The 72,089-nt window shown below is 45.9% G+C and overlaps 2 protein-coding genes across 6 annotated transcripts; both read left to right on the top strand.

The window, feature by feature from the left end:
- Window positions 1–3,287: 3,287 nt before the first annotated feature.
- Window positions 3,288–51,344, top strand: HINT3 (histidine triad nucleotide binding protein 3). Of its 5 annotated transcripts, none has more exons than XR_013622356.1 (6): window positions 3,308–3,469; window positions 20,028–20,145; window positions 34,330–34,399; window positions 34,516–34,642; window positions 48,306–48,725; window positions 48,782–51,344. XR_013622356.1 is itself a non-coding variant. In XM_068107193.2 (5 exons), the coding sequence occupies exons 1-5, from the start codon at window positions 3,383–3,385 to the stop codon at window positions 48,384–48,386; spliced, it is 483 nt and encodes a 160-aa protein (XP_067963294.1). In that variant the 5' UTR covers window positions 3,288–3,382; the 3' UTR covers window positions 48,387–51,344. The 5 variants fall into 5 exon arrangements, 2 of the variants coding, with proteins under 2 accessions (XP_067963294.1, XP_078627747.1); XR_013622357.1 differs by having other exon boundaries at window positions 48,306–48,709; window positions 48,795–51,344; XR_013622355.1 differs by lacking the exon at window positions 3,308–3,469 and adding an exon at window positions 12,621–12,896.
- LOC144890658 (uncharacterized) lies at window positions 31,365–33,840 on the top strand. The gene is made up of 2 exons (XM_078771619.1): window positions 31,365–32,711; window positions 32,850–33,840. The coding sequence occupies exons 1-2, from the start codon at window positions 31,509–31,511 to the stop codon at window positions 33,696–33,698; spliced, it is 2,052 nt and encodes a 683-aa protein (XP_078627745.1). The 5' UTR covers window positions 31,365–31,508; the 3' UTR covers window positions 33,699–33,840.
- Window positions 51,345–72,089: the final 20,745 nt, after the last annotated feature.

Raw genomic sequence — 72,089 nt, forward strand, 5'->3', positions numbered from 1 at the left:
CGACCAGAGTGGTGAGCCTTCTTCAGGATCCTCCGAAGGGACGCAAGTACGAGACTCAAAAGGCGCTGCTGCTCGTAACCTTTGAGCTCACTGAGGCCGAGCATGCCCGCGAACTACTTTCTCTACCCGGGCTAGGCGACTCCAAGCTGTCAGAGCTTATGGACCACATGCTGTCTCGACTGGGCAGCCACCGACCATGTTTCCTCTTCAAAGAACTGTTCCTGCAACAGCTGCCAGGTCAGGTACAGGCAGCCCTGGCGAACTCATCTGTTAAGAATTTTCGCGCCCTGGCCAGGGAAGCAGACAAGTATTTCTCCGCCAGCCAGCAACGTAGTGCGGCCTCACGGGACCCCGGCCCCGTCGAGCCTGCGCCGCTGGCGGACACCATCGCGGCCGCCATTACGGCCCAGCAGCGGAAGGCCCCAGGCTTGTGCTTTTACCACGCAATGTTTGGGCCCAAGGCCAAGGCATGCCGGCCACCCTGCAGCTTCAGCGAGTCGGGAAACAGGATGGCCGGCGCTCGTTAACTGGTGTGAGCGTCGGCCGTTCGGGCAGTTTGTTGTTCATTTCGGACACCGACTCCGGACGTCGTTTCCTCTGCGACACAGGGGCCCAGGTGAGCATTCTACCTGCGTCGGCATTGGACCGGGAGGCCGGGAGTCACGGCCCCGCCTTGGAAGCCGCCAACGGCAGTGCTATTCAGACTTTTGGCAAATGGACCATGGCACTGTGCTTGGGTGGGCAGCGGTTTACATGGGATTTTGTCACGGCGAAGGTGTCCACCCCCTTGCTGGGCGCTGATTTCCTCTGTGCCAACGGCCTATTGGTGGATGTTAAAAATCGGCGGCTCATTAATGCGGAGACATTTAGTTCTGTTCCATGCTCGCTGAGCGGGTCCGCCTCGACGAGGCTCGCGTGCACGCTCTCGACCTCCGATGAGTTCGCCCGCCTCCTCACCGAGTTCCCGGCCCTTACACGGCCCACTTTTTCGGCCGTTGCCATCAAGCACGGGGTGGAGCATCACATTCCGACCACCGGCCCACCTGTCTATGCCCGGGCTCGACACCTCGACCCGGGGAAACTCGCTATCGCAAAGGCGGAGTTCGACACGTTGGAGTGTCTTGGCATCGTGCGATGGTCCGACAGCCCGTGGGCCTTGCCTCTCCACATTGCGCCAAAGCCGGGTGTCGGTTGGCGCCCGTGCGGGGATTATCGCCACCTTAACGACGCCATTACCCCCGACCGTTACCCAATCACGCACATCCAGGATTTTTCTGCCCACTTTGCCAGTAAAGTTTTTTTTTCTAAGGTGGGTCTCGTTCGTGGTTACCATCAGGTCCCCGTCCGGCCACAGGACGTTCCTAAGACCGCGGTGATTACACCGTTCGGTCTTTTCGAATTCCTCCGTATGCCTTTTGGGCTCAAGAACACGGCACAGGCTTTCCAGCACCTGATGGACAGCGTGTTGCGGGATTTGCCATTTCTGTTCGTCTACCTGGACGACATCCTCATCGCCAGCGCTTCCAGGACGGAGCACATGCTTCACCTCCGAGCGCTCTTTGAACGCCTCAGTCAGCATGGCCTGATCATTAACCCGGCCAAGTGCTTGTTCGGGGTGGCCTCAATTGACTTTCTCGGCCACCGCATCATGAAGGAGGGGGCCGTCCCACTGCCGTCTAAAGTGGAGGCTGTGAAAGGTTTTCCGTGCCCCTCACCGTCAAGGCCCTGCAGGAGTTTTTGGGCATGGTGAACTTTTACCATCGTTTCGTGCCCCGTGTGGCCCAGCTGATGTGGCCCCTTCATGAGGCCCTCAAGGGCAAGCCTACCAAACGCGCCATGGACTGGACCGAGGAGATGGCCAAGGCTTTCACGGATGCTAAATTGGCCCTTGCCAGCGCAACCATGCTGGCGCATCCGTCGCCCGATACACTGATGGCTCTCACCACGGACGCTTCAGACTACGCGATTGGCGCCGTGCACGAGCAGTGGGTCAATGGGGCGTGGCAGCCGCTTGCTTTTTTTAGCCGGCAGCTCCGCCCTAATGAACGAAAGAAAGTACAGTATCTTCGATCGTGAGCTCCTAGGCCTCTACCTAGCTGTCCAACACTTCCGTTACCTGTTGGAAGCCCGCCCGTTCACAGCGTTTGTGGACCACAAGCCCCTGGTGTTTGCCATGGCCAAGGTCTCGGAGCCGTGGTCCGCCCGCCAACAACGCCAGCTCTCCTTCATTTCCGAGTTCACGACGGACATCCAACATGTTGCTGGGGAGGATAATACGGTCGCCGATTGTCTCTCCCGGTCCATAGTCGGCGCGGTCCACCTTGGCATCGACTACGCTCGCATGGCGGCCAATCATATCGCCGACCCGGAGGTCCAGGCCTGCAAGGCGATGGTCACGGGGCTTCGACTGTCTGATGTGCCGTTCAAGGACACGGGCACCACGGTACTGTGCGACGTTTCCTTGGGTCAGCCTCGCCCCGTTGTACCCACCAGCTGGAGACGGCTGGTGTTCGATGCCGTCCACGGTCTTTCTCACCCGGGAAGGAAGGCGTCACAAAAGTTGGTGGCGGCGAAGTTCGTTTGGCACGGGCTCAGGAAGGATGTGCGCGACTGGGCCAACACCTGCGTTGAGTGTCAACGCTCGAAGGTGCATCGCCCCGAGCGACGGTTTGACCAGGTTAATGTGGCCCTGGTGCCTTACGACGGGCCTTTCCGCGTTCTGGAGACCGGGGACAAGTCCTTCGTGGTCGACATCGGCGGCAAACCGGACCACCTTTCGGTGGACCGTCTCAAGCCAGCTCACTTGGACCTAGACCAGCCCCCTCAGTTGGCTCAACCCCCGAAAACGGACATTGCCTGTGCGAGTGAATTCTGGGGGGGCACATGTGGGGGTTACCCCATTGGGACATAATCCACAGGCACGGGACCAGTGGGGCTATTGCTTGTATGGGCGTGGCCGTGGCGTGCGCTCGGTTGTTGGAGCCACGCCCCTTAAGAGTGAGTTGCGTTATAAAATATGCGTGAGTTCCGGTGTGTGTTAGTTCTGTTGGAATAAAGGAGCTTTGAACAAGCTGAGAAGTGTCTCGTCCTCTCGTCATCCGTAACTCCTACATTATTTTTAATTTAGAAGCAAAATCTTAAAATGTTAAAAACCTACAACAACAATTAAACAACAACAACAACCCTTTTGCAAACGCGAATAAAATTAAAAACTATGGCAAACCACTTTCATGCATGAAGGATCTCATATTTAAGTCTTCAAAAAATTTTTTTACATTGGATAATTGATTGACATGACGTGTAAATATGACGAACTTTAAAGGCGGCCAAACCGCGTTTGCAGAACACGAGAACTAGTACGAAGAGGAAGAAGATCAATGGCATGGCTGGTGCGGCGGGGAAGGGAAGTGATGAGTGCGTGTTTTGCCAAATCGTCAACAATCAGGAGCAAACGGATGTGATTTACCAGGTTAGGGGGGTGGATACCTCATTGAAAATATTAATGTGGTTTGAGTTAATGCTGCCTGGTAAACGCACATTACTTGCCTTTGTTGGCCTATTCATTGGTATTGTATATTTTTAATCAACTTCAAGCTGAAAATGTTTGGATGTTGCAGACGTTCGACTCGGTGCCGCGACCTGTCGGTGCCGCGACCTGTCGGTGCCGCGACCTGTCGGTCCCGCGACCTGTCGGTGCCGCGACCTGTCGGTCCCGCGACCTGTCGGTGCCGCGACCTGTCGGTGCCGCGACCTGTCGGTGCCGCGACCTGTCGGTGCCGCGACCTGTCGGTGCCGCGACCTGTCGGTCCCGCGACTTGTCGGTCCCGCGACTTGTCGGTCCCGCGACCTGTCGGTGCCGCGACCTGTCGGTGCCGCGACCTGTCGGTGCCGCGACCTGTCGGTGCCGCGACCTGTCGGTCCCGCGACCTGTCGGTGCCGCGACCTGTCGGTCCCGCGACCTGTCGGTGCCGTGACCTGTCGGTCCCGCGACCTGTCGGTGCCGCGACCTGTCGGTCCCGCGACCTGTCGGTGCCGCGACCTGTCGGTCCCGCGACCTGTCGGTGCCGCGACCTGTCGGTGCCGCGACCTGTCGGTGCCGCGACCTGTCGGTCCCGCGACCTGTCGGTCCCGCGACCTGTCGGTCCCGCGACCTGTCGGTGCCGCGACCTGTCGGTGCCGCGACCTGTCGGTCCCGCGACCTGTCGGTGCCGCGACCTGTCGGTGCCGCGACCTGTCGGTGCCGCGACCTGTCGGTGCCGCGACCTGTCGGTGCCGCGACATCACTATCACAATGTCCATCACCATCATATTGTCCATCACCATCATATTGTCCATCACCATCATATTGTCCATCACCATCATATTGTCCATCACCATCATATTGTCCATCACCATCATATTGTCCATCACCATCATATTGTCCATCACCATCATATTGTCCATCACCATCATATTGTCCATCACCATCATATTGTCCATCACCATCATATTGTCCATCACCATCATATTGTCCATCACCATCATATTGTCCATCACCATCATATTGTCCATCACCATCATATTGTCCATCACCATCACAATGTCCATCTCCATCACCATCACAATGTCCATCACCATCACCATCACCATGTCCATCACCATCACAATCTCCATCACCACACATTGTCCATCACCATCACAATGTCCATCACCATCACAATGTCCATCACCACACATTGTCAATTACCATCTCCATCTCCATCACCATCTCCATGTCCATCACCATCACATTGTCCATCACAATCACAATGTCCGTCACCATCGCATTGTCCACCACCATCATAATGTCCATCACCATCACAATGTCCATCACCATCACAATGTCCATCACCATCACAATGTCCATCACCATCACAATGTCCATCACCATCACATTGTCCATCACCATCACAATGTCCATCACCATCACAATGTCCATCACCATCACAATGTCCATCACCATCACAATGTCCATCACCATCACAATGTCCATCACCATCACAATGTCCATCACCATCACAATGTCCATCACCATCACAATGTCCGTCACCATCACAATGTCCGTCACCATCACAATGTCCGTCGCCATCACAATGTCCGTCACCATCGCATTGCCCGTCACCACCTCACAAAACCTGGCGTTCCAACGCCGTCCGTACATTCCACCAACGCTCTCCCTGTTACACACCACACCTCTCGCGCACACTTTGGTCCACACCTCTCCTCCGTTACGTCCTTCGTAACACTCACCATGTCCATCACCATCACAATGTCCATCACCATCACAATGTCCATCACCATCACATTGTCCATCACCATCACATTGTCCATCACCATCACAATGTCCATCACCATCACAATGTCCATCACCATCACAATGTCCATCACCATCACAATGTCCATCACCATCACAATGTCCATCACCATCACAATGTCCATCACCATCACAATGTCCATCACCATCACATTGTCCATCACCATCACATTGTCCATCACCATCACATTGTCCATCACCATCACATTGTCCATCACATTGTCCATCACCATCACAATGCCCATCACCATCACAATGCCCATCACCATCACAATGCCCATCACCATCACAATGCCCATCACCATCACAATGCCCATCACCATCACAATGCCCATCACCATCACAATGCCCATCACCATTACAATGCCCATCACCATCACAATGCCCAACACAATCACAATGCCCATCACAATGTCCATCACCATGTCCATCACCATCACAATGTCCATCACCATCACAATGTCCATCACCATCACAATGTCCATTACCATCACAATGTCCATTACCATCACAATGTCCATTACCATCACAATGTCCATTACCATCACAATGTCCATTACCATCTCCATGTCCATCTCCATGTCCATCTCCATGTCCATCACCATCTCTATGTCCATCACCATCTCCATGTCCATCACCATCTCCATGTCCATCACCATCTCCATGTCCATCACCATCCATGTCCATCACCATCCATGTCCATCACCATCCATGTCCATCACCATCAATGTCCATCACCATCCATGTCCATCACCATCCATGTCCATCACCATCCATGTCCATCACCATCCATGTCCATCACCATCCATGTCCATCACCATCCATGTCCATCACCATCACAATGTCCATCACCATCACAATGTCCATAATCACATTGTCCATCACCATCACATTGTCCATCACCATCACAATGTCCATCACCATCTCCATCACCATGTCCATTATGATCACAATGTTCGTCTCCATCTCCATGTCCATCACCATCTCCATCACAATGTCCATTACCATCTCAATGTCCATCTCCATGTCCATCTCCATGTCCATCACCATGTCCATCACCATGTCCATCACCATGTCCATCACCATGTCCATCACCATGTCCATCACCATGTCCATCACCATGTCCATCACCATGTCCATCACCATGTCCATCACCATGTCCATCTCCATCACCATCTCCATGTCCATCACCATCACCATCACCATCTCCATGTCCATCACCATCACCATCACCATCTCCATGTCCATCACCATCTCCATGTCCATGTCCAGCACCATCTCCATGTCCAGCACCATCTCCATGTCCAGCACCATCTCCATGTCCATCACCATCTCCATGTCCATCACCTTCTCCATGTCCATGACCATCTCCATGTCCATCACCATCTCCATGTCCATCACCATCTCCATGTCCATCACCATCTACATGTCCATCACCATGTCCATCACCATCGCAATGTCCATCACCATTGCAATGTTCATCACCATCTCCATCACCATCTCCATGTCCATCACCATCACAATGTCCATCACCATCACAATGTCCATCACCATCACAATGTCCATCACCATCACAATGTCCATCACCATCACAATGTCCATCACCATCACAATGTCCATCACCATCACAATGTCCATCACCATCACAATGTCCATCACCATCACAATGTCCATCACCATCACAATGTCCATCACCATCACATTGTCCATCACCATCACATTGTCCATCACCATCACATTGTCCATCACCATCACATTGTCCATCACCATCACATTGTCCATCACCATCACATTGTCCATCACCATCACATTGTCCATCACCATCACATTGCCCATCACCATCACATTGCCCATCACCATCACATTGCCCATCACCATCACATTGCCCATCACCATCACAATGCCCATCACCATCACAATGCCCATCACCATCACAATGCCCATCACCATCACAATGCCCATCACCATCACAATGCCCATCACCATCACATTGTCCATCACCATCACATTGTCCATCACCATCACATTGTCCATCACCATCACATTGTCCATCACCATCACATTGTCCATCACCATCACATTGTCCATCACCATCACATTGTCCATCACCATCACATTGTCCATCACCATCACATTGTCCATCACCATCACATTGCCCATCACCATCACATTGCCCATCACCATCACATTGCCCATCACCATCACATTGCCCATCACCATCACAATGCCCATCACAATGCCCATCACAATGTCCATTACCATCACAATGTCCATTACCATCACAATGTCCATCTCCATGTCCATCTCCATGTCCATCTCCATGTCCATCTCCATGTCCATCTCCATGTCCATGTCCATCACCATCACCATCTCCATGTCCATCACCATCTCCATGTCCATCACCATCACCATCTCCATGTCCATCACCATCTCCATGTCCATCACCATCTCCATGTCCATCTCCATGTCCATCTATGTCCATCACCATCCATGTCCATCACCATCCATGTCCATCACCATCACAATGTCCATCACAATGTTCATCACCATCTCCATGTCCATCACCATCACAATGTCCATAATCACATTGTCCATCACCATCACAATGTCCATCACCATCTCCATCACCATGTCCATTACGATCACAATGTTCGTCTCCATCACAATGTCCATCGCCATCTCCATGTCCATCACCATCTCCATCACAATGTCCATTACCATCACAATGTCCATCTCCATGTCCATCACCATGTCCATGTCCATCACCATGTCTATGTCCATCACCATCTCCATCACCATGTCCATTACGATCACAATGTTCGTCTCCATCACAATGTCCATCACCATCTCCATCACAATGTCCATCTCCATGTCCATCACCATGTCCATGTCCATCACCATGTCCATGTCCATCACCATGTCCATGTCCATCACCATGTCCATGTCCATCACCATGTCCATGTCCATGTCCATCACCATGTCCATGTCCATGTCCATCACCATGTCCATGTCCATGTCCATGTCCATCACCATGTCCATGTCCATGTCCATCACCATCTCCATGTCCATCACCATCACCATCTCCATGTCCATCACCATCACCATCTCCATGTCCATCACCATCTCCATGTCCATCACCATCTCCATGTCCATCTCCATGTCCATCACCATCTCCATGTCCATCACCATCTACATGTCCATCACCATCCATGTCCATCACCATCCATGTCCATCACAATGTCCATCATCATCACAATGTCCATCACCATTGCAATGTCCATCACAATGTTCATCACCATCTCCATCACCATCTCCATCTCCATGTCCATCACCATCACAATGTCCATCATCACATTGTCCATCACCATCACAATGTCCATCACCATCCATCACCATGTCCATTACGATCACAATGTTCGTCTCCATCACAATGTCCATCACCATCTCCATCATCATGTCCATTACCATCACAATGTGTGTCTCCATCACCATCTCCATGTCCATCACCATCTCCATGTCCATCACCATCACAATGTCCATCACCATCACAATGTCCATCACCATCTCCATGTCCATCACCATCTCCATGTGCATCACCATCTCCATGTGCATCACCATCTCCATGTCCATCACCACCTCCATGTCCATCACCATCTCCATGTCCATCACCATCTCCATGTCCATCACCATCCATGTCCATCACAATGTCCATGTCCATCACAATGTCCATCACAATGTCCATCACCATTGCAATGTCCATCACAATGTTCATCACCATCTCCATCACCATCTCCATGTCCATCACCATCACAATGTCCATCACCATCACAATGTCCATCATCACATTGTCCATCACCATCACAATGTCCATCACCATCCATCACCATGTCCATTACGATCACAATGTTCATCTCCATCACAATGTCCATCACCATCTCCATCATCATGTCCATTACCATCACAATGTGTGTCTCCATCACCATCTCCATGTCCATCACCATCTCCATGTCCATCACCATCTCCATCACCATCACAATGTCCATCACCATCACAATGTCCATCACCATCACAATGTCCATCACCATCACAATGTCCATCACCATCTCCATGTCCATCACCATCTCCATGTCCATCACCATCACCATCTCCATGTCCATCACCATCTCCATGTCCATCACCATCTCCATGTCCATCACCATCTCCATGTCCATCACCATCTCCATGTCCATCACCATCTCCATGTCCATCACCATCACAATGTCCATCACCATCACAAGATCCATCACCATCTTCATCACCATCTCCATGTCCATCACCATCTCCATGTCCATCACAATGTCCATCACCATCTCCATCATCATGTCCATTACCATCACAATGTGTCTCCATCACCATCTCCATGTCCATCACCATCTCCATGTCCATCACCATCACAATGTCCATCACCATCACAATGTCCATCACCATCTCCATGTCTATCACCATCACAAGATCCATCACCATCTTCATCACGATCACAATGTCCATCACCATCTCCATGTCCATCACCATCTCCATCTCCATGTCCATCACAATGTCCATCACCATCGCAATGTCCATCACCATCACAATGTCCATTACCATCACAATGTTCGTCTCCATGTCCATCACCATCACCATCTCCATGTCCATCACCATCTCCATGTCCATTACCATCTCCATGTCCATCACCATCTCCATGTCCATCACCATCACAATGTCCATCACCATCTCCATCACAATGTCCATCACCATTTCCATCACCATCACAATGTTTGTCTCCATCTCCATCTCCATGTCCATCACCATGTCCATGTCCATCTCCATGTCCATGTCCATCTCCATGTCCATCACCATCACCATCACAATGTTCATGTCCATCACCATCACATTGTCCATCACCATCACAATCACATTGTCCATCACCATCACAATGTCCATCACAATGTCCATCACAATGTCCATCTCCATATCCTTCTCCATGTCCATCACCATCTCCATGTCCATCACCATCACAATGTCCATATCTATCACCATCACCATCACCATCACCATCACCATATCCATCACCATCATCAGATCTTCACCATAATGTGGGCACCCTAGTGGGATCATTTTGGTTTAAAACCTTCCCCCACCAGTGCTTGTCTTGTTTTGTTTTGAAGGGATCTACTGTAGTTGCTACTACAACCTCCTGAGCTAGGTAGGCTGATACTACCTGGTTACTGATGCACTTGTTCTGTAAGCAAGACGGTATCTTTCATCGAATGGTTTCAAGGAATGACCCCTTGTTTTTACCATGTACTCTACAACCATGAATAAGTGATCAGGGTCCAGTTTTATGATTCCATTCAGGGTCTTGTATACTGTGATAAGATCCCCCCCCCCACCTCCTCCTGCTGTAAAAGGTGAGTAAGGGTCCAAGATCTGTCACCTTTGTGAGTATGGTGAACCTCACTGTTCTGAGATCATCCTTATTAACCTCCTTTGCATTTTCTCACCTTTTTACACGGGCTTGCATGATGGCCTAGAGCAGTGGTTCTTAACCTTTTTAAAGGCGCCGAACCCCAAAGAAACCCACCGAACACTCGCGGAACCCCTCAAATTTGACCAAAAAATTAAGAAGAATTGCATCTTAATGCGTTTTCTGTTCTTCTTTTCAGGAGGCGATCTGGGAAATGCGTGGTTTTGTTTTGGCAAGGGCCACCCTCAAATCATTTTCGCATGCAAGCCTGCTCCTTTTCTTTATTTTAATGTCCACCAGTTTCGAAAACGCATGCTCGCAGAGATACGTTGTAACGAACGGCGTGAGGATCTCGAGGGCAATTTTAGCGATGTGAGGATACCGTTCCATTTGGCGGCACCAAAACGTTGAGAGCGTTGTTGTGACGAAGAGTTGTTGTCGAGTCTGGCTCTGCTGAAGTTCGATGAGGTCGTCGAGGTATTGGTCGTTGACATCTGCCGTTGCAACGTCGAAAGTAAACGGCTGCCGCACCCATGCTAGGTATTGCTCTTGGTCGGGGAAGTAGCTGTCGAATGACTTTCCCAGCTCATCCAAGTGCGTGGCAATCGCTTGCTTCAGCTCCCCCGGTACAGCAGTGCCTCCAACTTCAGACTCGTCTTCGATCCCGCTCGCGCACTTGTCCAGTAGTGAAAAGTTTGTGATGTTGTCGTTTTCTGTTTGCCGCCTCCACAACGGTAACTTCTTTCGGAAAGCGCTCAGATTTTCTTCAGATTCGATGACATTCACTCCACCTCCCTGCATCTGGCAATTGAGATGATTTAGTCTAGTAGGAAGACTAGGTCCCCCTGCACCCCCCGGAGATATACTTCTAATCAGTGTTTCTAGATTGGAAAAAATGTGTAGAAAATGACTAGCTATGGCCCCAAGCTGAAAAAATGTCCCACATACCATTTTTATGCAAATTACTGCTGCCATTATCAAAAAAACGATTTTTGACATATCTCAGCCAATATTGCAGATAATTGAAAAATGAAGGTGTCTAGACCCATGTTTTGAAGGGCATAGATCATGATAGAACTATTCATAACATGATTACATGTGTCTATGGTATACTAGTATGCTAATTAGTGCTTTATTTACAAAATAATCACAGTTTTACGAAATAATAGACTCATATTAAGGTCCGTCTACACAGACGTTAACACAAAGTTTTATTTTTCTAAATATTACAACTGTCAAAATAGTCCTAGCACTCAATGTGACCACTCTTCTCTTGCTTGTTTTAGATAAACATCATTAGCATTAGTGATTCTACACTGAGTCAGTCATCATCATTTTCATCGAAATCGTCAGAGTCAAACTCTTCTTCTCCTTCCTCTTCCTCCTCCTCTTCGTGCTCTCCTGTGTTCAGAAGATCCACCAGTGAGGTTGGTAGGATGGGACCACTGGACCACATTGGTTTCAACAGTCCTTCATCAGTCCTTATCCATCCTTGCTCCTCATAAGGTTTTGGCTTTTCGATGATAGGTTGATCGGCTCTTTTGTACAATGCTTTTGTAATTGAGTCCGTCGAAGATGACAGCCAAGTACGCCAAGGCGAGGATGAACTCTGACTCTTGGAAGTGCGTTGCATGGCAATGCTGGTGTTCTCGCAAAAACGGGGCTAATTCTACACGCAATGCAAAAACACGGCTCACTACCTTCCCTCGTGATAACCATCGAACGTTAGAGTGGTAGAGAAGGACTTCGAATTCAGAGCCGATTTTATTGCACAGCTCTTTGAAGATGCGATGATTCAGAGCACGGCTTCGCACGTAATTCACAGTTTCAACGACGATTTTCAGAACATTGGCCAGTTTTGGAGGCAGGGTTTTTGATGCCAGCGTGTGTCTGTGCAGGACGCAGTGCGTGACGATGATGTGTGGTGCATCTGCCTTCACCAGCGCTCCAAAACCGGAGTTGCATCCCAGCATCGCTGGAGCTCCGTCCGAGCAAACTGCAGACACCATGTTCCACGAGAGGCCGTTGCTTCTGAAGAAGTCGTCTACAAGCTTCTTCACGTCAGCTGCCTTCGTCGTTGTTGTGAGAGGCTTGCAGAACAGAAAGTCTTCCTTGATCTCGTCTCCTTTGACATAACGCACAAATAAGATGAGCTGGCTCAAATTCGAAACGTCGGTGGTCTCGTCGAGTTAAAGGCTGAATTTCGTCGGGCTCGCGACTAAATCGGCAACTACGTGGGTATGTCGTCGATTCTGCATCTGATGGTATCATTTGAGAGTGGAACGAGAGACGACTCGTTTTCAGCAGCTTTTCCCAGCATGATGTTGGCCATCTTCAACGCGGCCGGTTTGATGAGTGTCTCGCCAACGGTGTGCGGTTTGCCCTGGTTTGCGATCAGGTACGCAACTTCATATGATGCGGTGAGGATCGGTTTGTCAATTGGAACGAAGCCGAGAGTGGGCAAAGTAGCACTTGCGTCGAATCGGACTCTCTTCAATTTGAATTCATCCTGCGTTGCGTCTTTGTACTGCCCCTCACCGTGCAGTTTTTTGAAGTGTTCCCGTAGTTTTGCTGGTGCTAGGCTGGAGTTGCTCAACTTGACATTGCAAAGCATGCATTGAGGACGCCGACTTCCATCCCGTTCTGTCAAACACGTGAACCCGTACCGCACGTAATCCTCCGACCACTTCCTTTTTTTGCTCGACATACTGCAAAAAAAAAGAAAAAAAAGTAACAAACTGATCTTAATTGAGTTCGGGCAAATGATTATATGACAAAAATTTAAAAAGGAACATGCTTAAATATTAATCAGTACCCCTCTGAAAACTGAGAAATTTTAACGAAGAAAACAACTCACAGTTACGATGATGGGATTTACTATCTACTCAACTCTGTCACCTCAAATCCCATTATAATGTTACACAGAAAACTGCGACTTGTTCGTTTTGAATTGCGACCAAAGGAGTTATATTACCTCCACCTAATTTTCTGAGTAATTCAATCATATTTTATAATCACCATCCACTTTTGACTTTAATATAGCTCTGAACCCGCCCTGCATATCCACAAACATTTCCAACTTACTTTTCAATTAATCAGGAACTCCAAAGTAAGGCGCGACCAATGACGCACGGCACACGGCAAGCTAATCGAGGCTATTCACTGGAATTTCCGAACACCTGCAAAGTCCAAAATCCAGTAAGTAAGTAAGCAAGTAAGCACCATCAACAGAATAATTAGCAAGGTGCTCATTGATTCAACTTACTACAGTCAGTGTGAAACAACTTATCTTAAACACAGACCAGAGAAACCATGAATGGGATGGGAATACAATTACAAATAACATTTCCATTCGTTCGTAACATACATAGCAAAATAATAATAATATTAATAATAATAAGCGTAATTACACATACTGTAGATTCTAAATTGATACAAAACTTTTTTTTTTTTAAATTGCAATGTGTTTCGGAGGACATGTAGAAGGACATGTAGAAGGACATGTAGAAGGACATGTAGAAGGACATGTAGAAGGACATAGAGACATATACATGCAGACATACAGGCATATACATGCAGACATACAGGCATATACATGCAGACATACAGGCATATACATGCAGACATACAGGCATATACATGCAGACATACAGGCATATACATGCAGACATACAGGCATATACATGCAGACATACAGGCATATACATGCAGACATACAGGCATATACATGCAGACATACAGGCATATACATGCAGACATACAGGCATATACATGCAGACATACAGGCATATACATGCAGACATACAGGCATATACATGCAGACATACAGGCATATACATGCAGACATACAGGCATATACATGCAGACATACAGGCATATACATGCAGACATACAGGCATATACATGCAGACATACAGGCATATACATGCAGACATACAGGCATATACATACAGCATACCGGCATATACATACAGCATGCCGACATATACATACAGCATACCGACATATACATACAGCATACAGACATATACATACAGCATAGACATTTACATGCAGACATAGACATATACATGCAGACATAGACATATACATGCAGACATAGACATATACATGCAGACATAGACATATACATGCAGACATAGACATATACATGCAGACATAGACATATACATGCAGACATAGACATATACATGCAGACATAGACATATACATGCAGACATAGACATATACATGCAGACATAGACATATACATGCAGACATAGACATATACATGCAGACATAGACATATACATGCAGACATAGACATATACATGCAGACACAGACATATACATGCAGACATACAGACATATACATGCAGACATACAGACATATACATGCAGACATAGACATATACGTGCAGACATACAGACATATACATGCAGACATACAGACATATACATGCAGACATACAGACATATACATACAGACAGACAGACATATACAGACAGACAGACAGACATATACATACAGACAGACAGACAGACAGACATATACATACAGACAGACAGACAGACAGACATATACATACAGACAGACAGACAGACAGACATATACATACAGACAGACAGACATATACATACAGACAGACAGACATATACATACAGACAGACAGACATATACATACAGACAGACAGACATATACATACAGACAGACAGACATATACATACAGACAGACAGACATATACAGACAGACAGACATATACAGACAGACAGACATATACAGACAGACAGACATATACAGACAGACAGACAGACATATACATACAGACAGACAGACATATACATACAGACAGACAGACATATACATACAGACAGACATATACATACAGACAGACATATACATACAGACAGACATATACATACAGACAGACATATACATACAGACAGACATATACATACAGACAGACATATACATACAGACAGACATATACATACAGACAGACATATACATACAGACAGACATATACATACAGACAGACATATACATACAGACAGACATATACATACAGACAGACATATACATACAGACAGACATATACATACAGACAGACATATACATACAGACAGACATATACATACAGACAGACATATACATACAGACAGACATATACATACAGACAGACATATACATACAGACAGACATATACATACAGACAGACATATACATACAGACAGACATATACATACAGACAGACATATACATACAGACAGACATATACATACAGACAGACATATACATACAGACAGACATATACATACATACAGACAGATACATACAGACAGACATATACATACAGACAGACATATACATACAGACAGACAGACATATACATACAGACAGGCAGACATATACATACAGACAGGCAGACATATACATACAGACAGGCAGACATATACATACAGACAGGCAGACATATACATACAGACAGGCAGACATATACATACAGACAGGCAGACATATACATACAGACAGACAGACATATACATACAGACAGACAGACATATACATACAGACAGACAGACAGACATATACATACAGACAGACAGACATATACATACAGACAGACAGACATATACATACAGACAGACAGACATATACATACAGACAGACAGACATATACATACAGACAGACAGACATATACATACAGACAGACATACATATACATACAGACAGACAGACATATACATACAGACAGACAGACATATACATACAGACAGACAGACATATACATACAGACAGACAGACATATACATACAGACAGACAGACAGACATATACATACAGACAGACAGACATATACATACAGACAGACAGACATATACATACAGACAGACAGACATATACATACAGACAGACAGACATATACATACAGACAGACAGACATATACATACAGACAGACAGACATATACAGACAGACATATAGACAGACAGACATATACAGACAGACAGACATATACAGACAGACAGACATATACAGACAGACAGACATATACATACAGACAGACATATACATACAGACAGACATATACATACAGACAGACATATACATACAGACAGACATATACATACAGACAGACATATACATACAGACAGACATATACATACAGACAGACATATACATACAGACAGACATATACATACAGACAGACATATACATACAGACAGACATATACATACAGACAGACATATACATACAGACAGACATATACATACAGACAGACATATACATACAGACAGACATATACATACAGACAGACATATACATACAGACAGACATATACATACAGACAGACATATACATACAGACAGACATATACATACAGACAGACATATACATACAGACAGACATATACATACAGACAGACATATACATACAGACAGACATATACATACAGACAGACATATACATACAGACAGACATATACATACAGACAGACATATACATACAGACAGACATATACATACAGACAGACATATACATACAGACAGACATATACATACAGACAGACATATACATACAGACAGACAGACATATACATACAGACAGACAGACATATACATACAGACAGACAGACATATACATACAGACAGACAGACATATACATACAGACAGACAGACATATACATACAGACAGACAGACATATACATACAGACAGACAGACATATACATACAGACAGACAGACATATACATACAGACAGACAGACATATACATACAGACAGACAGACATATACATACAGACAGACAGACATATACATACAGACAGACAGACATATACATACAGACAGACAGACATATACATACAGACAGACAGACATATACATACAGACAGACAGACATATACATACAGACAGACAGACATATACATACAGACAGACAGACATATACATACATACAGACAGACAGACATATACATACAGACAGACAGACAGACATATACATACAGACAGACAGACAGACATATACATACAGACAGACAGACAGACATATACATACAGACAGACAGACATATACATACAGACAGACAGACATATACATACAGACAGACAGACATATACATACAGACAGACAGACATATACATACAGACAGACAGACATATACATACAGACAGACAGACATATACATACAGACAGACAGACATATACATACAGACAGACAGACATATACATACAGACAGACAGACATATACATACAGACAGACAGACATATACATACAGACAGACAGACATATACATACAGACAGACAGACATATACATACAGACAGACAGACATATACATACAGACAGACAGACATATACATACAGACAGACAGACATATACATACAGACAGACAGACATATACATACAGACAGACAGACATATACATACAGACAGACAGACATATACATACAGACAGACAGACATATACATACAGACAGACAGACATATACATACAGACAGACAGACATATACATACAGACAGACAGACATATACATACAGACAGACAGACATATACATACAGACAGACAGACATATACATACAGACAGACAGACATATACATACAGACAGACAGACATATACATACAGACAGACAGACATATACATACAGACAGACAGACATATACATACAGACAGACAGACATATACATACAGACAGACAGACATATACATACAGACAGACAGACATATACATACAGACAGACAGACATATACATACAGACAGACAGACATATACATACAGACAGACAGACATATACATACAGACAGACAGACATATACATACAGACAGACAGACATATACATACAGACAGACAGACATATACATACAGACAGACAGACATATACATACAGACAGACAGACATATACATACAGACAGACAGACATATACATACAGACAGACAGACATATACATACAGACAGACAGACATATACATACAGACAGACAGACATATACATACAGACAGACAGACATATACATACAGACAGACAGACATATACATACAGACAGACAGACATATACATACATACAGACAGACAGACATATACATACATACAGACAGACAGACATATACATACAGACAGACAGACAGACATATACATACAGACAGACAGACAGACATATACATACAGACAGACAGACATATACATACAGACAGACAGACATATACATACAGACAGACAGACATATACATACAGACAGACAGACATATACATACAGACAGACAGACATATACATACAGACAGACAGACATATACATACAGACAGACAGACATATACATACAGACAGACAGACATATACATACAGACAGACAGACATATACATACAGACAGACAGACATATACATACAGACAGACAGACATATACATACAGACAGACAGACATATACATACAGACAGACAGACATATACATACAGACAGACAGACATATACATACAGACAGACAGACATATACATACAGACAGACAGACATATACATACAGACAGACAGACATATACATACAGACAGACAGACATATACATACAGACAGACAGACATATACATACAGACAGACAGACATATACAGACAGACAGACAGACATATACATACAGACAGACAGACATATACATACAGACAGACAGACATATACATACAGACAGACAGACATATACATACAGACAGACAGACATATACATACAGACAGACATATACATACAGACATACATCAGACAGACATACATCAGACAGACATACAGACATAGACATACAGACAGACATACATGCATACAGACATACATCAGACAGACATACAGACATACAGACAGACATACATATATACAGACATACATACAGACATACATACATACAGACATACATACATACATACAGACATATGCAGACATGCAGACATACAGACACATACATACAGACAGACAGACATACAGACAGACAGACATACAGACATACAGACATACAGACATACAGACATACAGACATACATACAGACATACAGACATACATACATACATACATACAGACATACAAACAAACAGACAGGGGTGAAAACATAACCTCCATCCACCTTCGTTGGCGGAGGAAACTGGTTCTTCACACCATATTAATTATTTGTTCAATTCGGGTAATAATTTATTTCTAATTATTTTACAACCTTCTTTTTCCCTGCCACTCCTCTTTCCCATCCAAGGATGGTGAATATTTGTGCTTCCCTGACCGTCGACCAGCCACACAATATCATTATCTGGTGATCCCCAAACAGCATGTAGGTCAGGCCAAGACCTTGACCCAGCAGCACGTGCCAATAGGTGGGTATTGTACCATTCTGATCCTGAAATGCTCATTGGTTGTGAAGTTGAACTTGAGCCAAATTGCGAACATCTTGCAGTCATAGAGTGTGAAAAAGTTTGAAATACGTGCTGTCTTCATTCTTCATTTTATCATCATGGACTTTTCTTGGTTTGTTTAAAATGAGTGGGAGGGAGCATGGGGTGCAGAGCCAGAGAATACGAGAGTTCAGCGAATTCGGTTTGAGCGAAAATGATCGTGATTGGAGCATATGTGATCACATGACCGCAGGCGCCATCTTGTTATTTATCTTCGCTGAGCGAAACTTGAAATTTCTGTTCATCTGTGTGGACTCTGTCATATTTACATATCTCCATCATTATAATTTGTCATTCTGACATCAGTTTTGGGGTGTAAAAGATGCCGTGCTGTTCAGCATGGGGCAGTTACAATCGACCCGACAGTGGAGGGAAGATGCATCTTTATCCTCATGATCCAGAAAGGAGGAAAATATGGTAAAATAAAAGTTTCTCGTGTGGAATGGAGCCAACAATGACTCGTTTCTGTGTGCGGTGATGAGAATAATTATCTTATTCTTCATAATTATGAATAATTATGTTGACAAGCTGAGTTATAAGAAACCTGAGTTCTGAGTTCTGAAGCCTCTCCAGAACTGCTGAAATCTATCTATCTGGGTTCTTCCCAACATCTTTGTTCCTTTCACATTTCTTTCAATTTTTTCATATTCTCTTTATTCATTCTAATTCTTGCTTCTTCTTTATTTCTCTCTTTCTTTATCTATCTGTCTTAGGAGAAGTGAATTATTGCAGAAAATTTTCTGTATAGGCTCATTGGCTGAGCCTGGGTGGGTTTGAGGGTAGAAGAGTAGCGGCAGAAACCCGAAACCTATCCAGGTTCCTCCTAATGACTCCATGGGGAGGGGAAAGGGGGAAAGGGAGGGGGAGGGGGGGGGAGGACGGAGGGGGAAGGGAGGGGGGAGGACGGACGGGGGAGGGGGAGGGAAGGGGAGGGCGAGTCAACAATGACATTGCAGTTCTCATGGTCGGAGAGCAGCACAACAATCGCGACATCGTCCTGCATCTTCGCAAGAGCACGAAGCGGATTTTTGGAGACTCACCGATCCTGTGACCCACGCCCTCCAGTACCGGTGTTGCCGGGCGGGGGAAGGGAGACCCGCACATTCCCAACCCGTACATTCGCCCTCTCGACTCAAGCTCGTATTCGATTCGTATTCGAAATCGAAAGGGGAAAGGGAAAATCCTTCGTATTCGAATTCGTAAACACGAAATATGAATTAAAATTTAATTCATATCGCACAAAATCGACACAAAACACGATCGCATAAAGGTGAAAAAACGCAATGGCTTTTCACCCTGAATTACGTGTAAACGTGTGACGTGTGACGGGATGGAACAGCACGTGATCGCTCTGAGCGAATCAGCGAGCTGCTCGCACTGGCTGAGATTAGCGGGTACTTCGCTGAAATGCGCTGAGGTAAATATGAATAAAAAATATGGATCTCGTCAAATATTGTTTCGGCCATGTTCGTCCCAGGCTCAATGGCCATGTCTATGCCAAATATCAAGCACGTGAGCCTCTCCGTTTCGGAGTCTATCGGTAACATTACACACACACACACGCACACACACACACACATGCACACACACACACAAACTGTGTTTTATATATATATGTTATATGAATATAAATGGTATATGAATGTATGCTTGTATGTTTATGTATGTATGTATCTCTATATTTGTATATGCACCGAACTGTAACGCGAACGGTAACTGTAAGCTGCGCTTCACTTCCGTTGAACTTGGGGACGGTGAGTGAGCTTTGGCGTGGCTCTTCCTTTTGTATGCATTTTCTCCACATATCACACATCTTACACACATATCACTATACATACTTGTCTGGTATACATGCCTCCTGTTGTTTCTGTAGACTAAGAAGAAGACCTTTGTTGGTCGAAAGCTTGCCGAAAATTAAAGATCGACATATAGCTTTTTAAAGATCGACATTTCATACTCTCACCCCGGGAATCTATTTGATTAGTCGTAAACACTTTGTGACTGAAAAATCATTTGGATTAAAAAAATAATAATAACCACCTTTGGAGGCCATTTTTCCCCGCAAAGCGGGGGTTGGCCTTTTTCGGGCACCGTGGTTGTTGTTGTTTTTTGGTCCCCTTTTTGAAGCAATGTTTTACGGCCAGATGCCCTTCCTGCCGCCAACCCTGTTTGTCGCCTTTTACGACAAACAGGGAATTACCAGTGAACTGGTACTCAATTAGCCGACCTCGGAAGGATGACAGGCTGAGTCAACCCCCCTGGCGTTAATTCAGTGATCGACCAGGATTCAAGCCCAGGATCCTAGGATCCTAAGCTGGCACCCTAGCCGCTAGCCCAACACCAGGGATTTGGATTGAATAACTTTAAAAGGTCACCCCCGGGGTCCAAAATTTTGATCGTGCACACCTCTCGTCAAGGAAGGCCACGTATCTGCTGGCCGAGGCAGCTACCAGATTTGGTCATGACGCCAGCGATTACAACATTAATCGTGGGTCCATTCATCGTCAGAGTGAAAACTTCCGTGTCCAGATGGCTGAGCAGTTGAAGACGGAGTTACAAGTGGAGGGTCCGTTAACTGTTCACTGGGACAGGAAACTCATGCAAGGTCTGACATCACGGGAACATGTTGACCGTCTTCCTATTCTTATATCTGGCTCCAGAACAGAACAGCTCCTCTGGGTGCCAAAGCTTTCGTCAGGTACTGCACAAGCAACTGCCATCACAGAATGCCTAAATGAATGGAGAGTGACTGATCGCGTCAAAGCCATGTGTTTCGACACCACTGAGACAAACACAGGTCACCGTGGGGGAACTCTTGTTCTTCTAGAGGAAAAACTTGGAGGAGACCTCATGTACTTTGCGTGCAGACACCACGTCCTAGAATTGGTGCTCGGAGCAGCGTTTGAAGCAACCATGGGGACAGCATCAACTGGTCCTGAGATTCTACTCTTCAAGCACTTCCGTAGTCGATGGCTCTTCATTGACCAGCGACAATTCCAAACGGCGAACACAGATGTGGTCACCAAAGCCGCAATTTCTGAATTCAGAACGGAACTCATTGAGTTTGCTAAGTCACAGGCTCATCAAGTGCGTGATGACTATCAGGAATTACTTAATCTTTCCGTCATCTTCCTCGGTGGAATTCCACACAAGGGCATCAAGTTCCGTGCTCCTGGTGCCATGCACCGGGCTCGATGGATGGCTAAGGTGCTCTACAGCATCAGGAAGCTGGCTCTTCCGTAACCAGTTCCAAATGACAAACACTGAGGTACGCGGAATTCGAGATCCCACTCTCTTTTCCATTCTTGTGTGCATGAAGGTGTGGACAACAGCTTCCCAATCCATTGAAGCATCGCTGAACGATTAGGAATTGATGAGGACGCTCATTCGATATTCGGACAATAAGATCTTTGATGCTACTACGAAGAAGCTAGCTTGCGCACCTATGGTACCTTTCGGAGGAGGCAGTGGGTCTAGCATTTTTTGATGAGAGGATTTCGACGGAAATGAAGTGCAACATGGTCAAAGCGTTGGACGAGGAAGCCCCTGACAGGCCACCAAAACGTCCTCGTATTTTGGAAGCTACATTCCTCAACTATAGCACGGGACTAGTACAATTGGTCACGAAGAACACCCTTGGATTCTTCTCAAAACTTCAATTGTCAAAAGACTTCCTACTCTACCATCCTAGTTCGTGGACGTCAAACCCTGACTACGTGCAATCTCGGGCTCTGGTCTCCAAACTTGCGGTAGTGAACGACAGAGCCGAACGGGCTGTGGCTCTGGTACAGGAGCTAAATGGAAAGTTGACATTGAAAGAGGAACAGTTCCTCGTTCAAGTTGTCACCGAGCACAGAAAGCGGCACCCAGCTCCGAATAAATCAACATTGATGAAGATGTGAAGGAAGTATCAGCGTATGAGCATCGATATGCATATTATTTGCATTTTCCAAAGTTCTACTTTTGTTACTTTGCCATTTTTTAAATGCATTACCTCGTGAAATTATTTTTTTACATTTTTACAATAAATATTATGTTCGTGCAATTTGCGTTTTTTCAATGTCCTACTTACATTATGGTATTTGGTTAAAATATTATTATACGACGGCGAAGCTTACTTGGTTGTTCGGGACGGCGGCATCCTCCCAACACTAAGGCTGGTTAAAAAAAAATGTCCTGTTTATATCATCGCCGCCCGCCCCATAAAAGTAGTCCGCCCATAAAAAAAAATAAAAAAATTCTCGCGAAGTCGGAGTTCCCGCTCAGTGGCAAACAGGTTCGAATTTTGTATGTGCTCGCGTACAAAGCCAAGTCTTTGTGTATGTGCTCGCGTACAAAGCCAAGTCTTTGTGTATGTGCTCGTGTACAAAGCCAAGTCTTTGTGTATGTGCTCGCGTACAAAGCCAAGTCTTTGTGTATGTGCTCGTGTACAAAGCCAAGTCTGAGCCAAGTTACATGTGCGCGACAGTTTGAAAGAAAATGGCGTTCGTTGTTTGCCAAATTCGGCGAACGTGGTGTTCTAAAGGCCTGGGTTGGTGTCAAAGTGCCAGAAAATATCACTCTGGACGAACTGTATTATGAGCTCGTGTCAGGAACGCTTGATGGTAAGAAATATAACGGTTTTAATGTACGCTGTTGTTGTTGTTGTTGTTGTTGAATATTTTATTGTGCGGGTTTTCCCCCTCGCTCGCCATTTACATGGACCGCTATGAAGACCGCTATGCTGGCTATGAAGATGTGTGCTATTTCTGTGGCTGTGTTGAGGAGCTGAGTACCACAGATGAGTCATATCCGATATGCAGTACTTGCGGTAAGAGTCCTTTTGCCGAGAAGAGGTCCACTCGGAAGTTCAAGAAGTAGTTGGTATTCTGAAGGAGAAGCCAAATATCATCGGCAAACGGGAGAGCCTCACGTGATAATTATTGCTGTGGATTTCGTCAAAAATGGAACGAGCGCTACACTACATGTAGTAGTAGGTGATGATAGATACATGAATAAACGGCAACCAACATTCTCTTGGTGTTGAACTCTACTCAACATGTACGAGTGCTATATAAATAGCAGTAGCTGCTGATTGATAGGTGTATAAACACGAATGTGGAACGCTGGTCAGTAGCTGCTGATAGATAGATACATCTATGATTGCTATAATATCAGTAGCTGCTGATAGATAGATACATCTATGATTGCTATAATATCAGTAGCTGCTGATAGATAGACATATAAACGCGAATCAGACATTCTTTTGATGTGGTTTATGTCCTCTTCCATGTCTACCAAACTGCTCAATATGCATGTACCGGCACCATGAAGTGATATTTCGTGGCGAGGAATTCTAGTCAAATATGTATGAATGCTATGGCAATAGCTGCTGATAGATACATGTATGGCAACCGGACATTATTCTTAAAAGCCGAAGTTTTGGTCTACCATTGTTATATGTATCAGCAAATATTAAAAGTAAACAGAACTCAATGTGACAAAGGTTTCTTTATTTTCTTTATTTGAATCGTATCAGTGCGTACATACTGTTACAGACGTGGCTTAGATGTTATTTACCGAGCGGTTTTGGTATGACCACGTCTGCACAAGTTACCCGATTATACCCGAACGTTGACTAATCGCGCTACGCTAGATCAATGAAGGAGAAGACACACAGCTGGGATTCAAATGACACGACACCAGGGTTCAGTTCTCAAGACCTCCGGAGGAGGTTATATTGTTACGGAAGGTTAGATTACAACTACAAGAGGGACAGCATAGTAAGATAAGCACTTAGACACACTCTTATATTATTCCCAACAGACGACAGATAAACGGGACAAAAGGCTGACTCACACGGGGTTTGATGGCTAGGAAAGGCAGGATCGATGGCTCCAGGTGCACCTGGGCTCAAAGGTCAGAATCGACTCGGTCCGGTCCAGAGATGCGGGGAGGTATTCGGCGCTCGTACGTGGCAACTTCTCTCTCCAGGCTGGGGGCGCATCTGACGTCACATCCGGGGAGTCGCTTCGTATATCCGGCGGGGAGTGACACGCCCTCGGCTCGTTAGCTCCGCCTCGTGGAATCGGCACGTTGCTTCTCATTGGGTGCGTGCGGGGGGTTTACCAGGCTCCGCCCTTGACGGGGGACTGACAAGGAGCCCCTTCGTGGTAACCCCGTGGAGCGCATGGTCCGGCGCGCATTGTCAATGGCGGCTAACCGAGCCGGTGTGATGACGCACACTCCCCCCGCGCAGCGTCGTTGTTGTTGTAATTGTTGTTGTAGTTGTAGTTGTAGTTGTAGTTGTAGTTGTAGTTGTTGTTGTAGTTGTTGTTTGGGGAAGAAGATGGAAGGAGGTATGGGAAAGGTCCTAAACTCACTACTGGTGCCATATAATCACATTCTGGTGCAACGAAGAGTCATAATTAATGGAAAGGAGTCCTTAACTGACATAGACTAAGAATAACTAGCAAGATGTCCGAAAGTTGTCTACGTGAGATGCGGTGGACCTGGGCACGACATTTAATGGGGGAAAAAGGGGAAGGTCGGCTCTACTGATTGTTGTTTACAGACAATGGGACTAGGGAATGGGGGATTGGGGATAGTTGGGGAGTATTGGGGAAATAGGGGAATATTTACAAGCGGATATGGAGGCCAAATTCCATATTCGCAACAATACGAAGGTTTACTAGTTTAGAAATCATAACATGATTCGTCATATATGTCCGATCAAGTATATTTAAGAAAAAAACATATTGTGCGTTGAACAATCCATTAAAATTTCACTCTGAAAAAAACCCAAAAAAAAAACCCCTCCCTCCCTACCCACTTTTTTGAAAAAAAGTGATGATAAACAGGAAAAAAATTTTAACCAGCCTAAAGGGGGGTAACGTCTAATAAAATACTAGGAAGCCTGCTCTTAAGCAAGAAAAACCCGAAATCATGAAATAAAGGAAAATGGTTATTTGGTTTATTTCCAAGAAGTAGAAAGTGATGTGAACAAACGGACATTATTTAAAGTTGAATGGGCGACCTCCAAATGGTGGCTAATCAGGACCAAATTTCTTCTACGCAGTTTTTACACTAAGTGGAATAATATTACGGGGTGAGACTGAAAATATCCATCTTTTAATTTCCGCCCACTATTACTGGTGGCACCCTAATTATATATATATATATATATATATATATATATATATGTATATGTATATGTATATGTATATATATATATGTAACTTATTTATTTATATATATATATATATTTATTAACCATAAAATAACCATATTATTTAGGTCCTCTACCCTAATTATATATACTAGGGCATGCCCGTACTATATATATGCCCGTACTATATATCTATCTAAAATTATATCCCCCCCCTCTATTTACATGAAATGGTTTGGTCCATTCGCAACGCCAAAGCGAACGGCGAACGGCTTGCGAGTACAGTGACAATCCCCCCCCTCTATTTACATGAATGGTTTGGTCCATTCGCAACGACCACAGAACCCCCCCCTCTATTTACATGAAATGGTTCGGTCCAAAGCGAACGGCTTCCGGAGTTTGGTAAAGAAATCGCCATCGCGTACACAAACGCGCAGGAAAGCGAATGAATCGCAAATTCGTTTTTATTAGTTTTAAAACATCGTTTAACGCCAACATAGCGCCAACATAGTTTGCAAACGTGAAATAAATGAATACGCTCTCAAATGTGCCATCCGAGGCAGAGTGTGTCCGCCACGTTCGGCACACGCGCTAGTTCGCTGCTCTCTGATTGGTTGAATCGTTTTTTGGACATCGCTCGGTAAGTAATTGTCCGATTAATATGAAACCTTGAAAAGGCACATCCTCGGGTCCCCAGCAATATACCTGGCAAGTTTCAAGTATATCGGACCCGTGGTTGTCGAGAAACAGCGGTCACAGACAAACAAACACACAGACAGACACACACACACACAGAGATTACTGGAATTATAGATAGATATATTGTTACGGATCTCTACGTCGGCCTTTTTCCCCTTAGGAAGGGGGGATTAATCCCCTTGTTTATGACTGACCGACGTGAGTCCTGAAGTTGCTCGGCTCCCTCCGGAGAGGCAGGTGAGCAACCCCGTTCGCGACCGCGGACAAGATGTTAATTGCCGAGCGGATTAGCAGCCGCGGCACGAACCATTAGCAAGTACTAGACCCGATTCTTGAACGTTGGCCAAATCGTGCCACAGGTATTCAATTGGGAAAAGACAAGGACGAACGGATGTGAGGAAACCAGAAGGTAAGGAAGAACAAATATGATTTATTACGAACTATTATGTACACATCAAAAGGAACCAAGGAGAAGGAAAGAAACGAAAATAATTTACAGAAGGATGGAAGGACCAGAAGACACAGTGCAATTTCTAGCTTACCTATTCAGTCTTACTTAACCCCAGGACAACATAAAAGGCGGACGACAATCAGACTTACACGGGGGATGATGATAGGGATGGCAGGAAGGAGAGGAAGGTTCAGCTGGAGCAGGAGAATGGTCGGGCCGGGAGTGAGCAGCCGCCGCCCGTCCTCAGGCGTGTTCGCCCGGTGGCGTCGCTTTGTAGCCGCGGCCGAAACCGCTGTCAACGCTCAAAGCTGCGGTGGTCAAAGCTGCGGTGGTTCAGCTCCACGCTGCTGCTCCTCCTCCACTTGGCTCAACTCCACTCTCGGTGGACTGCTCTTCCTCCACTGGGCTCAACTCAACTGGTGGACTGCGGTACTCAACAACTCTCTGACGCATCTCTCTTGTGGGGCGTCACGTGACGGGTTATATAGGCCACACCCTCGAATCTTCGCGAAACCTCCCCGATCGTTCTTTCTCCGCCCTCTCAAGCCAAACCCCTCGTGCTTGGTTGGTTGGTCGGGGCTGGCTCACTCCTCCTTCCGATGACGAGGGCGGAGACACGCCTTTCTTCTCCGAACCGACCGCGTGTTCAATGGAGGTTTTGGGATGAAGAAAACCGCCCAATGCAGTTGGCAATGGAGGCTTTGGGAATGGAATGGAAGGGAATCTGTCTTATTTCAATTCGGTGCAATGCAGTGTCAACTAGTGGGAACAGCCTTAAACTACATAGAACAAGAAATAACTTGAAAGGTATATGATTTGCTACGTGCGTGTATATGGACTAACTAAGAGCACGACCTTTGACCTTTACACACAAAACGGAAATATTTACAAGGAATCATTACACTACTCAGGGTGATATTTACAACAAAAAAAAAACAGGATTCTCAAATCCACAACTATATATATATATATATATATATATATATATATATATATATATATATATATATATATATATATATATATATATATATATATACACACACACACATAATTTCAAAACGCACCTTGTCGCAAGTGTGCTACACTGACCTCCCATGCCTTGAGGATTTTGACTGAAGACCCGGTCAGCGAGGCACACTTGTCACCAGGGCCTGGTTGCTGGAAACTATCCTGTGGATAAATTTAATTCTCCGGATATGCGATTTATCCACAGTATAGGCTTATCTGGGTTCTTGTAACCGGGCCCAGGTGTGTTTTGAAAGTGCTTGTGCTGGTGCTACCAGTGACTCGTAGGAAAGACTTTGTGGTGACCAGGAATAGGCTGTTGACGCTTGAGAGACCATCATGGACAGATGGCTTGCAAGCCATTTTGCCAAGCTATATGGTATGGATTGTGTGGCACCCATAAGTTAGTGTTTGTAAAAAATCACTTCAGCATTTGAAAGGAAGGGTGGAAGATAGATTGAGAAAGATGAATGTGATTGTATTTGAGTATGCGTGTGTCACGTTTGGAGTGAAAGGGTGTGTCCAGAGGGGTGAGAAAGAGGCAGAGGGAGATCCAGGAGCTGAGAACTGAGTTGAAGAGCTTGAATTGAAGAGGGTGGTGAAACATTAATAATTAATATATTGATACTTTTACTATAGTCTAGTAGGAAGACTAGGTCCCCCTGCACCCCCCGGAGATATACTTCTAATCAGTGTTTCTAGATTGGAAAAAATGTGTAGAAAATGACTAGCTATGGCCCCAAGCTGAAAAAATGTCCCACATACCATTTTTATGCAAATTACTGCTGCCATTATCAAAAAAACGATTTTTGACATATCTCAGCCAATATTGCAGATAATTGAAAAATGAAGGTGTCTAGACCCATGTTTTGAAGGGCATAGATCATGATAGAACTATTCATAACATGATTACATGTGTCTATGGTATACTAGTATGCATATTAATGCTGTAATTACAAAATAATCAGTTTTACAAATGATAAGGATACGTTAATACTGCAGATAACTTAACATGGTACATAAGGGGTCTAAACCCAGGTATTTTCAAGGTTAAATGTCAACAAGATGCTCCTGAGTCTTGCATAGGGGCGGGACATTGGCAGTAACATTGGTACCACTCAACTTTTCTTCCCACCATTGACTTTGTATTGCGAGAGATTTTCACTTGCTTATTTAAAGGTTTCTCACCCAGCCCACGTAAAATCTACCAACTCCTGCTGTTAACTCCCAAACATATTTTTTTATGTTATCCAATCACAGTGCAGAAATGACAGACTAGAGATCCAAATTAGTGCTGCTATAGCTGCCATTTTACATTTCCATCCATGTAACATGCGCGCTCGCGCGCTCGTATCAATTGGTAATGTCGCGCGCTCGTATCAATTGGTAACGTTGATGTTATTGAATACCTCAGTTGAAAGTTCAGTCTTCCATTCCATCTGTGTGTTGTTCTTGGTATTCATCCTCCAATCTAGCCAGGTAAGATGCTAACTATAATGTTACTCACACTCTTGACTTCAGTTTCTGCATGAAATCATAAACAGGCAGAATAACAGCTGAGCCAGCTAGCACCATGTTAGCTAACGTTAAAGCTAGCCTCATCTATGTACAGTATGTTCCTAATGTCGGTGTAACTTAAACTTTTGTTAATGCCAAACATGAGACATATCTGTTGACTTCTGTATATGAATTGAACCAGAAAGAGGCACGACAGCTGAGCTAGCTACAGTAACTTAGCACAATGTTTCATTGGCCTAGATAGCTAACGTTAGTGTGGAAGAATTTAGATGTTTTAGCTATTAGCACTTTTGATGCCACTAAACATGGTTTAGTCAGCTAAAAAGTACCCTAGTGTAGAACATGACTCAGAACCTCTGTTACCTCACTGAAAACTCAGAGCCTCCTTTCACAGGCACTTTTAACATCATTCGTGATTTCTTATTTGTCATTTAACAGTGATGGTAGACATCGACAGCAAGCATGCCCAAAAGAAAACGGAGTGTAGAACCTGCAGCCCAAAGCTCTCCTCCTACATGCATCCTTCATGTACCATCCATGTCTGATCATGGGGATTTCACGCCCCTCCGTAAAATTAAAGGATCTGCTTCAGAAAAACTGCAACTGCTTCAAAAGATCCGGGATAGACGTCTCAACCAACCGCATGACTCCCCATGTCGTATGCAATCAGTATGTGATCAGATCCCGGCAACTCTTCCTGATGACCTAGAAAGAGTAGGATATCACAGCAAGTGTTATAAGCACTTTGTCCGCCACTTTCATCGTCTGGGAGATGATACAGAACCAGGGCCATCAACCTCATCATGGCATCACTCTCCTCGTAAACCAGGAGGTTCTGCTGAACCCATCTTCCCGCCAGAGTGTATATTTTGTGAGAAAGTTGAGACCAAAGATGCTCATCGCAATACTGAGAGGCCTACAACCTTCCCATCCTTTAAAAACAAAGAAAATGCATGGGAGCAAATCGAAACACGGGCTGAGAAAATGGGTCTCTATCGACTCCATCGAAAGGTGAAAAACAAAGACCTCTTTGCATGTGAGGCCAAACACCATCCGTCATGTTTTAAAGCTTTCCGCACAGCATTCTACAACTATGAGCGTGCGATTCACAGAGCCGAAGCACCAAAGGAGCAGGCTTGCATGTCAGCCGCCCATGAAAAGGCATTCAACTCAGTACTGGAACACATTCAAACCCAGGTCATCCAGCAGAATAAAGTTCTACAGCTTTCTTCCTTGCGCTTGCTCTATGTCGAGGAACTGAAACTGAATGGATATGAGAACTCAAATTATCGGTCAGAGAAACTACTGAAACGCCTACAGAATGACCCAATCAAGGAGCATATCCACTTCACGAAGGTTGATCTTGACAAATGTGATGTCATTTCTTTCTGGCTTGTGCACAGCTCAAACCATCCTGAGTCAATCAAAGCGCAGGAAAGGCTGAGGCGGGGCAGCTCAGAGAAGATCATTCTGGCTGGACCAGCAACCAGGAAGCCATATGACTTCAAAATGTTCCTTGCAAATGACGACAACAAAAAGCAGATGTGCCAGCTTCTTCTGAAAGTGTGGAGTGGACAAGAGGCAGCTACCAGGCTGGAGAGAACAGAGATGGCTGTGCTGATCGTGGAGGGGAAGGCCCACCAACTTGCCTCAACGAATGGCAAGGTAAAATTGAAAGCCCTTCGTGAATGGCGATTCAATTTGTAATTTTTCCTGAAAAAAAGGTGATTACCTGTGATGTTTGTCTAGATCTGAAACTGGCAGTGACTGGTGATTGAAATGCGGTGCCTTTTTGTGTTTCAGGTCGAGGTACGTGAACTCCCCACGATCTACAGCAACCAGGAAGAGACTGATACCAGGGTGGTTCTGTACCTCCATCATGCTGCTACCATCGGATACAAGAACGCTGTAGTCAGAACACCGGACACAGACATCCTCCTGATCCTGCTCCACCATGCCCACAACATCAAGCTGACGGTGTACCTGGATACAGGGTCAGGGAAGCATCGCCAACTTGTCAACGTCTCTGAGCTGGCAGAATCCCTGGGAGAGGACTACTGTGCCACTCTCCTGGGGTACTATGTGTTCAGCGGAGAAGACTGCACCAGTGCCTTCAAAGGGAAGGGAAAAGTCGGGCCCTTGAAAAAGCTGGAGAAGAATCCCAGGTTTCACAGGGCATTCGGTGAACTGGGTGACAACTGGGATGCCAACCCTGAGGTGGAGAGGCAGTTAGAAAAATTCACCTGTGTGATGTACGGCCAGAGTCGCGAGTCATCAGTGGACATTGTCCGTGCCAAGCTGCTACGAAAAATGGTGGGAGAGGACAAGACCCTCACATCCAAGTCCAAGGTTGATCTGGCTCGCCTTCCTCCATGCCAGTCTGCCCTGAAGCCGCACATCCAGCGTGTGAACCACCGCGTAGCATTGTACAAAAGAGCCGATCAACCTATCATCGAAAAGCCAAAACCTTATGAGGAGCAAGGATGGATAAGGACTGATGAAGGACTGTTGAAACCAATGTGGTCCAGTGGTCCCATCCTACCAACCTCACTGGTGGATCTTCTGAACACAGGAGAGCACGAAGAGGAGGAGGAAGAGGAAGGAGAAGAAGAGTTTGACTCTGACGATTTCGATGAAAATGATGATGACTGACTCAGTGTAGAATCACTAATGCTAATGATGTTTATCTAAAACAAGCAAGAGAAGAGTGGTCACATTGAGTGCTAGGACTATTTTGACAGTTGTAATATTCAGAAAAATAAAACTTTGTGTTAACGTCTGTGTAGACGGACCTTAATATGAGTCTATTATTTCGTAAAACTGTGATTATTTTGTAAATAAAGCACTAATTAGCATACTAGTATACCATAGACACATGTAATCATGTTATGAATAGTTCTATCATGATCTATGCCCTTCAAAACATGGGTCTAGACACCTTCATTTTTCAATTATCTGCAATATTGGCTGAGATATGTCAAAAATCGTTTTTTTGATAATGGCAGCAGTAATTTGCATAAAAATGGTATGTGGGACATTTTTTCAGCTTGGGGCCATAGCTAGTCATTTTCTACACATTTTTTCCAATCTAGAAACACTGATTAGAAGTATATCTCCGGGGGGTGCAGGGGGACCTAGTCTTCCTACTAGACTACTAACATATTGTGAATAAAGTTAAAATATTGCCCCCTTTGTTATGACACCATTACATGTTATCAAAGATGAAGATCATGACTTTTTATCACTCACTACAGTTACATTTTTTTTGGATGATTTACATTAGTGGAACGTTTGGTGCACATTGGGAGGTCGGTGCTGGAACAAAAGAGCATTCCTTTTGGAGATGATGTGAGGTACGTTTGCCGTTTTAGTTGTGCACATCCTTTCTCACATACTTATTGCTATTTTCTCACATCCAACTTATTGCTATTTCCATCCCTTTGGCTGTACTGAATGTCCAACCCAAAAGGTTTGGCTTTCATTGGCCACCATTCAACTCCATAGATCACTTGCACTTGCACGTTCTGGCACCGGCAAGTCAAATGGGTCTGTTGCCTCGGCTTGCTTATCGGCCCGGTACCCCTTGGTTTGTTACGGTGAGTATTGTATGAAAGGGTGAGATGGTAAAGTTTATCTATTTTGTCTATATAGCATTCCTGTTAAGAGACTTGATCATCCAAGCTGCATTTTGTTTTTGTAAATTTAAAATGGACAAGGATGTTTTATCACCCAGTTGGGACTGTCTTCTAAAGCCAGCCATACACAGAGGATACGCATTGAAAGAAACACTCAGGAGGCCATTTTGGACCATCATGTTTATTGCCATATTACCACCACATTTGTTCAATCGATCAGTTTATTGCCGAGATTTCACTGTGGTTTGAGGAGGGAGGAGACCAGGACAAGAACATTTGGGTGTGTTATTTATTTGCCTTTTTTAACCTGATGTCATTATCTCATCTATGACCAAGTCGACAAGCTCTTAAAGCCATAATGATGACTATCAGTCGGTCAGAGAGTCCATTAACATTTTTGTTTTTGCCCTACTCCCCCGAGGCAGCTCAATATATCGTTTTGAAACTCCACATGATGATTCATGACATCGATGCACAAAAACGAATGGAGCCATTTTTATTTACATCCTGGTGTTGAGATAATCAACCTGAAATGTAATTTCGTGAATATCACATACAATGACTGAGAAGGAGGTAATGAACTGAAAATCACCCAATGCACCCCAAGTTCCACGCGAAGTATTGACATGGGCATTGAGGAAGTTAGGAGTGGAGGAATGGTTGATCAGAGTAGTGATGGCAATGTACAAAAGAGCGCGCACAGCTGTAAGGACGAAGGACGGGAACAGTGGTGAGTTTGAGGTGAACGTGGGAGTGCATCAGGGGTCGGTACTAAGTCCACTAATATTTGTAGCTGTGATGGAGGTGCTGGCTCAGAACATAAAGGAGGGTTTACCGTGGGAGTTGTTGTATGCAGATGATCTGGTGTTGATTGTGGAAAGTATGGATGGACTGAAGGAAAAGAAGAACAAGTGGAAGGAATGTATGGAGACTAAAGGTCTGAAGGTGAATATAGGAAAGACGAAGGTGATGGCAAGTGGTAAAGCATGTGGTGAGGTGGATAGAACTGGGAAGTGGCCCTGTGCTGTGTGCAGGAAGGGTGTCGGAGTGAACTCCATTCAATGTACAATGTGCGCCGAGTGGGTTCATCAAAAATGTAGTGGTCTGAGTGGGTCATTAACCAGTGTGGCAGCTACATTCAAATGTAAGGTGTGCACAGGGGGAGCTGCAGATGGAGGAAATGTTGAGTTGGATCTTGGAGACGGCATGAAGCTGGAAGGTGTGAAAACATTTTGCTACCTCGGAGACATGCTGAATGGAGAAGGTGGATCAGACTCGGCAACGGTTGCTAGAGTGAGATGTGCATGGAAGAAGTTTCGGGAACTGAGTGGCGTGCTGATTAGGAGGGGAGTGTCGTTGAAGCTGAAGGGAAAGGTGTATGCTGCATGTGTGAGAAGCGTTATGATTTATGGGAGCGAGACATGGGTAATGAACGTAGAGCAGCAACGAAGGCTGGAAAGGGTGGAAATGCGAATGGTTTGGTGGATGTGCGGAGTATCGTTGAGAGAGAGGAAGACAAATGATGAATTGCGAAAGATGATGGGAATAGAGCCTGTGATTGATGCTGTGAAGAGGAACAGGTTGAGATGGTTTGGTCACGTGTTGAGGAAGGATAAAAGTGACTGGTTGAGAAGAGTGATGGAAATGAATGTAGAAGGAAGTAGATGATGGGGAAGACCGAGAAAGACTTGGCTAAAGATGGTGGAAGAAGAAAGGCGGGCAAAGGGGTTAACAAGGAGAGATGCAGAAAATAGGGCAAAATGGAGAAGATTGTCATGGGGACCGCAAGGCTAACCCCCGCTCTAGCAGGGAAAATGGCCTTAAAATGCATGTTGTTGTTGTTGTTGTTGTTGCACCCCAAGTACGACTGCCCTCCGTGGGGAGATGAGTGTCTATTCCACTTGGAACAATTCATTTTTGTTTGCTCTCTGTTTGGGGGGTGGAAGGGTGGGGGTGGTGAAGATGTTTTGGAGGGTGAGAAATTAACAATCTCTGACACCACGCTTGCTTTTTCACGAGACCCCTACATAAACGGAGCAATTACTACACATGTATACAATGAACCTCTGGTTCAACGTGCCACTAAAACAAGGACACACTTTCAATAACAAAACCAGCACAATTACCCGCTGAACTGCTACTAACATTTGATTGCAGCCTTAAGCAATATTGAATCATTTGTGTGAATCTTTGGCAGTTTTCCTCACGTTCGCTGGAGCATTGTCCAAGAGTCATCTCAGGTTTGCCTTCTGATTAGGTATATGTTGAGTTTTTTATTTTATTTATTTATTTATCTAAGATGGGAGCACACGGAGAGCGGGATGACCGGGAGGGTAAAAGGCAATGAACTGACCTGAAAAAGGTAATGCTTAGTTGTCACATTTGGACACGAGCAAAGGAATGAAGAAGCAGAAGAGGAAACGCAGTAACCTGCAAGTAAGAGAGTTTCATCAGGTGGGGTTAATGGGGTAGAAAATTTTGTGGGTAAGGATGGGGGATGACATTCGAAAACATTCTCCATAAAAGCCGACAGTTTACATGAATGTGCAGTGTCTTCAGAAAGTATTCACACCCCTTGACTTTTTCACATTTTGTTGTGTTACAGCCTGAATTTAAAATGGATTAACTAAACTGGTGGGGGATCTCTGAAGCCCGGGGATTGATATGGTTGCTCAGCGACTCACCGGGTTGGACCGGCTGACCGTTACATTATTATCATGGTCATATAATGTCAGAATTATTTTTTACATTTGTGAATGAAAACCCAGTGCATTGATCATTTTATTTACCACAAGGTGGTGAAACGTGCTAAATCCAAAAAATTCAAGCCAAATTAACATCTTCTAAAAGTTCTTTTTTTATCCTTTCAAATTGCTCAAAATGCAGGAGCTTCAGGCGAGCTTTGCCCCCCTGAGCTCCCCAATGGGGCTCCATCCCTGGAAGCTTTTGCGGCCTTCAGACCCCCGGCCCTATTAGAAGTTGCCTCCTAATCAAATTAAATTACCTCCCAAATTTATATACAGGTTGAAAAAAATGAATTGTAGCTCTTGTATGTTTGCAAAAAGAAAAGTGTAAGTTGAGTTCCATGTATTTTTATCTTTGTCAACTGTAAAACCAATCCTCAAATTGTGCCTAAGTTAAAATGGAACTTTTCCACGTTGCTGTTCATCACATGCTGTGGGCATGCTCTTATAACGACTGCCCATTGGATGTCTCTAGCGAATCAGACAGTGCAGTACGACATCAACTAGGACTACCCAGCTCCCATAGATGTTTATTTTTGTTGCTATAAATAACCAACCTATTTGACTTATCCTATTTTGCGAGAAGTACATGTTGCTTTGCTGTGTTTGTTAACTGGATTTTTCCATCGCTTGTGCAATAACAACGTGAAGTGTGCCAGACCAAATTTTGAATAAAAGACCAACTGCAAGTAATGATGACATGATGGAGAAGAATACAGAAGTATAGGCCTACATGCATTTATCATTTCCAATGAAGATGGCAACAGGCAACAAGAAAGAGCAATCAGAGATTTCAGACCCTCTCCAGGATGTTTTTAGTAGTTTTTTAAAGCTTTTGTGTTGAAACAAATATGGCGGCCGAACCACGTGACCAATGACGTCTTCATTTATTTTTTTTCCTCCACCAATTTATCCCTAGATGACGCTCAAAAAATTTAATCTTGATCGGATGAAGTTTTGTACTTGTCGAATTGTGACGTCATAATGGAGGCACCTATGACATCATCATTCACAAATGTTATTCTGCATGGAGAGTTCTTTACAATGAGCCATGTCTCAATTTTTTCTATGCAGCGCTTTCAGAGATAGAGGTGCAACGTTTTTTGTTTTTTCCAAGATGGCTGCCGAACCACGACCTATGACATCATAATTATATTAAAACATTATACAGGAGGAGGTGCACCGATGGTGAAATTTTCCTGTCAATCGGACCAACGGTTGCAGAGAAAATCATATTTATTCTGTGCAGACAAACAGACTCAAATGCAATACCCTGTCCTCTGGCAAGGGTAATTAGCTAAGCTGGAAAAGGTAAATAGTGCAGCAGATATGTGCAAATATTGTGGGTTTGATGATAAAAGCATAGAATTTGGCTCACATTTAGTACATACCACTAGGAAGATTTTTGGATATAGGGACATTGCATATTCCTCCTGGGGCCAAAATGGCGGCCATTTTACAAAATGGCCGTGATCGGGTATTACATAACACATAATCTGTAGGAGTTGTGCACGTTTTTCAACTGGAGATGCATGCAAGTGATGCAATATCACTTAAAATATAACCTGGGATGCCAATTAAAGGTCATACACCTTACATAACCGATTTATTGGGCCTATTAGGCAACAATTACGCAAAATTTGGGTTTTCTTATGGGTTTTGTCCGTATTTTGCACTGAAAATGATCGGTTTAACATTAAACTGCACTGCCACTGTGGAAGTGCGTTTACCCTTACATATTATCTTACATTTATCTTTTACCCTTACATTGTCAGTGGGTACATGTCTACATCATATTAAAATATAACAATCCGCCATGCGGACAAAGGCGATCTAGGTGAGCAAACCGAGCATCAAACCTACATTAATGCCAACCACCCATTTACACATGTACGTTATGTAGTTGGATCTTATCAGCTAACGAAATATTCTCATTGGGTATTAAAGCATGGTAGTAGATGGAGTCTGCAATCCCCAGTTGACCTATACAAAGGGGTTATGGTTGTGTTCTCTAAGCCGTCCATGATACTGCAAGTTCTACTCCCGAGCACACTGTCCGCCGCAGTGGCATAGTGCCGTGCACTGGAGTACAGCCTTCCTACACTTGCATTGTCCTCTGCATCCCTTCTTGCAGCCGCATCTGAGAAGTTGCCGGCATGCTTGCGTTGCCTCCGGGAGGGTTGTCCAGCAGACGTCTCAGCCAGTGTCACTCGTCACCCACCCCCATTCGCTAGGGGATGGGAGCTCTGCAGCAGCAACCATCATCTGGCCCCAACAGTAGCCAGCTTGGTAGGCAGTTCTCCTGATGTGCTGTCTGAGGGCTTCTCGAGTTGGCGGGAGAGCATCTATTGCTCGACCCTTCTGGGTGAAGAGCTGCTTACGTGCATCGTTGACATGCTCATGGCTGCTAGTGCGATCATACAGGAGAATGACGAAACGCTCCAAGGTGTCCAGGCTGTCATCTACGATTGAGGGGTTTGGTGTAGCGCCCAAGGCACAGAAGGTCGCAGTGACCTCATCACAGGCCTTCCACATCTCCCATGCAGTATTTTTGCTCCTGCCTCCAAAGCTTGACACGGTATCACACCCAGTGAAGGCATGAAATGAGGGTAGTCCTCGACACTTGTCAGGCCCCAATGCCTGGGCCATCTCGTGAGCTGCTAAGAACCTAAAGCTCTTCCCGGTACCGAAGGCAACCCACAGCTCATCTATGTTGAGGCGTTCGGCTGCTGCCACCGCAAGGACTACGACATCCGTGTCAACTGTGCGGATCGACACCTTGGTGTAGCCCTGCTTCACAACATCTTCCACGTGGAGCAGCATCCTGGTATCTGCTTCTTCATGTGTACATGGAGCAAGACCAGCGATGTCTCTGGCATGCGTACAGACCACGTCTTTGTGGAGAGTGCTGATGACTTGTTTCTCTGTCTCTTGAGCAGCTAGTCTCGTCGCTAGGAAGGAGAACAGCTCCACCTTGTTCTCGTCGATCCGTAGGAAGGCCTGCCAGTTTCCTGGTATGGAACTAGATGGCTCGACTCGTCTCCGGATGCCTCTACCTCTCTTTGTGCGAGTGTCGGCCTTCAAACTGTCTGGCAGGTATTCATCCCAGACGACATCCACTCTAATTGCATGCTGTAGCTGAGATGTGATGTACGGCAAGAAAACCTGTGTTGCATAGTCAGAGAAGGTCTTCGCACCACCAGGTGCCAGCATGTTGGCGATAGCTGCTCCATCAAGGATGATGACTTCAACATGAGGACTGGCAACATTCTCTTGTGGAGGGATCATATCTTCTAAGCATCCCACGAGGTCAGACTTTTTGCCCAGTCTCATTTTGCCCATCTGTGACAGGGCAGGGGGACAGGCCTGGTTCTCATGAGCTAAGAAGTCGTCGAGATCTCCATCACGCATCTGGGATGCAATGAACAACCGGGAGAATAGGGAGCAGTCATTCTTGAGTGACGACAGCTGAAGCTGGGTTCCTGATTTCTCTCTGACTGGAGATCGGCTGAAGAGAGGAAGGTTGCTTCTCCTGATTGGGTCGGTGATGGGCTTCGTCTGGTTCACAAGCCGCTCATTGACATACGTGTGGTACTGCTCCTGCCCCAGCTTCTCGATCTGGCGCACAGTGTTGATGACTGCTGGGTCTGCCAGGTCCCTGCTGTCTAGTACCAGGAGATCATTGCTGTCATCACAGAAGGGGTTCCCCATCTCTCTCATGACACCGGAGAGTGACCACATCTCAAGCAAACGCCAGCTGTGTTTGCTTTGTCTGCTCATGGTGCCTGGAATCAGTCTTCTTTGTTCTCGTCTCTGCTGTGGCTTGGAACTCAGCAATCACTCTTGCCATCTCAGGACCAGACACCATCCAGCGCCGCAATGCTGCAGGATTCTCAGTCAGTCCAACTGCTCCGCCATCGCCTTTCACTGATGCGTTATTCTGCTCATGTGCCTGGTCGATGGCCAAAGCAGAGAATGCATGTGTTGTCTTCTTCACTGAGAAGTTCCCAGCCATGAACTCTGCGAACACATCTGGATGCTTGTCTTCGAGTGCCACCATGTCACGCAAGTGAATTGGAATCCACCTTGCGTAATTTGTGTGCCCCAGGGCAAAGAACCAGGGTACAATCTTGGTCAAGGCATCGATGTAGAGCATGAAGTCGCTCTCGCGTAGCGATCTCACGTAGATCATGATTTCCAGTTCCAGCTGCAGGATAATCGACCAGAACTTGAACTGGGGACTTGTATCAGCTCGGCTAGCACACCAGTCTTCAACTGACATTGGAACCTGTCCCTCATCCAACCCGTCACAGTATTGGGTGTAACCCTCCTGTCGAAGGAGATACAAAACACTAGCTGTGACCTGGTGAGCCCATCGAGTGCGCGTCACATGGGTGGCTTTGATGAAGGAGTCGGCTGTTCCAGGTGTAGCAACTCCTGCCTGGACCAGGGCTTCTGTCCATCCACTGCAATCCAGAAGGTCGCCCAGAGTGTTGAATGATGCCTTTTCGATGTGGAATCCGGCAAACAGGATAATGAAGGAATCTTCTCCATGTGTGTGAGGCCAGACTCAGACGATCTTTGTAAAAACTGTTGTGAAAATCAACCAAATCCACAACTCGTCCCATAGATAGGTTTAATCTCAATAAGATCGTGACATCATCCTGTAAAATACACCATGCAATATATATATATATATGTCAGGATCAAGGCATCATATGAGAAAGATTGGATATATCAGTCAATGCAAGCAAGCCTAGAATATAAGTAGGTACGTACCATTCAATTCTTCATGTCATTGTATAAAGTCGCAGGAGTGGCCTCGAGTCGCGGACGTCCCGAGGTCTTATAGACACCGCCCAGCGGTTTAAGTGAGCATCACACCTGGGTTCAACTTTGGTACATTTTCACCACATTCTCCCCGCCGTTAGAACTATGCTGCCACTAGGCAGGAAGCGAGCGTGCGTCAGCATTAATGGGTAGAGGAAGTCATTATATCATTATCGGGGTGTCAAAGAAATATTCCTATTGATTCTTGTCTTTGCGCCATTGTGTTATGTTTTGCACTCTGTCAAAGCGTCTTCAGGGCTTCCTGGAAAGCGCTATACGAAATAAATCCATTATCAGTAGTACAGGTCAGTCGGTCCATCCGTAGCGGTCAGTGTGGCGAATTACCCTGCCAGCACAGGTTCGGAAACTACCGGGTACGACATCCCCAAACCCGGAGTCCCCTGCTTCGGAGTAGCCGCTGGAGGCAGGTGTCGGAGGGGCACCTCAGTGCCCTCACCGCTTCAGGCAGGGGTGTATCAGGCGAAGGGAGGGACGGCAGATGTTCTCTAGGCGCACTCATAGCCTGGTTAGCAAACATGTCCGATACTGGCAGACGATGAGCCTGTGGGTCACAATAGTCTAGTCTCACAGGCCTATGTGCTGGATAAGGTGTACCTTTTCGATATGCAACTCATTACATAAGGTGTACCTTGCATGTAAGGTGTACCTTGTCGAAGAGCGAATGTCCATTCGTCGCAATGCAACGCATTACAGGAAGATGTGTCGATGTGGAAGATGTGTAAATCAGTAAGCCTCTTTACAGTAAGCTGTAACAGTAAGTAAGATTACATGACAGGAGGCCATTACAGTGTAAGTCAATTACAGTAAGTCTGTACCGGCCTAGGAGTTGTAACAGTAAGTAAGATTACATGACAGGAGGCCATTACAGTAAGTCCATTACAGTAAGTCTGTACCTGCCTTGGCTCCCAAGGGTACATGGTCGATCCACGTTAGATCCATGTCATGGAATTGCCGAGGGAGAGAACCGACGAGAGCCATAACGAGAGTTACTCGATACCCCGGAGTCCCCTTTTTGAAACACGAGACTCTCTCGAAACACGAAACTCGAGCGCCCTCTGACGGCAGCGCGTACGAATTGCAAGCTCCGGCAAATAGTTTTACAAGCAAAACGTTTGCCACGAGTGCCCGCCGAAGGCTGCCCGAACGACCGGCATGGCAGATTACGACGACGCACAAAACGACCGAAATGCGCCTTCCCAGCGAAGCGCGCAGAATCTCCCGACCTGCAGCACAGCGCTCAGAGGATCGGAGAAGATCGGCTATACCGGCTACCGGCTACCGAGAGAGCGTCCCGGATGGATTGCCCATCCATGGCCCATTCGGCTAAACCGGCTACCGAGAGAACGGGATTGTCCATCCATGGCCCGTTCGGCTAAACCGGCTACCGAGAGAACGGGATTGTCCCGGATGGATTGAGAAAACGTCGAGATCGAGAAATGGAAAACGTCCCGGAGGGATTGGCCATCCATGGCCCGTCCTATCGACATACCGAGAGGATATACCGAGAGGATGGCCCGGATGGATGGATCGTCCCGGAGGGATTGGCCATCCATGGCCCGTCCTATCGACATACCGAGAGGATATACCGAGAGGATGGCCCGGATGGATGGATCGACATACCGAGAGAATGGCCCGGATGGATGGACCATCATCGCACCCCCTCACTCATCCATCCCCCCCCCCCCCCCCCGTTGTGAATTGTGAGATAGCAGCCGCGCACCGCGTACCGAAGTCGAGCGACCTTCACAGTCTGGGTCAGAGGGAACGCAAACAGGCAGCGGCCGGGCGAGGCGTCTCGCAGTCTCGAAAAGTGTGGAGGCGAGCCAAGAGACCTGTCCTAGAAGCAACAAGCCCAGAGTCAAGGGCGATCCGGCGGGCCGGTGCCCACGTGGCTTGCTCAGGAGACGAGGGAGTCGGGCGCAACGCTCAATGTTACCGTCTCATGGGGGTCACCGTGCACTCCCAATGCCCCGTGCCTTATCGATTAACGGCATAAGTCCTCGATGTTGGCTAGTCGCCCTCGAAGGCCGCCACGTTATGACACGCACTTTCGGGCAGGGGCGGTCAGATTGAGTATTTCTGCTATCTGTAGAGGTACCCAGGTAGACGAACTCAGGTAGACGTACTCTGATGACGCAAGCGCGGGAAGCAGTTTAATGGCGCTGTAGAGCAAACGATGACGTCATCAATTGGTTCGGGCGCGTGCGGGCGGGTTTGACGGCGAGTTCCAGCTGAGCGGTATCCCCAGACGGAGTAAAGTAGCACACCGAAATCTATAGTCTTGCGTCCATTGGGCAGCAGCATTCGAGCGGGCTCGAGATTGGTGTACGGAATACGAACCCGGCCGACGAGTGAAATGTATTATCTAGGGCGCACCGCGTACGAGGGAAACCGAAAGTCGAGCTCGGCCCGTTGAACCAGTGCGGCTCACCGAGTCGAGAGGGCGAGCACGCCGAGTCGAGAGGGCGAGCATGCTTGGCAGCGATAAACTGCACGACCTGAAGTAGCATCTCGTTTGTTTAGCTTTCGGGCCGTGTTTTGTCCGGAGTTTTAGACATAGTTAGTCATATAGAATACATATGGTATACGATCATCTATCATCTATCATAAGCATAAGCCCGAGTGCCGTGAAAGGCTATGAAGGTCCCGCTCGACGTCCTTAGAAACTCATCCGTGCTGCGGCGAGTCCTCGAATGGTGCCAAGCGAGCCTCCATTGAGGCGATTCCGGGCAGCGGAGTTCGCCGGCCTCGTTGAGTAGCCACATGTAGGTGGGATTTCGACGAGCCGCGATCAGAATCGCCGGCCTCGCAGAGTGGTGCCCGCGAAGGGCGCAGTGCGCGATTTGCGCGTAGGAGGTGATTCCACCGAGCAGCGATTGGTCGGGTTGTGCCCGCGATGGGGCAGCGCGCGATTCGCGCGTAGGAGGTGATTCCGACATGCAGCGATTGGAATCGCCGGCCTCGCAGAGTGGTGCCCGCGATGGGCGCAGCGTGCGGCTTCGCGTAGGAGGAGGTGATTCCGAGCAGCGATCGGAATCGTAGGCCTCACGGAGTAGTGCACGCGACGGGTGCAGCGTGGGAGGAGGTGATTCTAAAGCAGCGATCGGAATCGTAGGCCTCACAGAGTAGTGCACGCGATGGGTGCAGCGCGCGCGATTCGCGCGGGGAGGTGCTTCCGAGCAGCGATCGGTCGGGCACAGAGTAGTGCACGCGACGGGTGCCGCGCGCGCGATTCGCGCGTGGAGGTGCTTCCGAGCGCGGCATGACAGTAAAGGGAGTCGTGAACACTCATGTGGACATCTCATCTCGGGCCGAGGCACGCAAATCAGTTGGTCGGGTAGGCCGTCGGCTCCAAGCGGGTCCGTCGTTCCGACGGGGTTTCGGCCGCAGGACGTTGCCCAGTAGCATCGTTCTCCAGGCGTCTTGCCGGAGTCCGTCATGCCTGCTTCGGCGTTCGGGCCTCAGGAGAGCAGTTCGCGCTTTGACGACGCGGTCCCGAAAAAGGCTTGCGAGGTCCCCATCGCATCCGGTCCTTTCGAGGCAGACCGGCTGCGAGAGTAGTTGGAGCTCCGTAGCTGGAGCTAGCTCGACGGGTCCTCCGCCGGTCATTCTTCTCCGAGGTGGGCCTCGCAGGAGCGCGGAGAATGTCGGGAAACGCTCGTCTGAGATGTGCGTTCATCCGGCCATCGCCAGACTCGTGTCCCGCCATTTCCGAAGATCATTATTGAGATTAAGTGTTGTGAAAATCAACCAAATCCACAACTCGTCCCATAGATAGGTTTAATCTCAATAAGATCGTGACATCATCCTGTAAAATACACCATGCAATATATATGTCAGGATCAAGGCATCATATGAGAAAGATTGGATATATCAGTCAATGCAAGCAAGCCTAGAATATAAGTAGGTACGTACCATTCAATTCTACATGTCATTGTATAAAGTCGCAGGAGTGGCCTCGAGTCGCAGACGTCCCGAGGTCTTATAGACACCGCCCAGCGGTTTAAGTGAGCATCACACCTGGGTTCAACTTTGGTACATTTTCACCACAAAAACCATTGCAAATTTTACCACTATGGACCGGTCCATAGTGGTAAAATTTTCACTGGCTATGCAATAGGCTATACTAGTGAACCACACATGACAGTGTTTTAGCCAATCGGGAAGGAGAATCAACAAGAGGTGTGTTATAATTCAACTTATGGGCGAAAATAGTAAATTTTGGCCGCCATTTTGTAAAATGGCCGCCACAGCTACCATGGGACAAATATGCGATGTCCCTATATCCAAAAATATTCCTAAGGGTATGTCGTAACTGTGTGCCAAATGCCATGCTTTTATCATCAAACCCACAATTCTGTCAAAATATTTCACATATCTGCTGCACTAAAATAGTTGCTTTGGAGTTGATGATCGACAAAGCTCAAATGTCTGAAAATGTTTTTTTATGAAATTTTAAATTGAAAATATCGAAACTAATATTTTGTCTGAAATCATCTTTCGAATCAAGTTCAGTCGACAAGTGAAACTGGGATGCTTTTCCAATTCCATTTTTCCTGCAAATAATGCAACTTTTGGATTTCAGCACCAAACTTGGCAAAGTGATACATTGGTCAATACTAACAGCAAGCAGTCCAGGTTATCTATCTATAATTCCAGTAATCTCTGTCTGTCTGTACGTTTGTCTGTGACCGCTGTTTCTCGACAACCACGGGTCCGATATACTTTTAACTTGCCAGGTATATTGCTGGGGACCCGAGGATGTGCCTTTTCAAGGTTTCATATTAATCGGACAATTACTTACCGAGCTATGTCCAAAAAACGATTCAACCAATCAGAGAGCAGCGAACGATCGCGTGTGCCGAACGTGGCGGACACACTCTGCCTCGGATGGCACATTTGAGAGCGTATTCATTTATTTCACGTTTGCAAACTATGTTGGCGTTAAACTACGTTTTAAAACTAATAAAAACGAATTTGCGATTCATTCGCTTTCCTGCGCGTTTGTGCACGCGATGGCGATTTCTTTACCAAACTCCGGAAGCCGTTCGCTTTGGACCAAACCATTGCATGTAAATAGAGGGGGGGGTTCTGTGGTCGTTGCGAATGGACCAAACCATTCATGTAAATAGAGGGGGGGGATTGTCACTGTACTCGCAAGCCGTTCGCCGTTCGCTTTGGCGTTGCGAATGGACCAAACCATTTCATGTAAATAGAGGGGGGGGATATAATTTTAGATAGATATATAGTACGGGCATATATATAGTACGGGCATGCCCTAGTACTATAAATTCTGAAATGCTCATGACTTGTGGGCACCTTATACCTTTTAGGGATTATAAGTGTGACATGTTCACAATAAGTTGTATAGTCTGGAGTTGGACAGTCACAGACAATTGGAGGTTATCCAGGGTTCAGTGGCTGAATTTGATCAAAATCTTCAAAGATCAAAAACCTCAAAATTTGATCCTTGAAAATAATGGGAGGTATATTTGGTACTGGGAGCATTTGGTTCCACATCCTAAAACCCGGGAAAGATTGTAACCAATACAGAATAACCTGTACATAATAATCCTGATACCTTTGCAAACGCCCACCAACCAATGCCAGTAGAGGGGGCTCCCAGTTTAATGTCCATCGGTGGGACTGCACAAACATTGATGCCTCGGACTGCCTGCGATACACCAGGATGGCAGTTTATAGTTGGGCCGAGATTTGAACCCAGGGTAGACGGCTCACAGGTGAGCGTAACTACTTCTCGGCCATCCTGCCATCCCAATATCTTCATTGTGTAGTTTAAAATGCCATTGGCTCGTTACAAGCTACAATGCAATAGGAGGAAGCATACTGCTGGAGGCTTTTGAAATTGCTCACGTTTATTTGAATCTCATGGCATGCATGTTATACCATTAACAAAATATTACCTATGACTGACCAAAACAGCCGTGAGTTGATAATTTTTAAGGTTTTATTTTTAACACAGTTTCTGTAGCCAAAGACACTGACATCTTTTCTCTGGCCTGCTGCAGGCTGATTGGCTGCTGCAGAGATTAAAGAAGATGCCAGAGGACAAGAGCAACACAGTGCAGACAGGTGTTGCAGAGCCTTAAACTGAGAAACTTTGGCAACCGGTTGTGATTGTTTGTACATGGAATTGATGCTCAAACACAATGTTTTTCATGGATTAATCTGTATTGGCAGTAACAGCCTGCATATAGCATAATTTGCATATAGCATATAGCATAATTTGCATATAGCATGTAGCATAATTTGCATATACCATATTGCATAATTTGCATCTAGCATATAGCATAATTTGCATCTAGCATATAGCATAATTTGCATCTAGCATATAGCATAATTTGCATATAGCATATAGCATAATTTGCATATAGCATATAGCATAATTTGCATATAGCATAATTTGCATATAGCATATAGCATAATTTGTATATACCATATAGCATAATTTGCATTTAGCATAATTTGCATATAGCTATAGCAGAATTTGCATATAGCATATAGCATAATTTGCATATAGCTATAGCATAATTTGCATATAGCATGTAGCATAATTTGCATATAGCATGTAGCATAATTTGCATATAGCATGTAGCATAATTTGCATATAGCATGTAGCATAATTTGCATATAGCATGTAGCATAATTTGCATATAGCATATAGCATAATTTGCATATAGCATATAGCATAATTTGCACATAGCATAATTTGCATATAGCATGTAGCATAATTTGCATATAGCATGTAGCATAATTTCCTCTTCAAACGTTTAACAACAGTAGCAGCACATGCAGCATGCATTATTTTAAATGATGGTATAAAGCAAAGTGTGCAAGCATTAAGAATTGGTCCTGCTTTAAATGCAGAGCATTTCTGTGTACTGTACTTCCTTTCCAAATGGTGGTCTAAAAAGATGCAAAAAGTTTTGTTCACTTCAGAGTCCAAAAAGCATCTGCATATACTGAAGATGTCACAATGGCCTTGTCAAACTTAGAGAAGAGATCTAACTAACCCACAACAAGACAAAACACTGCACTTTGTACTTACTCTGGTAAGACATTGTATTAGCAGTGACCAAAACCAAAGCATAAGGGGCAGGACCTACCAGCGTTGTTGTGGATACTTGCAATGAATGATGGTTGTTGTGCCAATGTGCCATGTAGAAAGGCCCAATAATTGTAACACTGGATGCTAGATCAACTGAGACCAGGCAAGCAATTGTGGCATTGGAATGCATTTCTCCCTTCAGCCTTAACGGTGTTGGTAAATATTTAGCTACTGTGCCCAACTGAGTTCTAGAAGCCATCCGCATGGGCTAGCGTATATTTTTGTAATCTGCTTGCCTTTTGAGCTTTGCACAGAAATCAGTGACAGAAAAGTCCATGATTCTGACTTGAATGTTCCGGAATTCCAAGTCCAACACCAGGAAGCTCACGTGACAAGGCAGAAGATCATTGAAAGTGATGTAGCAATTTCGAGCTCTGGTACAGGTCACTGTCCAACTAAAAGTCTGAAGATGCCATTGTGAATAACAGAAAAAAAGAACAGCATAGAAACCGAAAATTTTAAACCAGAAGACGTCATGCAGAGCACGATACTTGCAAAATCCACCCCTCCCTCCCCCAAAAAGGTTGCCATTGATCCATCAAATTGTCCATTTCATAAAGATTAAAATTGACGATATTGATCAAAGCTCAGGCCAATTGGATGAAAAGTGACAATTTTTCAGATGAAAATTGATGATTTTAGAAGTTTGACCTTGAGTTGACCTTTGACCTTTTGACCTCAAATAGTTTGTTTCCCAATTTAGTGACGATATACATTTTACAATATAAATATACAAAATTCAATTCAATATAAATAGTGACAATATAAATATACAAATGCTGTTCAATTTTCAAGTCGATCGGATGAAAAATGACGATTTTAGAAATTCGACCTCCAGATGACCTTTGACCTCAAAATCAATAGGCGTCTCAATTGTGACGACCTCTACAACCTGGTGAAGTTTAATGACAATTGGCTTAGAATTGTAACTTGAAGGCGAGTGAAAAACAGACAGAACAACAAACGGAAACGACCAAAAAAACTTTTAAAACCTTCGATTTTGCAAGTTATAATTGGTGAACCCCAAGTGAAGAGCTCTACTTTACTAAACCAGGTTTAATATTTAGCAACAGCACACATTCGGTCTTTAACCATGCACTGGATTTTCGTGAAAAGCATTTTTTTTAGTGTGACTGAATTTTTGTGTCATACAAGGTGACCACAAAAATTGGTACTCATACAATTTAATAAGCTTTATTTATTATCCCCACACCTTTGGAAAAAATCGGGGGGATATTGTAATCGGCCCCGTCTGTCCGTCCGTCACGCTATCTCCTAAACGGTTGGGCAGAAATTCACCAAACTTGGTAGTTGTAATCACCACATGGCATGAAGGTGCAAGAGCAGTATCATTTTTGGCTCTGCCCCTGGTGTGGGGTCAAAGGTCAAATACCAAAAAAATGCAATTACAGCAACATTTTAAAACATTTTTTAATGAAACGTGTATGCAATCAGCATTGGGGGGCATGTGAAATGTGTAACGATTTCTTGGATTTGACCTCCAACCAGTTTATGCCCCAGGAGTGGAGACTAATCACAGGATCACAGGGGTCAAAATGGGGAAAAAATTTTTAACTCTAAATTTGATATTGGTAATTCCTGGTGTAACCTTTTGCCATCTTTAAATTTTCCTTTAGGTGAGATGCTTGGAGATTTGCGATGGTGCGCCATCGACTCGCTTTAGTTTTTATTTAAAATGACGTTATTTGGTACTGTTGCTTCATGTGACAAATGATTACTATGGAAAGTTATTTGAGGTTAGAGCACATGTTCTGGATGAAGGCCTCCACACTACAGGCACACTTGGATTCGACGGGAAAAAAATGTTTATTATTCATGCAATTGATTATTGATTGATTGATTTGATTATTGAATTGATTATTCATACATTTGACTGCAATTGATAATTGATACAATACAATTGAAATGATGCAATCACTATTGAACACATTTTGTCAGTTATTGCTGTTTTGAGATCATCTACGGATTGTGGCCTCATCGGTAGATGTCATCCTTAAACATGTTTGAATGATTAGATTATGGGGTCTAGAGGTCAAAGGTCAGAGGTCCCGTTTGGCAAAAAATTGTGTTACCTAGCTAACTTGTGAACCAGTGATGGGATTTTGAACAAACTTGGTATAAGTATATATTATGATGCAAAGATGAACCGATTAGATTATGGGGTTTAGAGGTCAAAGGTCAGAGGTCCCGTTTGGTTAAAAAAAAAAATTGTGTTACGAAGCTAACTTGTGAACCAGTGATGGGATTTTGAACAAACTTGGTATAAGTATATTTTATGATGCAAAGATGAACTGATTTGATTATGTGGTCAATAGGTCAAAGGTCAGAGTACATGTTCGGTTAAAAATTGTCACTGAGCTAACTTGGGAATTATTGATGGCATTTTGACCAAACATCTATAATGATGCAAAGATGAACTGATTTGATTATGTGGTCAATATGTCAAAGGTCAGAGGTCATGTTCGGTTAAAAATTATGTTACTGAGCTAACTTGTGAATTATTGATGGCATTTTGACCAAACATCTATAATGATGCAAAGATGAACTGATTTGATTATGTGGTCAATATGTCAAAGGTCAGAGGTCATGTTCAGTTAAAAATTATGTTACTGAGCTAACTTGTGAATTATTTATTGATGGAATTTTGACCAAACATCTATAATGATGCAAAGATGAACTGATTTGATTATGTGGTCAATATGTCAAAGGTCAGAGGTCATGTTCAGTTAAAAATTATGTTACTGAGCTAACTTGTGAATTATTGATGGAATTTTGACCAAATTTGATTTTTGACCAAACATCTATTATTACGCAAAGATGAACTGATTCGATTTTGGCATCAAGGGTCAAATGTCAGAGGTCATGTCAGGTTAAATTTTTTTTATACCTGACAACGGCTGAAGGGATTTAAATCAAACTTGGTACACGTATGTCTGATGATGTAATAATGTGGGCGGAGGCATATCGGTCGATGTTGCGATGTCGAAGAGGGCCATTCTAGTTTTTTTTAATGCCGTGGACAAATTTTAGTACATCAGGGTGATGAAGGTAATCAAGTTTCATCAAAATCATGTGTGTAGTTTTGGAGAAGAAGATCCAAGTGTTTATTTACTGACTGATTGATGGGCACCGTGCAATGCTAATACCTCACCTGAACTATGTTCCAGGTGAGCTAAAAATGGATACATATTTAAGGGACAACCTGTAAAATCCACATATGGATTCATGTATGGTCGTTGCATGAGCAACATTTTGGTAACCAGATATAAGTTTCCGAAGAAGTCTGCAAAAGTCTTGATAGCAACATCATTAATCTTCAATTGTTACAGTCAAAATGTAGAGGGTGCAGATATAATCGTGAGCGAGTCATTTTAACAATCGTCCGAGTTCGCCATTAATATCCCACACAACAAGCACTCAATGGTCATGAAGGTCTGGCAGGGTTGCGGTACAAAGTGTTGAGGCTGTTACCATGGTGTTCTGGACAATACGCCAGAGGCCGAGCATGTCCTATTGGACGAGGAGGCAAGTGCCTGGCAGTCTGATAAGGAGAAGGTAGCACATGCAACTAGAACGGCACTCGGTAGAGAGCGTACCTCCACCAGGCTGAACAGTTTATGTTTTGTATCCCACTGATAGGCCGGATCTGCATTCGGACCTGAACCAAAATCTGATCACCTTCTTCTTGTCACATAACCAACTCATCCACCTAGTTTATTCATGTCATCCATAACTTTTTTAAATATCATGTTGTATATCGCTTTTCGCCCGATCCCTCAATGTTGAAGAATCGCTTGAGAATTAAATAATTCTCGTATCCGAATCCACATTCAGATCTTCACCAAAATTGAATCAAATAGTCCTTGTCAGACACCCAACGGGTCCACCAAGTTTCGTTCAAATCCGTCCACAACCTTTTGAGATATCCTGCTACGTATCGTTTTTGCCCCATCTCCCAATGGTGAAGAATCACTTTTAAAATTATAGCAGCCGGATCCGGATCTTCACCAAAATCTAATCATTTCGTCCTTGTCACGTACACTACATCTCTGCCAAATTTCGTCAGAATCCATCCACAACTGTTTGAGATATTTTGTTCACAGACAGACAGACAAACCGACAGACAGTGATGCAAAACATAACCTCCATCCACCTTTGTTGGTGGAGATCATTAATACTGTGGCGTACACGAAAGCCCACTGGCGTGGTGACATCATTCCGCGCACCAAGTGGGCGGCGGCCACGCCCGAGGGGTAGGCGTGGCCTCAGGATATACACCGGGCGCGCAGCCCGGAGCGGGCCAGTGCTACAGTGACCTCTTTGGAATAAAGAACTATAAACGTACCGCGTTGTCCGCTTCCTCCTTGGTAGCAAGTCACGTGCGTAGCACCGCGTGCTTCATTGGTGACCTCCGACATTCGAGTCAGCCGTCGCTGACTACCCGAAACCGCCGCAACAATGGCTACCAACGCGGTCTCCATCAAGCTCCCCGAATTCTGGGAGTCACAAGCCGAAGTTTGGTTCCTGCAGGCGGAAGCCCAGTTCCGACTTCGAGGCATCACGGTGGACGAGACCATGTACTGCCACGTGGTCGCCGCCCTCGGGCCCGGCACGGCCACCCGCGTCGTATCGGTCCTAAGGGATCCACCTGCCGACGGCAAGTACGAGGCGGTCAAGCGTCTCCTCCTCGCCACGTTCGGCCTTACGGTGGACGCACGGGCCGATCGCCTCTTGGACCTCCCCGAGATCGGGGACACGCGACAGTCGGTCCATATGGACCATATGCTGGTGCTCATGGGCGACGAAACCCCGAACGCTCTATTCCGGGCGTTGTTTCGACGCCAGCTGCCAGCACGAGTCCGCCTCGCTTTGGCTGGTTCCGCGTTAACGGAACCCCGTGCGCTCGCTGCTGAGGCCGACAAATACTACGCGGCTTTGGACGCGCAGGCGAGTCTTGGCGCGGTTGCCGCTCTCGAGGCTCCTGAGGCTTTCCCCGATGCACCGCACCTCGTGTCCGCCGTCACGCCCCGCCCACCACCACCGCCGCCGCCGCGAAGAAAACCGTGGCCTCAGACGCCGCACCTGCCCGCCTGGTGTTTCTTCCACGCCAAGGTCGGTCACGAGGCTCGGCAGTGTCGCCCGCCGTGCTCATTCGGCAGGTTGGGAAACGGGCGAGCCGGCGCTCGGTGGCAACGGTGAGCGTCGGCAATTCAAACAGCCTTTTGTACATAACGGACACCTTGTCCGGGCGCCGTTCCCTGTGCGATACGGGAGCGCAGGTGAGTGTCGTTCCTGCCGGTACGTCCGACGAGCACACCGCGGGCCGAGGTCCCGCGCTGCTTGCGGCCAATGGTACGTCTATACGCACGTACGGAAAACGCTGTCTCTCCCTGCGGTTCGGAGGTCAGGTTTTCCGTTGGTCGTTCGTTACGGCCGATGTGCCCATGGCACTGCTCGGCGCAGACTTCTTATGTGCTAATGGATTACTGGTCGATGTAAAGCGCAGAAGGCTTGTCCAGGCTGAGACGTTCAGCTCGCTCACGTGTGCGTTGCCCGCCTCGTTGAGCAGCTCACAGAGCGGCTCGCCGAGCGGCTTGCTGAGTGGTTCCGTTCCGGCCAGGTTCATCTGTACGCTTCCGGCAGCGGACGAATTCACCCGCCTCCTCGCGGGTTTCCCGGCCCTCACGTGGCCCACCTTCTCGGCGGGGACCGTCAAGCACAGGGTGGAACATCACACCCCCCCCGCCGGGCCACCGGTCTACGCCCGGGCACGCCACCTCGAGCCGACGAAGCTCGCCGTAGCTAAAGCGGAGTTCGCTACGCTGGAGCGGCTCGGCATCGTGCGGCGCTCCGAGAGCGCGTGGGCGTCCCCGCTCCACATCGTGCCCAAGCCCGGCGGGGGATGGCGACCGTGCGAGGACTACCGGCGCCTCAACGACGCCACCACCCTCGACCGCTACCCCGTCCCCCACATCCAGGACTTCTCCGCCCGTTTGGCGGGGATGTCCTTCTTTTCAAAGGTGGACCTCGTACGCGGCTACCATCAGGTCCCTGTCAGGCCGGAGGACATCCCGAAGACGGCTGTCATCACGCCGTTCGGGCTTTTCGAATTTCTTTGGATGCCCTTCGGTTTGAAAAATGCGGCTCAGGCGTTCCAGCGCCTCATGGACAGCGCCTTGCGCGGCTTGGATTTTTTGTACGTCTACCTGGACGACATCCTCGTCGCCAGCGCGTCCCGGGAAGAGCACCTTCGTCACCTCCGCACGCTCTTCGAACGTCTGGGCCAGCACGGCCTGATCGTCAACCCCGCCAAGTGCCGGTTCGGTGTCGCTGAAATCGACTTTTTGGGGCACCGCGTAACCAGGCACGGGGCCGTCCCCCTACCGGCCAAGGTGGAGGCGGTGAAGGGGTTTCCGCGCCCCCGCACGATCAAGGGGCTCCAGGAGTTCCTGGGCATGGTAAACTTTTACCATCGGTTCCTGCCCCGCATCGCCCAGCTCCTCCGCCCCTTGCACGAGGCCCTCCGGGGGAAGCCGGGCAAAGGTGACGTTACCTGGACCGAGCAGATGGACGCGGTGTTCTCGGGCGCGAAGCTCGCCTTGGCCAACACCACCATGCTCGCGCACCCGGCGCCCGATGCACCGATCGCCCTCACCCCCGACGCCTCGGACTACGCGGTGGGCGCGGTGCACGAGCAATGGGTGCGTGGTGCTTGGCAACCGCTGGCGTTCTTCAGCCGGCAGCTTCGCCCGCCTGAACGCCGTTACAGTACCTTCGACTGCGAGTTGCTTGTGCTTCACCTGGCGGTCAGGCACTTCCGCCATCTGCTCGAGGGCCGTGCGTTCACGGCCTTCGTCGACCACAAGCCGCTGGTTTTCGCGATGGGCAAGGTCACCGAGCCGTGGTCGGCCCGGCAGCAGCGTCACCTCGCGGCCGTGTCTGAGTACACGACGGACATCCGACACGTCGCGGGAAAGGACAACCCGGTGGCCGACTGCCTTTCCCGGACCGTCGCCCACGCAGTCCACCTTGGCATTGACAATGCCCGAATGGCGGTGGACCAGGCCGCCGACCCCGCCCTGCGGACCGCCGTCACGGGCCTCCGCGTCACCGAGGTGCGCTTCGACGGTGCGGGCACGGCCCTCGTTTGCGACGTCTCCCTCGGGCGGCCTCGCCCCATCGTGCCCGCAGGCTGGCAGCGCCAGGTTTTTGACGCCATCCACGGCCTGTCCCACCCGGGCGCGAAGGCCTCCCAGAGGTTGGTCGCCGACTAGTTTGTCTGGCATGGCCTCCGGAAGGCCGTCCGCGGCTGGACCAGGACGTGCCTCGCGTGCCAGCGCGCAAAGGTGCACCGCCCACCCAGGCCCCCTTGGCTCCGTTTACGGTGCCGGAACGTCGCTTCGACCACGTGCATGTGGACCTACTGGGACCTCTGCCCCCCTCGCGGGGTTTCACCCATGTCCTTACCATGGTGGACCGCACCACCCGGTGGCCGGAGGCCGTGCCTTTGGCGGCGACGACGGGGGCAGACGTCGCGCAGGCGTTCATCGCCACCTGGGTCGCCCGGTTCGGCGCCCCCTCGGACATCTCGTCTGACCGCGGCCCCCAGTTCACCTCGGAGCTCTGGGCCGCGGGGGCTCGGGGTCCAGCTGCACCGAACCACGGCCTACCACCCCCAGGCCAACGGCCTGTGCGAGCGATTCCACCGCTCATTGAAGGCCGCGCTCCGGGCCACCCTCCGCGATGGCGGCTGGGTCGACAGGCTCCCCTGGGTCCTGCTGGGTCTCCGGACGGCGCCCAAGGAGGACCTGCGTGCATCCGCGGCGGAGTTGGTCTTTGGACAACCGCTGCGGGTGCCGGGCGAGTTCCTCCCCGACCCCACGGCACCTTGGTCCGTGGCGCAGGAGCGTTCTGCGCTGCAGGAGACCACCCGGAGGTTCGCCCCGGTGCCGACGGCGCACCACGGGCACCCTCCTACACACGTCGCCCCGGAGCTTCGCACCGCGGAGTACGTCTTCGTCCGGCACGACGCCCACCGGACACCACTGTGGCCCCCGTACGACGGGCCTTTCCGCGTGCTGGAGACCGGGGTGAAACATTTCAACCTGGATATCGGCGGCACTCCTGACCGGGTCTCCATAGACCGCCTCAAGCCGGCCCACCTCGACGTGGACCACCCACCGCCGGTGGCTCGGCCCCCGCGTTGGGGCCGCCCCCCTGCGGGCGGACCCCCGGCACCGCCCAGCACCGCAGGCACGCCGCCCCCCAGTCCGGCACCCATCCCGGGTACAGCCGGGGGCATCCCACCTGGCATCCTTGCACCCCGGACGCCGCTGGTCGCCAGAGGGCGCTTCGGCCGGGTCATCCGTTTGCCCCGCAAACTGGCCCTCCAGGTGCGCGGGAATTCTGGGGGGGCGCGTGTGGCGTACACGAAAGCCCACTGGCGTGGTGACATCATTCCGCGCACCAAGTGGGCGGCGGCCACGCCCGAGGGGTAGGCGTGGCCTCAGGATATACACCGGGCGCGCATCCCGGAGCGGGCCAGTGCTACAGTGACCTCTGGAATAAAGAACTATAAACTTACCGCGTTGTCCGCTTCCTCCTTGGTAGCAAGTCACGCGTGTAGCACGCGTGCTTCAATACATTATTTATAGCCAATAGTGTTGAATCCTTTTAAAAACAAGTTTTGAGTAAAGTGGACGTACATGTTCCCAAATGTGACAAATTATATTATTTATGACTGAGAAACGGATGTGTTTGTAATAAATAAACCGGTGGTTTTGGTGGCCACAGTCGGACGATGTGGTTTAATTCCTAGTTTTCCCTCTTCCTGTTCTTTTAGCCCACTTCTTGCTGTGTTTGAGCTCCTACCTGCTTGTTAGTCCCCTACCGGTGTACACCGGAGGGGACTATAGGTTTGCACGCCGTCCCTCCGTCTGTCAGTCTGTCAGTCTGTCAGTCTGTCAGTCTGTCAGTCTGTCAGTCTGTCAGTCCGTCAGTCCGTCAGTCCGTCACGCAAAGAACAGTTTTCCGGACTTTTTTTTCTAAACGCTTAATGCTAATGATTTCAAACTTGGCACATGGTTTCCTCATGATAAGTTACAGGACAGGTTCGAACTTCACGACGTTTAGATCATTTTTGACAAAGTTATGGCACTTTGAACTTTGGGATTCTGATAATTCTGATGATCCTTAACTCAGTGCCATTTTAAGTTTTAATTTCCTTTAAAAAACAATTTCTCTGCAATAATAGGATCGATTGAGATCAAATTTTCACCGTAGGGGGGACTCGGTCTGTGGAATATTTTAATGGTAATTATGACGTCACAGGTCACGTGGTTCGGCCGCCATATTGGTTTTCGTGCAAACACGAAAATCCCTTTTTCTCTGCAACGGCTGAACAGATCGAGGCCAAACTTTGCAGGCAGAATCGCATACGCATATCGAACAAAAACGTCAGCGAGCATGACGTCATGCGTCACATGGTTTCAGAGTTATGACGTTTTTAAGCATTAACCTTTAAAACCGAGCTCCTCCCTCATTTTTGATCCAATCGAGGGGAAACTTCGCAGATCTGTTCAGCACTAAAATGTCATTTTGGAATTTGCGATAGGGCACGTGGTTTGGCAGATATCGTTCATTAAACGAAAATATTTTAAAAAACGGATATCTCTTGAATCGCCAGTACCTCAGACCGTGAGTTGGTAATAATTTATATAATTCACACAGTGCAATACGTGCAGGCCGCTCCACGGAGCGACCTTGCGGGCTTATCAATGAGGCGAGGCGTGACACACGTGTCTCAGCATACCTCAGATCAAGTTTGAAAACCATCATCAACCGTGCATAAATTTGCATATTCGATCATTTTTGACAAAGTTATGGCACTTTGAACTTTGGTAGGGGACATGTATTGCAGCGCAATACTCAGAATGCTTGTTCATCATGTGTCTTCCTCTGTGCCTCATTCTTCCCCTGAGTGTCCCTCTGTCATGCCCCTCTACCCTGATGTTGGTGTCTCACCTCCTTCCCCCTCCCACTGTTCTTCTTCTTCTGGTCAATTCCATGTGTGGCTCTCTTCTGGCTCTTCCATGTGTCTCAACTTCGTATACTAAAAAAGAATGCTGGAAAAATAGAAAGAAAAAAAACATTTTTCAGACTAATTTGATGATTCCTACTTTTATTTTTCAGGAATTTGAATGTTGTATGCCATTGCGTTAACATGTACAGCACCATTTTGTGACAAGGCCTTCAACATTTTACTTCGTAATTCTCGTTACTACCTTCTTTGGTTGCCCGGTCTGGTGAAGGAGGTTAGCAGCCGCATAGCAATCTTTGGCCTCCTATGTCCCAAGTTCATTGTTTTTCCGTGTGAATAAAAGAATTCCATTTGTTGGAGCTTTCCCTCGAGTGCTGATCTCCAAATTTCGGGTAGAGGTTAAAAAAGGGTGATTGTTTCAGTAAAAGGATAAAATATTTCTAAAAGGACTATCTCCGACTAACCTATAGGTTCTCAAAGTGGTCCCTACCGCCCCCCAGTTGGTGCTGGGAACTTTCAGGGGGGGCGCTCCAGAGTCTACGGGCGGTAGGGGGGCGCTAGCGATTTAGAGGAGCAGCGGCGATTTGGAGCGCTCATTGGGCTTACTGCCGTCTGAACAGGTTACCTGGTGCCATTCGGCAAATTGGCCATCCAATCAACGACCACATTCTTTCCCCCTCCGCATAGTTTTTATGATCACATATTCGCTGATGTCGTGTAGGTATTAGGTTTGACCCGTTTCCATGCCCTCTTCTCAACAGTGGTCGAGTTTCTGTCGGAAATTGATCCGGAGCTATCGGAGAAAGTGAATGCGATCGAGCATGATGTGGCCTACCTCCCGGGCATATTCAGTATACTGAATGATGTCAACAAACAACTCCAGGGTGACCATATGACGCTGATTAAAGCAAAGAAAGTGATCGGCGCGTCCGTAACCAAGGCGACTGCACAGGGAATCCCTCGGCCGCAGAGATATGTACCACTTTCCCCGGTTGGCAAAGGGATCTGCTGTTTCTGAAGAAGAGCTGCTAGTTTATTGCAATCACCTTGAGAAGATTCTTGGAGATATGGAGCAGCGTTTCAGAGACATGCTAGAATTGTCGGTACCAGCATGGGTGATCAATCCATTCAAATGTGACATTCAAGATGTGAAGCGCGAATTACAGGACCAAATTATCAACCTCCACATTGATGATGAGGCGAAGGCAAGATTCTCGCAGCATGAATCCGGCAAATTCTGGAGCGGGGCGAATACCCCGCAATGTGGACAGAGGCAGAACTGCTGCTGATGGCGTCCCCCACATCATACCTCGTTGAAAGCGGGTTCAGCGCCGTGATGGTGCTGGGTTCAGTTGAAAGAGGGTTCAGCGCCGTAATGGTACTGGGTTCAGTTGAAAGAGGGTTCAGCACCGTGATGGTGCTGGGTTCAGTTGAAAGAGGGTTCAGTGCCGTGATTGTGCTGGGTTCAGTTGAAAGAGGGTTCAGCGCCGTGATGGTGCTGGGTTCAGTTGAAAGAGGGATCAGCGCCGTGATGGTGCTGGGTTCAGTTGAAAGAGGGATCAGCGCCATGATGGTGCTGGGTTCAGTTGAAAGAGGGTTCAGCGCCGTGATGGTGCTGCTGACCAAGTATCGAAACCGCCTTGACATTACCGAGAGGGGCGATCTGAGTCTCTACCTCACTGAGATGGAGCCAGACGTTCGTAATGTCGCAGCGAGTCACCAGGCCCACCCTGCACACTAACGGTATTTGGGCCTGTGATAACAGAATCCCAGTTTGCCTCACCTGGACCTGTTCTGCTCAAACATTGTTGGTCGTGCAAAATAAAATAAAAAGGAAAGTAAAATAAAGTAAAATATTATTCAGAAAATATTTGGCTTCTGTTATTTTTGCTTCCTATCTACATAAATTCTGGGTGTCCGACCACGAACGATAGGACAATGGGGGCATTGGGCCGGTCCAAGAGGGCAGAAGGGGGCGGTAGTCCAAAAAAGTTTGAGAACCACTGGTCCTAACCCGTCGGTGTATCGAGAACGATTGCGACGCAGATTGTTAAAATATGTGCACAGCAGCATCGATCATGCTAATGATGTGCATCCAAGAATGATCGTTTTAAGGCCATTTTCCCGCTAGAGCGGGTGTCAGCCTTGCGGGCCCCATGACAATCATGGTTCCCTGTTTGAGGCAATGTTTTTATGGCCGGATGCCCTTCCTGACGCCAACCCTTGGTCACGCTCTTACGATGCACAGGGATACGGTGTACCTATTCTAAATCGGGGTACACACCGTGATCATTCATCCCAGCAAGCTGGTACTCAATTTGCCGACCTCGGAAGGATGACACGCTGAGTCAAGCCCCCTGGCGTTAATTCAGCGATCGACCGGGATTCGAACCCAGGATCCTAGGATCCCAGCCGGCACACTAACCCCTAAGCCAACACCAGGGATCCAAGCTTGTGTTATATTAATATCTCGATTTAGATTTGATTTATTGAAAATAAGAATTAAATAATAAATTGAGGTTTAGTATCTACCGCAGAAAACTGGATTCATCTCCATCTCCAAACAATCACTTATTTTATCTTTCTGTCCTTTATCCTTTGTTTGTCGAAAAATACTTTTCATGTAAACACAGAATTAATTGATCACCTTTTGCATTTCGAAAAATTTGTGTCACTATATATTTTATGTCTTTGGCGGAGTATTATTAACAGGTTTTAAAAATATTAAAACCTGTTAATAATATAAATAATATTATTATTATTTTTATAAGTAATATTTATTTATTTTATAAATAATAATATAAATAATATAATAATATAAATTTTAAAATATAAATATAACAATAGTAATAATTATATTATGTCTCGAGGGCAATAATGAGACCTTTCCAGTGACCTGAAGGTAGGTTCTTGTATTGAACTGTAAAGTGCATTTTGGGAAACGAAATAATTAATTATTTGTGCTGAATACACGGACACAAACCAGACAGGTGAAGGTCGAAGTCAAACATGAACACTGTTAAAGATCAACTTCATCGTGTTATCTGTATGTTCCGAATTTGTAACTAGTATCAATCTTTATCCTGATGGACGACACGAAATTTGTTGCAACAATAACGAGGTAAACTTGCTTCGGCAATACATGTCCCTCCGTGAAAAATTGTGAAAAACTCCGTGAAAAATTGGCGAAACTCCCGAAACTCAAATTTGGTGTGTACCTTGTCATAAAAAAGCCATGTGCCAAGTTTAAGTTGAATATGTTAAATGGTATGGGGGAAAAGTGCAGAAAAGCGCAGGTGGGGCGGACGGACAGACAGACGGAGAGCAAAGCTCTAGTCCCCTCCGGTTAGGGAACTAATAAAAATAATCTATGGAATAACAACAAGCCTTTCCATGAGGAATGGAAAGACCTAATGATCATAATAAAAAATATTCTTTACGTGCTGATTTTATTAACCTTTTAAAATTAGTACAAATGTATTTACTTTTTTGTGTGGATCTGTTCAAATGAGTAACTATACGAGTGTTGATCAATAAATCCGTGACCATAAGGCGTATCGATTCCATGGCATACAAGGAGAACATAATATATTTGCAAAAAGTTTACGGAGAAAAATTTTCATGGAAGTTATTTTTTTAATCAATACACGGACTTGCTCATTAGCTCGTACAATTAGCTCATTGTATGAAATCAACCTACCTGGTCATCTTAATCAATCTTAAGTTAGCCTAATGGTTAGGGTGAAGGGCTTGGGATCCTAAGGTCCTGAGTTTGAATCCCATTCAGCTGTTGAATTAATACCAGGTGGGGTTGACTCAGACTGTCATCTGTCCACCTTTACCTTTAGAGGCCATTTTTCCCCGCAAAGCGGGGGTTGGCCTTTTTCGGCGGGGCGGGGCGGGGTGGTGGGGGTGTCATCTGTCCGAGGTCAGCAAAATGAGTACCAGGGTACTGGGTCTCTCAAGGAGGTTGATGGCAGGATTTGCATTCCGGCAGCCGCAAATAAACACATCATTCCGTCGCATACACTGAGTTGTCCAAGGACGCAGCGGCGTGCTGATCCAGCGTGCGCTTATATATATATATATACACATATACACAGTGCATTCAGAAAGTATTCAGACCCCTTCACTTTTTTCAAATTTTGTTATGTTGCAGCCTTATGCTGAAAACGTTTAAATTCATTTTTTCCCTCAACACTCAATACCCCATAATGACAAAGAGAAAACAGGATTTTACAAAGTTTCGCAGATTTATTAAAAAGAAAAAACTGAAATATCACATTGACATAAGTATTCATAACCTTTGCTATGACACTTGAAATTGAGCTCATGTGTCTCTCATTTCTCTTGATCATCTTTGAGATTTTTCGACACCTTGATTGGAGTCCACCTGTGGTAAATTCAATTGATTGGACATGATTTGGAAAGGCACACACCTATCTATATAAGGTCTCACAGCTGACAATGCATATCAGAGCAAAAACCAAACCATGAGGTCGAAGGAACTGCCTGCAGAGCTCAGAGACAGGATTGTGTCGAGGCACAGATCTGGGGAAGCCTACAAAAAAATTCTGCTGCATTGAAGGTTCCCAAGAGCACAGTGGCCTCCATAATTCTTAAATGGAAGAAGTTTGGAACAACCAAGATCATAGCAAAGGGTATGAATACTTATGTCAATGTGATATTTCAGTTTTTTCTTTTTAATAAATTTGCAAAACTTTCTAAAATCCTGTTTTCTCTTTGTCATTTTGGGGTATTAGTGGAGTGGCTTATGGAAATGATCGTGACACGCTGGCCCAAAGCACTAAATTTGGCGCAGTTATACTTTAGGACCATACAAAACTTTTGAGAGGGGGCTGCCCGATTTTCGAGGTCAAGGTCAGGTCAAGGTCAAAGGTCAAATTATGTGTTTGTCACGTTTTTGCCATATCCAGCTCATAGCTGTCATAGAAACATTATCTCAGTGTCTAAATAATCATTTTTAAGGACAAGGAATCCATTTGTATTATGGAAAATATCCTCAGGTGCTGCCATATTGTATTTCAAGGTCAGGTGAAAGTCAAAGGTCAAATTATGTGTTGGTCATTTTTGCATCGGTGTTTTTGACGTACATCGATACGCTGAGGGAGGATACTGGATTGGCCAGTACAGAGGAGGTCGCGGCCTGCATGACTTATGCTTCACAATTTCCGCGACAGAGACAGTCCTGTGCATGGCAGTCCTGCGTTCCTGCACGTGCAATTCTTTGAAGAAGTGGGTGTCGCCTTACATCCGCACTTGAGTAGTTCTCTACAACTAAGAGCAGCAGCTGACAGGGTTGTCCAGGTTGGACGCCACCCGGTATCTGCTTTGGTCCACCCAAAGCCATCTGGATTTGGTGCAGCTAGGATGGGCTTCAGACTCTCTCTCCAAATGCTGGCTTGGTACAGGCATCGATTTACATGCTGGAGCAGTGCGTTCTGAGTTGGAGGAAGCTTCTCCATCATCTTCACTCTCCTTGGGAATAGCTCCTGTCGAAGGTCATTCACATTGACATGTGGGGTTGTGTTGTCGTACATGATACAGGTAAACCGCTCGATCACATTGAATGCTGGAGATGTAATCACCTGTGGAACAGGAGTCTGCAGTTCCAGCAGTCGCAACACCAGCCTCACTCAGAGCTGCACACCATCCGGATCCCTCCAGGAGGTCTGCAACCATCCTCCATAGTGCCATTTCCGTATGTAGACCCCCCAGAATGATTATATATCGCGACTCGCCAAGAGTTTGTGGCCAATTCCACTGTGCATATTTTGCTAAAGCAAAAATGGGTTGATCCCCAACCATCACTGGTATTTGTCCAGGATTGCGTGTCTGTATCATTAGTTTCAGGACTTCCATCCCATGTTTCACCATGGCCATCGTTGCGGCCTTCTCATAGAAGAGGGGCAAGAGAGCACTTATCCCAGGTGGGTCTGTGACATCTGGTTGACGATCAGCGTGATGAGCAGCCCATGTTATGAAGTCGCCATTCTCAAGGTTGTCTTTTTTGAGAAGTTGCATTTTCTGTTGTAGCCACTGATTTTCTTCTTCTATTGCTTCGTGTAAACTGTCCACGGTATCCTGCATAACAGCCGTCTCTGGAACCATTATAATGTTGGTGTTGCAAGCAACAGCTGGGACTATGCGGTAGCTGTCCAGGAGGGAAGGGTTTCTGGTACACACAGGCGGCGGAACTGAATTTGACCTTTGACCTTGACCTGGGCCTTTAAAATCGGGCAGCCCCCTCAAAAGTTTTGTATGGTCCTAAAGTAGAACTGTGCCAAATTTGGTCCTTTGGGCCAGTGTGTCACGATATCACTTAAATTTGGACTTTAGCCACCCCACTATATTGAGTGTACATTGATGAGGGAAAAAATGAATTTCAACGATTTCAGCATAAGGCTGCAACATAAGAAAATGTGAAAAAAGTGAAGGGGTCTGAATACTTTCTGAATGCAATATAAATATACATGTGTGTGTGCTGGATACTGTTTTTTACTCACCAAGCTTGGATGATTACAATGACAATGATTAGAATGCAATGTAATCGGCTGTACCTGCCACGAGGTGGGCTGCTGCGCTCAGGCACGCGCCTAGCCAGCAGAGCGTGAGGTACGGCCGCACGCGACAGTTGCTTAAAGGTGTTCAGATGTCCTGCGCTACCACCGACTTCGTAGAATAATTGAAGAGGAGCATGCTGAGAGGATGAGGAGAGAGGGGCAGAGGAAGCAGGGTGGCAACAGCAAACAGGGGTAGTGATGGTGGTGTTGTTTATCCCTTCGCCCCCTCATCCGTCCTTTGGTCAACAAAGAACCACATGTAGAAAACAGACATAACATCAGGAGACTTCTCAAAACAAAAGTGAAAAAAGAAAATTTCACATAAAGAGCCTGGATAAAATACCAAACATTCAAACCACTTTGTGGCGATCAAGTTGAAGGCCATTATTGCGTTTCGGAGCTGCATCCTTGTATGATTGTATAGTTTTCTGCACAGAGACTCGTTGGATGACTTCCAAATGCTATCTGCCATTTCATTTCTCTGGAGTCAAACATGAGAGGGGACCAACATTAACGTGACGTCTGAACCCATCCTAATGGGCTGTTCCGAAACAACTTCCAGCTCCCGCATCACATTTCCAGATCTTGCAAAGCACCAATTGAGTCACATTGGATGACTACTGATGGAAACCAAGTCAGAGTAACATTGTCGTCTGATAATCCTGGCAGGATAGCCTAGAGATATGTACACTCACCTAATATATCGACCCACCTATAAACTGCCATCCTGGTGTTTTGTAGGCAGGGTGAGACAATGTGTGATGATGTTTGGACTGGTGCGTATTATACACGACAAGCAAAAGTACCCATCCCCAGTGACGGAAAAAGTTTAAATAAGTTAATCGATCAATTTGAATTATTTCATGGAGAATTAGAAAGATTAATTGCGTTGCACTCTTGGTTTCACTCAGAGACAAAGCAATGGGCTACTTATACCGCCCACGGCAAAATGGTGGTGCAACATCGGGTGGCGGAGTTTGGAAATGTCTAAATCGTGTGTAGAATATCCGGCTTGTGAAATAATATTTGGCATCAACATTATTCATGCCTGTTCTCCCGTCATTTCAAAAGTGAATTTTCAAACGCAGCGTGGGAAGCGGCCACCATAAACGGGAGACAGACAAGTGCACGGACAGACACCACTATTCACAATATATATTTGGTGTATTGGAGAGTAATGCCGTTTTTAAAGTTGTATACACAGCTTAAAAACATTACTTTCGGGTACACCTAATATAAGACAGCGGATTATTCAATAGTGATTAATGTGTGTCGTTGGTTGTTATCTCCATTTGTGGGTTTCAGGAGGTGCAACAGAGTCCTCCCAGGACCCAAAGTATCCATCTTCTCTTCGGTAAGGGATCACAGTTCCTGGACCAAGCTGTTCAACTCTTTGAGTTTTGTTCCAAGGGTTCTTTTCAGGATCGTCACCGAACCCCGGATTGTCTTCAGTTGTAGTTAATTTGTGGTAATATTCTCGGGGATGGTTTTTAAAATCTCAGTGAGGTTTTTCTTTATCATTCCTGTTGCTCCAATTATCACTGGTACAATTCCGATTTTCTTCAGCTTCCAAGATCACTTGACCTCATTTTTGAGGTCCTGGTATTTGGTCATTTTCTTGATTTCTGCATTATTTAGGCCAAAATCGCTGGGTACTGATATCTCAATCATCAATGCTGTCTTTTACTTTTTGTTCCTGAGTACAATGTCTGGACACAATGCTTTGTTTTCTATGTTCACGCTCGATGGAATCATCAGGTCGTATGTGAGCATGACATCCTCACTTTCAATGATTGCCCTTGGTCCGTGTTTCCACGAGTTTTCTGGAACTGGGAAAGTTACAATTTTGCAGATATGCCAATGAATCACTTTGCATACTTTGTTGTGCTGTTGTGTGTAAAGTTGTTCTGATAATAGTTTTTTGCATCCCGAGAGCAGGTGACTAGTATTGTCTGTTTGTCTTGCAGCATCTACAATTGTCCAACTGGCTCAGTCCCGCCATCTTTTAAAATCCATTTATGTGGATGTGGATCACTGAAAATGATTTCCCTATTTTTTTTGCAACTCTTGAGTCACATTTTGGGATAAGAGATGGATTAAGGGGGATGGGGATCATGTAAAAATGACTCCCAAAAGTTCAGCTCTGCTCTGAGGAACGGGAACTATTTTGGTCTTAATTCCTGAAAGGCTTCCTGACATTTTGGTACCATCAAACCTTTGCCACCCCAATGGTGGAATCGAAGTGCATTTCGTGGATTTGTCTCATGGACTATTGATTGGCTGGATCTACAGTCGTAGCCAAAAATAAGGGCACCGTTGCACTTTTTTCAAACAACTCTCAATTTTCTCTAAAAATAAGTTGAAATTGATGAAAGTATTTGGTTTCCACAATTATTTATTTCATTGTTAATATTACAGAACCTTTGTTTTTTATTCAGATCTTAATATATCCTTTTAAATCAGAAAATAAAAAGAAATGGCATTGACAAAATTATTGACACCATGGACTTGATATTTGGTAGCACGGTCTTTGGACAAAATAACTACAGTCAAGCGCTTCCTATACTCATGAATGAACTTCCTACACCTCTCCACTGGCAGTTTGGCCCACTCTTCTTGTGCAAACTGCTCCAGTTCTCCCAGATTTGAAGGGTACCTTCTTCCAACTGCTGTTTTCTGATCTCCCAACTGCTGTTTTCTGATCTCCCAACTGCTGTTTTCATGATTTAGATCTGGACTCATTGCTGGCCACTTCAGAACAGTCCAGCATTTTGTCTTGAACCATTCTTGGGTGCTTTTTATTAAGTGCGTTTGGGGTCATTGTCCTGCTGCAAGACCCATGACCTTGGACGGAGACCCAGCTTTTTGATACTGGGTTGAACATTGTGCTCCAAAATGTCTCGGTAATCTCCTGATTTCATGAGGCCGTGCACACATTCAAGGCACCCAGTGCCAGAGGCAGCACAGCAACCCCAAAACATCACTGAACCTCCTCCATGTTTAACTGTAGGGAAGGTGTTCTTTTCTTTTTAAGGCTTCATTTTGTTTTCTGTAAACATAGAGATGATGTGCTTTACCAAAAAGCTCTAATTTGGTCTCATCTGTCCACATGACATTCTCCCAGAAGATTTTGGCTTGTTCGGGTGTGTTTTGACAAATTCCAGTCAGGCTTTCTTATGTCTCTCTCAGCAGTGGGGTCCTCCTGGGTCTCCTACCATAGAATCCCCTTTCATTGAGTGGGTGATGGATGGTGCGAGTTGAAACTGTTGTACCTTGTGTCTGAAGGTCGCCTTGAATCTGTTTGGCAGTTGATCGAGGTGCTTTCTCCACCATTCAAACAATCCTTCGCTGCAATCTTAGATCAGGTTTTATCTTGCAGCTACGTACAGGGAGGTTGGCTACAGTGCCATGGGACCTTAAACTGCCTGATAACATTGCGTGCGGTGGACACACGAACATCGAGGTCTCTGGAGATGATCTTGTAGCCTTGAGATTGTCCATACTTGGCTACAATCTTGTGTCTGACCTCCTCAGACAATTCTCTGGTTTTCTTTTCTCCATGCTCATTGCTGTACACACAGTGACACAAAACAGCAGAATGACTCCTTTTTTCCGAATCAAACTGGTTGAATGAGTGATTCATATATTTCAGGCACCTGCAACTCACCACAGGTGAGTTCATTTTCAAAGTAAAGGAGAATCACCTGCTTGAAATCTAATTATTTCTAACAACTTCTAAAAGGTGCCAAAAACATTGTCCGGGCCATTTTAGGATGTGTTTTTTCAGATTTTTTTGTTTTGTTCCACTGCAAACCAAAGAAATACAAATGTGGATACGAAAATATTTTTTAATTTCAACAGTTTTTTGGAAGAAATGGTGCATTATTTGAAAAAAGTGCAAGGATGCCAATATTTTTGGCCACGACTGTACATCCAGACTGTAACCAAAAATGTAATGGGCTTGATCTTGTTATCTACCCAACTCATCCACCAAGTTTTGTCATCATCTCTCCACAACTCTTCGAAATATCCTGCTATGTATCGTTTTAGCCCTGTCTCTCGATGGTGAAGAATCACTAAAAAGATTTCTTTGATTCAGATCTTAACCAAAATCAAATCGATTCATCCTAGCCACACACCCAACCTGTCCACCAGGTTTCATCCGAATCCGTCCATACCTTTTTTGAGATATCCTGCTCACAGGCAAACAAGCTGGGGTGAGTGAAACCATAACCTCTGTCCACCTTTGATATGTCTTAGAATGATAACAAAGAAATACTTATGTACATGTGGCTAAACACACTGATCCACAAAACAAAGTGGAGACAGGGGGGAAGGATTAGGAGGGGGACCGCCAGATTTAAACCATATGTGGAGATATCGGAGCACAGCTGCATCTTTAGATTAGATCAGAGAGAGGGGGATAGTCAAGCAACCAGCAGCCTGACAACAGCCTGTTTATAATACATTGGAGATGGAGGGAGATTTAGTCGAGGTATACAGTGTATGAGAAACAGAGAATGGAGTACAAGGTGGATTGATAATTGTGAAGATAGGTACGTCGATGCACATATCCAGCTTAGCTCAAGCACCCACAGTCCACTAGTTACATAGATTGTCAATCAAAAATGGGGACGAAACACGAAACTCGAACGATTAAATCCACCTTTGAAAATGGAAGCAAAACTGTTGCTTAATAAATTGAATCCTTCACTATTTTTCTACCAACGGAGTATCATTTTGGATGAAGCAGCCTCTGGATATGCCAGGTGGTTCAACATTACCTGCTTCAGAAATCTGAAAATGGTCAGAAGGGAATCAATATATATATATATATATATATATATATATATATCTATATATATATATATATATATATATATATATATGTATATATATATATATATATATATATACACAGTCACGTGAAAAAGTAAGTACACCCCATGTAAAGTTTTGACTTTTTCAACATATTTCAACATACAGCTATTTGATCTTCATTTCAACAATATTGATAGATAAAGGTGATACAATATAACAAATATCATGAAACATTTACATTTCGTAGTCCATTGTATAATTTAAATAAACATAAATGTAAATTTTGCATGTGGAAAAAGTAAGTACACCCTGACATTTATCACTACTTCAAATACCTAAAATTAGAATCAGGTGCACCAGCTCAGGTGCAAATGATTAGAACATCGTTAGAGAGGATCTTGGAGGAACCTGTCTTATTTAAACCTTAGACATTTAGTTTGGTTTTCTCTTTGTTGTTGAAGTGTGCGGCGTCACCATGCCTAGATCAAAAGAGCTCTCTGAGGCCTTCAGAAAGAAGGTTCTAGATGCCTACGAGTCTGGGAAGGGATTTGAAAAGATCTCCAAACAATTTGAAATCAATCATTCAACTTTCCGGAAGATCATCTACAAGTGGAGAAGATTCCAAACAACTGCCGACTTGTTCAGGCCAGGCCGCCCCAGGAAGTTCAGCCCGAGAGCAGACATCAAGATGCTGAAAGAAGTCTCGAAGAATCCCAGAATGTCATCACGGGACCCACAGGTAGCTCTTGCCACTGTTGATGTCAAAGTGCACGAGTCCACCATTAGAAAGAGGCTGCACAAATTTGATCTACATGGGAGGTGTGCCAGGAGGAAACCTTTGCTGTCCAGAAAGAACATCAGGGCAAGACTGAAGTTTGCCAATGAACACCTAGGCAAAGACCAGCACTTCTGGAACAATGTGCTCTGGACAGATGAGTCAAAGGTAGAGCTATTTGGCCACAGTACCAGAAGACATGTTTGGGGTGAAAACCAAAGACAGCATTTGAACACAAGAACCTGATACCAACTGTAAAGCATGGTGGTGGAAATATTATGGTTTGGGGCAGCTTTGCTGCATCAGGGCCTGGGCAGCTCACCATTATAGAATCCATGATGAATTCTTCATTGTACCAGAGGGTGCTGGAGGATAATGTGAGGCCATCTGTCGGAAAGTTGAAGCTCAACTGAAGGTGGACCTTGCAACATGACAATGACCCTA

This window comes from Myxine glutinosa, chromosome 2 (assembly GCF_964187855.1).
Source record: "Myxine glutinosa chromosome 2, kmMyxGlut1.1, whole genome shotgun sequence".
In the NCBI taxonomy this organism is placed as follows: domain Eukaryota; kingdom Metazoa; phylum Chordata; class Myxini; order Myxiniformes; family Myxinidae; genus Myxine; species Myxine glutinosa.

Coding starts and splice junctions, on each gene's coding strand:
- HINT3 (XM_078771621.1), top strand. CDS start 12,729: ATGATGTGTGGTGCATCTGCCTTCACCAGCGCTCCAAAACCGGAGTTG. Junction 34,400..34,515: donor CCTTTTGGAGATGATGTGAG/GTACGTTTGCCG, acceptor CCAACCCAAAAG/GTTTGGCTTTCATTGGCCAC. Junction 34,643..48,305: donor GTACCCCTTGGTTTGTTACG/GTGAGTATTGTA, acceptor GGCCTGCTGCAG/GCTGATTGGCTGCTGCAGAG.
- LOC144890658 (XM_078771619.1), top strand. CDS start 31,509: ATGCCCAAAAGAAAACGGAGTGTAGAACCTGCAGCCCAAAGCTCTCCT. Junction 32,712..32,849: donor TTGCCTCAACGAATGGCAAG/GTAAAATTGAAA, acceptor TTTGTGTTTCAG/GTCGAGGTACGTGAACTCCC.